At 39.9% G+C, this 72,089-nt stretch overlaps 2 protein-coding genes, 1 pseudogene and 2 gene segments (V, D, J or C); all 5 read right to left on the bottom strand.

Annotated features, from left to right (window-relative positions):
- Positions 1 to 3,778: 3,778 nt before the first annotated feature.
- LOC108519976 (uncharacterized) lies at positions 3,779 to 21,090 on the bottom strand. The gene is given in 8 exon segments (XM_017859266.1): positions 3,779 to 3,865; positions 3,867 to 4,135; positions 4,138 to 4,167; positions 4,271 to 4,385; positions 6,015 to 6,179; positions 19,371 to 19,463; positions 20,434 to 20,843; positions 20,958 to 21,090. Coding segments are annotated over 8 exon segments (1,218 nt in total). The 5' UTR covers positions 21,007 to 21,090.
- A 6,877-nt stretch (positions 21,091 to 27,967) lies between these two features.
- LOC108519989 (Ig heavy chain V-III region 23-like) lies at positions 27,968 to 28,946 on the bottom strand. The segment is given in 2 exon segments: positions 27,968 to 28,684; positions 28,788 to 28,946. Coding segments are annotated over 2 exon segments (549 nt in total).
- A 10,107-nt stretch (positions 28,947 to 39,053) lies between these two features.
- On the bottom strand, positions 39,054 to 49,780 carry LOC108519975 (uncharacterized). The gene is made up of 3 exons (XM_017859265.1): positions 49,561 to 49,780; positions 39,558 to 39,680; positions 39,054 to 39,454 (listed from the first exon to the last, which is right to left on the bottom strand). Exons 1-3 carry the CDS (start codon positions 49,778 to 49,780, stop codon positions 39,054 to 39,056), a joined length of 744 nt encoding a protein of 247 aa, XP_017714754.1.
- A 4,607-nt stretch (positions 49,781 to 54,387) lies between these two features.
- On the bottom strand, positions 54,388 to 54,659 carry LOC108519988 (non-histone chromosomal protein HMG-17 pseudogene; annotated as a pseudogene).
- Positions 54,660 to 66,832: 12,173 nt separating this feature from the next.
- LOC108519987 (Ig heavy chain V region 3-like) lies at positions 66,833 to 67,928 on the bottom strand. The segment is given in 2 exon segments: positions 66,833 to 67,671; positions 67,754 to 67,928. Coding segments are annotated over 2 exon segments (519 nt in total).
- Positions 67,929 to 72,089: the final 4,161 nt, after the last annotated feature.

The raw sequence follows: 72,089 nt of genomic DNA, 5'->3' as shown, positions 1-72,089 counted from the left end.
TGGAATTTCTCACTCAGACTCAGGATCACAATGATTTTCTGGAAAGATGGCTCCATGAGAGGTCAGAGACCATTCCTTTAATCTAACGTCCTCCACCAATTTCACAACTGGCAGTTAAATCTAACACTTTAATCCAACTTAGGAATCTGAAAGAGATTCCCTGTGGAATGGAATGATTGCATATGAATGACTCCATGAAACTGTCTTCATGGTGACTAGATTTGCCTGTTGATTTTAACATGATGACCATGATGTTGATGATGAAGATGACATTCTCAGAAAAATAATCCTGGTTCAAAGAGCTAACTGCCGAGTCATATTTATGTCTGTTTTGCTTTGGGACATGAAGGGCACGAGGTCTAACGAACATGATGAATGGTCTCCTGAGGGTTAGATGCTGTTAAGCAAAATAAGACAATGTTAGGTGGTGGTCAGAAGCTCCCTGGCTGGTTCCTCGCTGCATCGGCTCCTCACTGAGGCTCAGTTTTGGCTGAGTTCTGAGCATCTCCTGCTGGTCCTTTGCTGCCCATGCAGCCCGGATAAAGGAGGGCTGGGGGATCTGCTTCTGAGATGCCCAGTCCTATGTCTGGCTCCAGTTCAGGAGCTCAGCCTGTCCTGGGGGCTGAACTTTCTAGCTCTCCTGTGCGACCTCGCCTGTACACCGAGCTTCCTCACAGCTAGGTGACAAGGTCAGCTTCATAGACATCACTGCAGGCAATTTTCAGCAAATCTAATTGTAGTTCGACTGTATAATTGAGGAATCATGTTAATTGGGGTGTCAGTGACTAATACACACACACATACAAACCGTATGGACATTCATTTATATTTTCCCAAAACTGGACACATTTTGTATTATTCCTGATGAGTTCATAAAATTCTGAGGTTTGAATCAGAAATTAAAAGACAGCATTTGCTACAACCAAACTTACAAATGAATAAGATGAGATAATAGGGTCAGAAAAATCAAGATTGAGTTGTTACCTGCAGTCTGATGGTGGTAAGTTACATAACAGAGCTGTGATGAGATAGGCTCCCAGGTGCTCTAATTCTTAACCCCTCAGTTACAGCTGGCCAGCAGTCTCTGGCAGTGGGGAAGCTAGAGGTTCCCCACATGGGATAGCCCTCTGACTCCATAAAACGTGCTGGGCTTCTCTGCAGGCTCTGAGGTGTGCAGACTCCTACCCCAGATTCTGCAGTCAGACAAATCTCTGCTCTTTCCCTAGGGACACAAGAGATGGTGTGGAAAAGGGCCAGACGTGCCCTACTCAAGGTCTCTGCACATGGAGAAAAACCAGTGAAAGTGGAAAATGCATGTTTTAGATTCACTGAATAATACCTGTGAATAATGCACCTCTGTGCCAGTACTTCTTGGAGAAGTATAAATGAATGAAATTCAAATAAATGTGAAAATTACAATTGTTTGCAGGTGCACGTTAGTTCATATATTTTCCAATAAAATAAAGTAAAAGCAGGTGTTCTCTATGAAAATCCACAAACAGTGTGTTGACCCTGAGAATGCACCTCCCTGCCTCCTCCTACAGGCAGCAAAATGTAGGTGGATCAGGTTCCCAGCAGCTGCTTTCTGACATCTGTGGCATGGCGTGTGCTGAGGCCCATGTCCTGTGGTCTACTCTAATGAAAGAACTGACTCCACAGTGATTCCTAAGCAGAGCCATTATTTCTGGGAGTCATGAGGATCCCCTGAGAGGCCGCACTGACTTGCACAAGACCCAATTATATTTTGCACCTTCCTTGCACAGCACAGAAATATAGGAACTTTCTACCCAATCCAGCCTCCCTCTCTCCTTCACTCATGGACAGGCTTCAATCATGTGCCATCAGCTTCCCAACCTCATTCCATCCCCTGTGCATTTTCTCTCAAAGGGGTGGATCTACTTGCAAAAATGCAGGGAAACTTAATTTAGTCTTGAAGTTTTCTGATTAGAAAACCAACAATAACACAAATGTTACCGGAATGTGGTCCCAATTCAGGGCAAATCGGCAAAGAACAATGAAAGCAAGTTTATTAGGAAAGTAAAAGAATAAAGAATGGCGACTCCACAGGCAGAGCAGTGGCATGGGCTGCTCGTGGTCCATTTTTATGGTTATTTCTCAATTATATTTAAACAAGGGATAGATTATTCATGTGTCCCCCAGGCAATTCTGTAGGCTGATGGTTCCTCCACTCCTTTTAGACCATCTAGGGAAACTTCCTGATGTTGCCATGGCATTTGTAAACTGTCATGGCTCTGTGGGGAGTGTTGTTTAGCATGTTAATGCATTATAATTAGCATATAATGAGCAGTGAGGACGAACAGAGGTCACTTGCGTCGCCATCTTGGTTTTGGTAGACTTTGGCCAGCTTCTTTACTGTAACCTTTATCAGCAAGGTCTTCATAACCTGTATCTTGTGCAGACCTCCTATCTCATCCTGTGACTAAGAATGCCTTAGCCTACTGGGAATGTAGCCCAGCAGGTCTCAGTCTTACTTTTCCTAACCCCTATTCAAGATGGAGTTGTTCCAGTTCCAAAACCTCTGACACAATGTAGCAAAATATTTACAGTATGAACATGATTATACTGCCAAATATAAAATAACATATCATAATGGCAACAATCAATTTGACATGTCACCTTGACTAGAACACAGTCTCATCTACTCAATCACACACTAACCTAGCTGTTGCTTCCATGGCATAATACAGGTGTTAGGACAGCCTGTCATTATTTTTTCCTAAGTCATAAAGACTGTTCTAGATAATCTAGGTGGGGCTGATTCAGTCAGAGCATAACAGAAGACGATGGGACTCTGTGGTGGATGGCAGATGCAGGTCTTCCCAGGAATTCCAGCTTGTCTTTCCCAATGGGCAGCAGTATTGATCTCAGTCTGCCTAGCCAGACCCTACAATTACTATTATCCAGAACCCACAGCACCATGGAGTGTCCATCCTCAGCTCTCCTCAAAGTCACAGGTGAGAGTCCAAACTCTGTGACAGTGTGAGAAGCACAATATCAGCTCTACATCAGTAGCCCATTGGAGAAAACTAGTATTATTCCCTTCATGACTAATGTCCACTTCATTTTCCAAACGTCTCCATGCACAGAAGACAGTAGGAGAGTGCAGGCAAGGGTAAGTGAGAAAGTCCACTCAGCCTACCCAGGTCCTGCAGACCTGAGCCCTGACATTTAGACTACAGAAAACACATTTTCTGTTTCCAGGGAAGAGAAGAAGAAAAGGAATTTCAAAATCAAGTCTACAGGGAAGGAAGATGGATTAGCAGAAAGAGGGTCCACTGAATCAGTCTGAGTCAGATGTGCACAGTTTTACAAGATGGGGGGAGATAGCTGTGAAAACCATCAGGTTTTAAGGACCTTGGTCCTGGGTGAGCCTCTCCCTTGGCTCCCAACAGAACTCAAAACCTGTTCTAATCGGAGATTCCCATGGAGGTCTCTGCCCTGGGTCTAACTGGAAAAAACTCTCCAGATCTCCCTGGGATTCCTCAGGACTCTCATCCTGTTGACCACGAAAGGCTTATTTCTGCCCTCAAAGTAAGTAACACTGTGGCTTCTGTGGAGGTGAGGATGTGTCCTGGAAAAAAAAAAAAAAGAAACAAAAGGAAAAAAAAAGTTTTGCATTTAGAGTCATGAACTGTTAGTACAGAATTGTAAATCTGGAGAAGTTCCCTGGGGAAATTTGACAATGAGGCAGCCGCAGACCATGAAAGGAAGTCAGCCCTTAGCAGCACCTGCCCCTGCCCTGGAGACAGCCCCGAGCTCAGTGTCCCGGGCGCCCCTGGTGGTCGTGGGGACCCCTGCAGGGAGGTTTGTGTCTGGGCTCACACTGACCTCCCCGCACCGTGTCTCTCTCTCGCACAGTAATACACGGCCGTGTCCTCGGCTCTCAGGCTGTCCATTTGCAGAGACAGCGAGTTCTTGGCGTCGTCTCTGGAGACGGTGAATCGGCCCTTCACGGAATCTGCGTAGTATATGGTACTACCAGAAATGTCTGAAACCCACTCCGGCCCCTTTCCCGGAGCCTGGCGGACCCAGCTCATCCAGTAGCTGCTGAAGGTGAATCCAGAGGCTGCACAGGAGAGTCTCAGGGACCCTCCAGGCTGGACCAAGCCTCCCCAGACTCCACCAGCTGCACCTCACACTGGACACCTGCAAACAAAGAGACATCCTGGTCAGAAACTGCCACACATACCCACTGTTTCTTACAGTCATATGCACATTCACTTAATCTCTCTAGTTTTCCATGAATCACCTCCTAAAACAGCAACAAGGAAAACCCAGCTCAGCCCCAACTCCATGGTGAGTCCTCTGCGTTCAGGGCTGGTCACCCCGAGGAAATGCCTTGGAATCCCAAGGCCAAGGTTCCTCTCTCAGAGCTGCAGGGTCAGGGTTCGGCTGGTTTTCATCTGTAGAGGGAGGGCCCTATTTGCATGTCTCCTACTATATAACCAGCCCTCGGTTGGGACTCTTGAGGAGGAGGCTGTACCCAGATCAGAAGACAGTGCCCTGAGAAGTTTGCGGACAATGATGGTATTTGGAAAATATGCTGCCTTGCTATGAAATTGTGCTGTGATAAACACTTTGCCTTGATCACCCTATTTCATGTTTAAATATTTGTGTAAATTATGTTCTGTAGGAGTCAATATTTTCTCCATTTACAAATGTGGAAGTGAACCCACACATGGAGGGGGCTCTGTATGCATCTCGAAGCTCATGTCTGGGATGAGTAAACCCCAGTATCTGACCCTGTGCTCCTTATCACTGGCTCTGACTGCTAAACCAACTTCAGTACAAAGCTGGATGTGCCCGGTGTGGTTTGAGAACCCACTTTCTGTAATAAGAGCATGTGTGATGTTGCTGCACTCCAGCACTCACCTGAAAATATGGGGAGAATTAGGATCCAGGCACATTCATTTTCAGGTACTTCTGATATTTAACATATTTTTCTGTCTTTCTATTACTTCTTCCTTAAGTTTCAATGTGTTGGCTTGTAATACATTTTATGAGCCTTAATATAAAGATAATAAACTTCACATATGTAAAACGTCCAATTAATAAACATGATATAAGTAATCATTATCAAGGAAGTTGATGAATGAATTCTTCTCAACATTTCCCCTCTTGTTCTGTTATATTCCTCCTCCTCTCCCCTTCCCTTCTTCTAGCATTTTCCCTGGCAACTACTGATCTTCATTATACTACTTTAGATAAATTTTTATTTATCAGAATTTGTAAAAAGGGAGTAACATGGTATATTTTCTTATTTGTTTGGATTATTTTACTCAACCAAATACTTAGATGTTTTACGTGGTTGTTCTGTGTCTCAGGCATTAACTCATTGTAAATGATGGGTCGTATTCCAGTGAACACATTTATCATAATTTGTTTCTCTAGTAAGCAGTGTAACAATATTTGCATTCTTTTATTACTCTGGATCTTACTAAAAATTCTGCTGCACAACTTGGAAATGTACATAGATGACTAATATATTTACTTATTTTTTTTACAACGACATCAACAATAACAGATAAATAGAGAAGTGGGAATTTTGCAATTTTTTTTTCTTTTTTTCTTTGAGATGGAGTCTCAGTCTGTCGCCCAGGCTGGAGTGCAATGGCATGAACTGCAAACTCTGCCTCCCGGGTTCAAGTGATTCTCCTGATTCAGCCTCCCGAGTAGCTGGGATTACAGGTGCCTGCCACCATGTCAGGCTAATTTTAAAAATATATTTTTAGTAGAGGGTTTCACCATGTTGGCCAGGCTGGTCTCAAACTCCTGACCTCAGGTGATCTACCTGCCTCAACCTCCCAAAGTGCTGGGATTACAGGCATAAGCCACTGCAAGGGACCAATTTTTTTTAAAAAAAAACTTGAGATACTTGAAGTTTTAAGGTAAACATCAAATTGGAATCAAGAGAGAGGAAAGTTTTTGCAGAGGGTGAGAAATGTATGAGCTGAACTGAAGCAGAGTATGGCGTTCAAAATGTCGTCTCTTACAAGATATAAACACACATGTACAATGGATTGCTTGAAGTCAAGGGTGAAAAATGTGTTGTAGTGTGAATTTCTAAGGGACCACAGACTGAAGAGTTTTCCTATCCTCTTGACTTCCTTTTCCAAAATGTAGACAGTCACAAAATCTTTCTGTCCCAACATGTGTGTCTGGGAGAGAAAAAGAGCCCACACTTCTGAAAAGCATTCAGACCCACCTCCAGCATCCCCATGGCAGAACTAAGAAATTACTCTGCAGGGCAAGCCACCAAAACCAGTGTCTTAAGGGCACTGTTGCAACCCCTCAGGAACTGAGATGGGAAATGAGTTCTTCACCTAAATTCTACTGAGAACTACCTCCCCTCTCTTTCTTATTTATCAGAGCCTTAATCTGCAGGTCAGGTCAGCAAATCCCGAATGTGATAACACCACAACAGAACACTGGAGCTGTGGGAGGCAACAACTGGGGAAAACAAGAGGACTCTACCTGAGGAAAAAGAGCAAGAACACACAGACCAACATCTCATCTGGAGGAAATTCAGAAACACTGGAAAGCTCAAACCCAGACTCAGGATCACAATATGAACCCATGAAATGTCAGAAAATCTCCCTTTATTCTATTGCTTTCCACCAATTTCACAATTGTCAGTTAAATAACATTTTAATCCTCCCTCGGGAGCTGAACATGATTCTCTGGAGGAAGAAACGAGGTGAAGAGGCAAAGCCAAGCAGGAAAGAAAAACAACATGATCACTGGAGGATCTGAAGTCTCTGGTGGACACAGAAGAAAATACTTTAACTCTGACGTCCACTGCAAAATTTCAAATGTAACTCTGATAAGTTTCACAGACTCGTCCACAATAAAGGCCCGGCAAAGATAAAGTGTGGTCAAATACAGGCAGAAAATGCATAAAATCAAATAGCAAGCCAATATCAACTGTCCAGCCCAACATGTGTGGCTGTCAACAATTATTACATATATTAATGAGAAATGCCAAAGTTGTAATAAACGAATGATCAGCATGAGATTTGTAAATGATACAGATATTGTAACTATTTAATTAAATAAGATATGTAAAGGAACTATAATTATATGTAAGAATCTCTTAAAGAAACTGTGGACATAATGCAGGACTAGACAGGGAACTGAGAGATGAAAATGCTAAGAAGGAATCAAAGGGAAATGCAAACGAAATCAGAAGCAATGCAGTATAAACATTCAGCAAGCTTTGGGCACCCTCCTCAGCAGAGCTGGCTCAGCTTTTAAATGAAACCACGCACTTAAAATGTCACTAGATATTTCACAAAGTAAATTGCAAAGGAAAACAGAGTGAGGAAAGAAACTAAACATTAATATCAAAAAGTATACTTTATGTACACTTTAAATCTGAAAAGGAGAATTTATAGATACAGAGAAAGTACTTGAAAAAAAAAAAAAGGCTAAGAATGGTCCAAATTTTGTGAAAGACACTGAACTACAGATCTGAGAATCACGGAGAACCCGAAGCAGAGTAAACAGAAACAGACACAGACACACTGCCACACACCCACCGTGGACAGAGTGGTGCACAAGAAGCTCACACATCACACACCACGCTCACATTTGTCAACTTCATTATTTTTTTACTTAGTTGTTTTAAAATTATTTGCATTTACAGTATTAAGTAGAAGTCTGAAATTAAAATATATTACTCTATGAGTAAGTCTGTCTATGCACACCATGATCAAATAAACATTTTGGTGCAAATGAATGTAACTACGCTGTTAGGAAATTTACTATTTCAGATAAAAATAGTATTTTTTCCTGCCTCTGTGTTGAATCATTTGTAATACGTGCTAATAAAATCCTTTTTAATTAAAGGAATTTTTTTAAGTTGGCACATAATAGCTATTTATATTTATGGAGTACAGTGTGATAGTTCAATACGTGTGTGCCATGTGGTATGAACAAGTCTGAACAATGAGCAAATTCATGAATTCAGACACTAACATTTCTTTGTGTTGGTAGCATACAAAATCCTCTTTTCTGGCTGCTTGTAAACATAAAATGTACGATATATTGTTAACTGTAGTCACCCTACTGCACTGAAGAACACTAGAGTGCATCCCTCCTGTCTACCTGTAATTGTGCATTTGTTAACAAACCACTTCTTATTTCTCAGTCTCCTCCCATTCCCGGCATCTCATAACCGCTACTCTCCTATTTACTTCTAGAATATCAACTTTTTAAAATTTCCACATAACACTGAGAAGGGCAGTATTTATTTTTCTGTGTCTGGCTTGTTTCACTCAACATAATGGTGTCCAGTTCCATCCATGTTTCTTCAAATAGCAGAATTTCATTTTTAAGACTGAATAATATTCCGTTGTGTAAATATATCACATTTTATTTATCTGTTCATTGTTGATGGGTGCATATGTTGATTTCATATCTAAGCTATTTTGATTAGTGCTGCAATAAACATGGGTGTACATGTGTCTCTTCAATATTAGTTTTTTCTTTTAATTATTTAAATAGATATATACTCAGCAGTTGGAATGCTGAATTCTATGGTGGTTCTATTTTTTCCCATGATGGCTGGACTAATTTATATTTCCACCAGTGGCCTATAACAGTTTCCCTTTCTATGCATCCTGGCCAGCTTCTGTTACTTACTTACTTGCTTACTTATTTATTTATTTAGTTAGTTTTGCATTTCTAACTTTCCAGCAAAGATAAGGATGAAAAGACACCTTATTGTGAATTTGCATTTTCCTGAATATTAGTGATTTCTAGCAATAGATATATGTATATATACTAACACATCTATCTATCTATGTATCTATCTACCCTTTGCATGTCTTCTTTTGAGAGATGTTTATTCGTGTTATTCACCCATTACTAATCACATTATTATTTGCAGTTGAGTTGAGTTTATTTTATATGCTTGATAGTAATCCCTTGTCATATGAATAGTTTTCAAATATTGTCTATCATCTGTAGGCTCTCTCTACACTCAATTGTTTCCTTTACTGTTCAGGTAAAACTTTCTTGATAGAACCTGGACAGGTGGCTGAGGTGCTGTGGGACACTGGAGGGGAACAGATGCACCCGATGTCCAGAACCAGGTGAGCTTTACTCACCATGTGGTTCTGAGTTTATGGTTGAACAGATGCAAAAGAGTTTGTCCAGGTCTTCTGGGAGTAAAGAATTTGAAGGGAGGATGATATAACTTATTACTCAAGTAAATGAAAATGTCATAATTGTCCATATGTTCTTGTAAGTGGAGTAGTTCAGCAGTGTGTGTTCATCCCCAGAAAAGAGAAAATTATGTCTACTGTGAAAAGAATGTACAGATTTTGATATATGTGGTTATTACTAATGACAATTGAGCCTGGGTACTAGCTCATGTCATAATGCTAGTGGGAAGACTCAGTAGAAGAGAAAGTGTCAACACAACAAAAAAAAATGAAACATCAAAGATTTAAATGAAATGGCTTTGAATATTACTAGTAATGAACAGTCCAAGAAAATGCAGTTACCATGACCAAAAGAATAATTCATGACAGGCTATGGGATTCATGTTGAGAAGATATAAAATGTCCACTTAATGGCTCATCACCACCCTCATATAACGGTTCAGAGAACAAGCTAAGAACAGAGTGTAACCTGAGAGCCAGTGGAGGCCAACATTTGAGAAGAGGGATCGTCTGTGTTGGAACTGTGAGAAGTAGAAACCTGAACTCTGCAGAGAAGCAGCAGTCATCAAAGGCAGTGCTGAGTTTACTTGAATTTAGTGGTGAATACAGTAAAGACGGGTTTCTCTGCCCTCATTCAGTTTCTGCTCTCAATATGCTCTTGGAAGCTCGGTTGTGAATGTTGGGAATCTTCCTAAAACTCAATCACAGCAAGCAATTTTTCAAGGAAGAAAGAGGTAACAGTGTGGGCATAATTAAATTTAGGTTATAAAAATTAGTTATTGAAACCTCAATGTCAGTCTCTAGTAACTTATATCTTAAAAAGCTCAGCCTTATCAATGGAGTCATCTTATCCTATCAGGGATGAGTGTCCATGTGGCACGTGGTGCAGTCATGGAGACTGGGGAGATGGTCTGTCCAGGGTTTCATGGTCCTTCAGAGGAGAATTGCAGAATCCTCTCCTCCCCTATTCCCACCAATTTTCACATCTGTGTGTGACCCTTACATCTGTGTGATCTGTGTGATCTGTGTGTGACACGTGCTGGCTGTATCGGTGTAAAGGAGGGCAAAGAAACTACCTGCATACATGAACTGCTGCATTTTCCAGGCCTGGAGGCTCTCACGTCTAGGATTTGCATTTTATTAGGGATTTTCTGTGTTGTTTAGTCAGTTCAAATGCTCTTTTTATTTTTCTACTGAAATAGCCTCACATAATAATCTAGAGGCATAAAGATTAAAAAATAAAGTATTTGAAAATTAACCCTAGTTCCAGGTGAGGTCATAGTTAGTTTGTGGTGATAGGCAGACAGGGAGAAGCATGGCTGGAAACTATGGCTGTGCTCACAGATGCTTCATGTTAATAGGGAAGACCCTGGACACCCAAGACATTTAGACACTTCCACTGAGAACCTCAAGCTAATATTATTTGTTATGAGTTGTGCCTCAAAAGTAAAACTCTAGGTTAATGACTGTAAAATTGCTGTAAGCTTTCATTTAGAATATAGTCCTCTTTATGATGTAAAATCAGCCCAGGTGGCAGAAGTGATTGTATTTATTAGAATTTCCAATTTGTCAACGTAGGAACTACACAGGTTTTAGGGCAGTGCATAACTTCGGGATGCTTTGTAAACAAAAGAGCGTCTCACATATTCTGGAACACTCACCAAAATGGGCAAGTTAGGGAACCCTTAGAAGCACTCTTATATCCCAGATTCCTGGCAAATATAAAGGTGGAAGTCAATGCAAAAAGAGGTAACATTGAACCTAAGAAAACTGCCACACCAGATCATATCCTCAGAAGAGAAAACTGTGGAGAGAGTCACAGATGTTATCAAAAATTTCAGTGCTTAGCCCCTGATTTTAAACAAAAATGAATGAAAACATCCAGTTATTGACTTTGCTTAATTTGTGCCGGATTATTGTGAATGAATGTTTGTGGTATTTTGGCCTACATTTTGTAGACAAATTGGTTATCAGATTAAATACAGACTTTGGGGAAACTTAGAAAAGACAGCCAAGGTTAATTATTGATGAGGTGTGACCAGCTCCCCAGAAAATCCTGGAAGAACCCTAACATTGGGACCTAGACAGAAACCAAGCCGCAGGGCCCTGTGAACAGACTTAGGTAAGCTTTCCTCAGTTTCCGCCCCTGAGGGGGTGTAAATGTATTTTATTTGTCATCTATCTGTGTTCTCCATGTCTTCCAATATTCCTTGATAAAAGCCTACGGCCCTTTCCGTTGATTAAAAACTTCTATATTGTGTGATTTTAGCCTGTGACCTTCCAGGCTTTGCATGAACTGAGTGAAGCACACCTATGAAAGGAACTATCATAAAATGATTCTGTGAGGCAGGGCTGATACTAAAGTTCAACATTGTTATAACCTCCCACAATCTTCCACATAAGTTTAAAATAATGACATTCTTGCATTAAAATTATCACAATTTTAAGAAACCCTTGAACTCCCTTGGAGGCGTGTAATCCTACTAGGACTGTGGCATTGCAGTCATCCTCTGCCTCAAGGACGTATCTGTTATTGCCCAAAGACTTGGTAGATGGAAAAAAATGCATTTAGAGATTTCACCTCCGATACTAGCTTTTGCCATATTGTATTTGGATGAGGCAGAACACTCAAAGAGATTCGTGTATTATGCTCACTCCTGTCACCAACAGATTAAAGCTGCCATTCCAGTATGTCTTTTTAACAGACCTTTTATTATCGTTAGCCAGAAAAAAAAGTATATATTGGAAAAAATAGAAAATAACTTCCCTTGAAACAGTGGAAGGAAGCTTATTGAATATTTTTATCAACACAGCAGTAAAACTCTGTGGAGTCAGTTCTTGGGATTATGTTTTACAACGAAATAAGGAATCAAAAATTCCACACAACTGGAATGCTACTCCCACAGAGGGAATTTTGACCTACTTAATTTATATACAAGCTTCACGAAGAGGCACTCTCCTTTGGGATCCCAAACTTAAACAGATCTCTGTAACCTGCTGAAGTCTCAATTCACTTTGTCTCTAGATAGCCACAAGCGCAAAAGCAAATTTTCTGTATTTGTGCATGAGTGATCTGGACACACCTGTGGCATTTTAACTGAATTTCACAGAAACATGATTACTTACTGGGAAATTGTATTTAATGACATTCAAAAATTCATCACCCTTGTGATTTGGTGACAACAGGTACCTTAGAGAAATACGCTGATGCTTCACTTGGGCAAGTTCTAAACTCCTCCCTTGACTTCATGGTTTCTCACTCAGTACAGATGTGTCTATGACCCCAAACCCAACACTGATATCCAGCAGTTTCTCCTCTTGTGAAAATTATTTATTCTCTTTGTTAGCCTGACATTTGCACTTCCATGTTCTTTGCAGCACTACTCACGATAGCCCAGATATGAAAGCAACCTCAGTGTCTGCAAGTGGACAAATGGATACAGAAAATGTAATCTGTGTATGCAATAGAATATTATTCAGCCATAAGACACGACATCCTGTGATTTACAACAATGTGAATGGAACTGGACGTCATTATATTAAGTTAAATAAGCCAAAGAAAGAAAGAAAGATAAATATTCAATCTTCTTACTTTGATGTTAAAACTTCAAAACTTAGAAAACCGGATCTCCTGAAGTTACAGAGCAGATTGTTGGTTACCGGAAGCCTGGGTGGATACAAGACAGAAGGGGATAAAGAGAGGTTGATTACTGAATACAGATATACAGTTATATAGAAGAAATAAAACCTAAATGTTTGATAGATCAGTAAGGTGACTATAGTTAACAGTAATCTAATGTACACATTAAAATATCTAGAAAAGAGTCATTCAAACTTGCCTCACATTAAAAGATACAAGTTTAATGTGATAGATATACCAAACCTGATCTGAACTTACACATTTATAAATATATCAATATATTACATGTTCCCATAAAATATGTTTATCTATTATGTACTAAGAAAATGAATAAATAATCTCCATGGCATTTTTTTAAAATGCTCCAATTGATACAAAATAAAAGTCTTCAAATAACCAAAGTAATTTTGGGCAAAAATAAGAAAGCTGAATATATTATATTCTATAGTTTCAAAATCAAATCTATATAAATCATAAAATATGGTGCTGACATTTAAACCGACATATAAACCAATGGAACATTATAGACAACCTGGAAATCAACCCATTTCTTTCCAATAATCTGGTCTTTGTCGTGTTGCAAAGAACACACACTAGAGAAAGGACCGTTTCTTCAACAAGTGGTGTGAAAACCGGGCATCCATATGCAGAAGAAGAAAATGGACCTCACTTCACACAATACATAGAAATCAGCTAAAAATGTATTTAAGACTTAAACATAGACCTGAAAATGTGGTACAGAGTGATTTGTGCATGGTTTGGAAGAAAATGTAAATTAGTACAGCCATTATAAAAAACAACATGAAGACTACTCAATGAATTGAACATAGAGTATATCCACTTCTGAGTATACATCTAGAGAAAATAAAGTGAGTGTGTCAAATATATGTTCATTGTGAGACTACTCATAATAGTCTTGATAGGGAAAATAAGTCAATGTCCGTCTATAAATGAACAGATAAAATGTGGCTTATACGTACATAAAATTGAGTATTAGTCACCCTTTAAAAACAAGGAATTTATTACATTAGCAACAACGTAGAGAACATTATGCTAGGTAGAGTAAGCCAGACGCAGAAAGACAAATATTGCATGACCTTATTTATACGTAGAATCCAAAATATTCCAGCTTTAGGAAGCAGAGTAGAATAGTAGTTCCCAGGGGCTGGGAGGAGGAACAGATTGAGTGATTTTGGTCAATGGGTAAAAGCTTTCAGTTATGCAGGTTGAAATGGTTTGGCTCCGTGTTCCCACTCAAATCTCATGTCAAATTATAATCTCTACGTGTTGAAGGAAGGACCTAATATAATGTAATTGGGTCATGGATTGGTCTTCCTCTTTGCTATTCTCACGATAAAATTTTCAAGAGATCTGATGGCTTAAAAGTGTGACACCTCCCAGCTCATATGCTCTCTCTCTCCTGCCACCATGTGAAGAAGGTTCTTCCTTCCCCTTCACCTTCTGCCATCACTGTGTTTCCTGATGCCTCCCACTAATGCTTCCTGTTTAGCCTGCAGAACTGTGAGTCAACTAAGTCTCTTCATAAATTACCCAGTCTCAGGTAGTTCTTTACAGCAGTGTGAAAATGGACTAATACAGAAAATTTGCACCAGGAGTGGGGTACTGCTATTAAGATACCTGAAAATGTGAAAGTGAATTTGTAACTGGGTAATGGGTAGAGGTTGGAAAGCTTGGAGGACTCACCAGAAGACAGGAAGATGTGGAAAAGTTTGAAACTTTGAAGAAGCTTGTTGAATGGTTTTGCCCAAAATGCTGATAGTGATATGGACAATAAAATCCAGACTGAGATGGTCTCAGATGAAGATGAAGGACTTCTTGTGAACTGGAGTAAAGGTCACACTTCCTACACATTAGCAAAAAGACTAGTGGCATTTTGCCTCTACCCTAGGTATACTGAAATGTTGAACTAGAGAGAGTTGATTTAATGTATCTGGCAGAAGAAATTTCTAAGCAGCAAAGCATTCAAGATTTGACTTGGCTGTTTCTGAAAACATAAGTCATATGCATTCACAAAAGATGATCTGAAATTAGAACTTATGTTTAAAATGGAAGCAGAGCATAAAAGGTTGAAAAAAAATTGCAGACTGACCATGTGGTAGACAAGAAAAACTCAGTTTCTGGGGAGAAATTCAGGCTGGATGCAGAAATTTGCAAAGTAATGACAAAACCAGTGGGGAAAATGTGTCCGGGAGATTCCAGAGATCTTTGTGGCAGCCCCTCCCACCACAGGTCTAGAAGCCCAGGAGAGAAAAATGGTTTCATTGTCCAGGCCCAGGAACCCACTGCTCTGTGCAGCCTCGGGACATGGCACCTTGCATCCCTGTCTCTCCTGGGCCACCCATAGCTAAAAGGGGCCAAGTTAAAGCTCAGGCCATTGCTTCAGAGGGTGCAAGCCCTAAGCTTTGGTTGCTTCCATGTGGTGTTGAGCCTACTGGTGCACATAAGGCAATAGCTGAGGTGTGGGGACCTCCTCCTAGGTTTCCGATCATGTATGAAAAATGTCTGGATATTTATGCAGAAGTCTTATGCAGGGGCTGAGACTTAATGGAGTACCTCTAATAGGCCAGTGTAGAAGGAAAATATGGTATCGGATCCCCTACACAGAGTCCCCACTGGGGCACTGCCTAATGGATGTGTGAGAAGAGGACCGCCAAAAACTTACACAGTGTGCCTGGAAAAGCCATAGGAACTCAATGCCAGACTATGAATGCAGCAGCCATGGGGACTCTACCCTGCAGGGCCACAAGGGTGGAGCTTCCCAGGCCTTGGGAGCCCACCTCTTGCATCAGTGTGTAGTGAAAGTGAGACGTGGACTAGAAGGAAATTATCTTGGTGCTTTATGATTTGATGACTGCCCTGCTGGGGTTTGGACTTGCATGGGGACATGTAGCCCCGTTATTGTGGCCAGTTTCTCCCATTTGGAATGGAAACATTTGTGCAGTGCCCCATTTTATCTTGGAAGTGACCAACTTGTTTGTGATTTTACAGGTTTATGGGTGGAAGAAACTTACCTTGTCTAAGAGGAGACTTCAGACTGTAGATTTTTGTGTTAATGCTGAAATGAGTTAAGACTGGGAGACTGTTGAGAAGGTATAATTTTATTTTGCAATGTGAGAAGGACATGAGATGTGTGAGGGGCCCGGGGTAGAATGATATGGTTTGGCTCTGTGCGTCCACTCAGATCTCATGTCAAATTTTAATCCTCGAGTATTGTAGGAGGGGCCTGAGGGGGAGCGATTGGATCATGAGGGCAAACTTCCCCTTTGCTGTCCTTGTAATACAGTTTTCACAAGATCTCATGGTTTAAAAGTGTGGCACATCATCCCTTGCTCTTTCTCTCTCTCCCCTTCCAGCATGTGAAGAGGATCTTTGCTTCCCCTTCAGTTTCTATGATGACTGTACGTTTCCTGATGCCTCCCAGTAATGCTTCCTGTTAAGCCAGTGGAACTCTGAGTCAACTAAACTGCTTTTTCTTCATAAGTTCCCCAGTCTCAGGTAGTTCTTTACAGGAGTATGAGAACGGCCTGATACATAGGCCGAGGAGTTCTCCAAATGAAACCTACAGCAATGCTACTATGAAAATGAATATTGTATTATGAACATATCTTTCACCAGGAGAGTAGATTTTAGGTGTTCTTATCACACACACAGTAAAAAAGGCATAAAATGATAACTCTCTGAGATGATAGGCATGCCAATTACCTTGATCATGATGTGCATTTCCCCAAGGATATCAATACATCAAGTGATGTACCTTAAATACATACAATTTTGTCAGTTACAGCTCCATAAAGCTGAGAAGTTATAATGCAGATTTATATTTCTACATATTTTATCAATAAAAATGTGAGAATATAAGCAGAAGAACTTGCACAAATATATTTATAACAGATTTGTTCATATTTATATTGGAAACAAACTTGAATTCCATCGACAGGAAAATAGAGACACCCATTGTCACTTATTCACTTAATGAACTGACTTATTTACTTACTAAACTCATTTATTAATGTGAAGGACAGATTCAGATATGAAATATCTAGATGTGTATGAGTACCTATGTGTGTATGAGAAAACCTTGATAGAGGAAATTACATGAATGAACCTCACGAATAACAAAAGTAGCCCCTTCCAAAAAATGATCTATAATATTAGATTCCATCTATATGAAGTTCAAAACAAGAAAAATGGATCTATGGTGACAGAATCAGAACATTTTTCTGTTTGCATTTATCTGATGATTAGTGATGCTAATCATTTTAAAAATATATTTGCTGGCCACTTGTATGTATTCTTTTGAGAAGTGTCTGTGTCATTTGCCCATATATTAGTCCATTTTCAAACACCTGATAAAGACATATCTGAAACTGGGAAGAAAAAGAGTTTTAATTTGACTTACAGTTTCACATGGCTGGGGCAGCCTCAGAATCATGGTGGGAGGTGAAAAGCACTCCTTGCCTGGCGGTGGCAAGAGAAAATGAGGAAGAAGCAGACACGGGATCTACTGATAAACCCATCAGCTCTCATGAGAATTACTCACTATCATGAGAATAGCACGGAAAAGACGGGCTCGCATGATTCAATTACCACCCCCTGGTCCCTCCTAAAACATCTGGGAGATAAAATTCAAGTTGAGATTTGGGCGGGGACACAGACAAGCCATATCAGCCCATTTTTAATGGGGTTTTTTGTTTTTGCTTCTTGATTTGTTTTAATTTCCTATAGAGTCTGGATATTAGGACTTGGTTGGATGCAACCTTTGTGAATATCTTCTCACATTCTGTAGGTTGTCTGATTACTCTGCTGATAATTTTGTTTGATTGCTTTTTTGTTTGTTTTGATGAACAGAAACTCCTTAGTTAATTAGGTCCCATTTGTCTATTTTTGTTTTTGTTGCAATTGCTTTTGGATACTTAGCCAAAAATTCTTTGTCAAAGCTGGTATCGAGAAGAGTATTTCTTGGGTTGTCTTCAAAGATTTTTATGGTTTGAGGTCTTACGTTTAAATCATTCGTCAATTTTGAGTTAATTTTACATATGTTGAAAGTAGATGTCCAGCTTCAATCTCCATCATATAGCTAGCCAGTTGTCCCAGCACCATTTATTGAACAGGGAGTCCTTTCCTCATTCCTGTTTTCATCAGCTTTATCAAAGATGAGATGAGTGTAGCTGTGCAGCCACACACCACTCAGAATGGCTGTCACTACAAAGTCAAAAACAGCAGATGCTGGTGGGGCTGTGGAGAAAAGAGAACACATACTGTTGATGGGAATGTGCATTCGTCTTTCCACTTTGGAATGCAGACTGGAGATTTCTCAAAAACTTAAAACAGAGATATCGTTTTACCCAGCAATCCCACTACTGGGTATACACTAAAAAGTAAGCAAATAATTCTTTATTTGTGCACACATTTGTCAGAAACCCTCAAATTGTACATTGAAGATCTATGCATTTTAAGTTAACTTTAACAAAATAGGAAAGAGACAATTGTAGGAAAATATTTTATAATGAAATTGAAATATCCATAAAATGTATATGAAAATTCAAATATAAAATGTAAATGTGATTATGACAATAATTATTAAAATGCATTCAGTTATACAAAATTATTGGAAATATTAAAGATAAAGGTGACATATTAAAATGATAAATGTATAAAGACAAAATTTGCAGATAATTAAAACATGCCTAAAATATATGAAACATTTTGTATTATTAGTTATACCAAGTTAATAAACAATTGATGTAATATTTCAACCTGTTTTATCAGAATAAATTGCTGATATGTAGTGTAAAATCATAACAGGGGACAGCTGACAGGAAAATAACAATATTTGGCAAGCACATGTTTTAAGTGTTAATATATTGTCAATGTTGGCCCAGCTGTTACATCTGAAATGTGTAATTATATCATAGATTAGTTTGAGTCCTTAGAAAAAATAATTTTAAGAGATGACTTAGAGAGTTAATTTTTTAATATGGAGATATTAGTATCTCATCTATAAAGAAATTGAAAATATGTAATTCATTTTGTATTTGTTTGATTCCATTTACATGAAATTCAAAACAAGAAAAATGGACTTACAGTGACAGAAATCAGAACATTTTCTGTTTGCATTTCTCTGATGATTACTGATGCTAAACATTTTAAAACTATATTTGCTGGCCACTTGTATGTATTCTTTTGAGAAGTATCTGTTTGTATCATTTGCTCATGTATTAGGCTGTTTTCAAACTCCTGATAAAGACATATCTGAAACTGGGAAGAAAAAGAGTTTTAATTTAAAGTCCTGATAAGAAACTCTGTCCCATGGAATAGGACTCATCCTATTTGGTTGTGGTGCATTTACTATTAACATTATCACCTTCATCTTGTTTTAGAAAAGTAAAGTAAGGCGTGATGAATTGAAGTGTGACATAACTTCTTTCTTACAGCACTGGGTGAAGATAATGAAAAGCCCTGTGATCCCAAGGAAATGGCCTAATCCAAGGAGAAGGAGGCTCCAGGTCATGTGGACTCACATGAGGCATCTGCTTCTGCCCATCCAGCAGCCACTCCCAGAAGCCTTCAGAAGGCAAGGGTGCAGGTGGACTGTGGAGAAAATCCAATGAGACCTGGAAGTGAAGAAAAAGATAATGATCTAGGATAAATTTTAAAAATTAAAATAAAAAATTTATTGTAAATTCACAAATTATGATTGTTTACATTTACAAGGTAAGAAGCAATGTTATGATTTGTGAATACAATATGGAATAACTAAGATAATTAAGAAATAATTAAGATAATTATCATTAATCACTTCAAATACTTATCATTTATTGTGACAACAATATTTGAAATTTACTCTTAGCTCTTTTGAAATGACCAATATGCCACTTTTAAATAAACAAACAGAAATCAATTCGTGTAAACAATTAAAAACAACTGAAATAAATTATGTATTACTCTAATAATTTACAGTTTTTTCATCCTTAAGTTTGATTCTTTAGGACATATTTTCAGAATTATTTTATTGTAATATTTAATATGAATGCCTACACACACATGCATAGGTCTACGTTTTCTTTTCTGCTTTTCTTTACTTTTCTTTTCTTTTCTTTTCTTTTCTTTCTTTTCTTCCTTTTCTTTTCTTTTTCTGAGATGGAGTCTCACTCTGTCGCCCAGGCTGGAGTGCAGTGGCACAATCACAGCTCACTGCAAACTCCTCCTCCCGGGTTCAAGCAATTCTCCTACCTCAGTTTCCTGAGTAGCTGAGATTACAAGTGTGAGCCACCACGCCGGCCTATACATCTTTCTATGCGTATAAATTTATATCCCTATAGTTATGTGGTTGCTGATGCCAGCAAATGTTAATAAGACTCTGGAAGAATTGGTGCAAATAATTAGAACTGTTAATTTCTTGAAAGTATATATTTAAAATATATAACTTTAATAAATGCCAAAATTTAAATAGTAACGATTATATATTCACTATGAATACAAGTAACAAACTATCACAGCCAAGAATGCTGGTGTTTTGCAAATACAAACATGGCTTTCCAGCTGAGGACAAAGGAAACCTCCCCCTGCACCTGCTCCTGGGACCTGCACGTCCTCAGTGGGTCCCGAGCGCCCCCTGGTGGCCCCGCGCGCCCTGCAGGGAGGTTTGTGTCTGGGCTCACACTGACCTCCCCTCACTGTGTTCCTCGCACAGTAATACACGGCCGTGTCCTCGGTTTTCAGGCTGTTCATTTGCAGATAGGTGATGCTTTTGGAATCATCTCTGGAGATGGCGAATCTGCCTTTCACAGACGCGGCGTATTCTGCTGTCCCACCACTAGCTTTGTTTCTAATGAAACCTACCCACTCCAGCCCCTTTCCTGGAGCCTGGCGGACCCAGGTCATGTGGTAGTTACTGAAGGTGAATCCAGAGGCTGCACAGGAGAGTCTCAGGGACCCGCCAGGCTGGACCAAGCCTCCCCCAGACTCCACCAGCTGCACCTCACACTGGACACCTGCAAACACAGAGACACCACCCTGGTCAGAAACTGCCACACAAATCCACAGTTTCTCTCACTCATGTCCCCTCACACTCAACATCTCTAGTTATTGAGATAACTTTGAATTACCTTTTAAAATAGCAAGAAGAAGGAAAACCCAGCTCAGCCCCAACTCCATGGCTGGTGGTCTGTGTTCAGTGCTGGTCACCAAGTGGAAACTCCTGGGAATTCCAGGCTGGGGCTCCTCTCCCAGAGCTGCAGAGTCGGGGCTGGGATGGTTTTCATCAGCAGAGGGAGGACCCTATTTGCATGTTTTCTACTATATAGTAAGCTCTGGGGGTGGGACACCTGAGGAGAAGACGAGTCCAGATAAGGTGACTGTGCCTTGCAGGAGTTTAGTGACAATGATGGTATTTGGAAAAGATGTTGTCTTATTATAAAAAATTTGCGTGATAAACACTTTGAACTGATCACTCTAACTTCTTTTCACGTAATTGTGTAAATTATATTTTGTCAGAGTCAATGGTTTCTCCATGTACAGATGTGGAAGTAAACCACACATGGAAAAGGAGCTAAATATGTGCCTAAGAGCTCCTGTCTGGGATGAGTAAGCCCAGGTATCTGAGGCTCTTCATCACTGGCCACGATTACCCCCTGAACCAACTCCAGGACAGAGCTGCGGGTGCCTAGTGCAGTTTGTAGAACCCACTTTCTGTCGTGAGAGCATGTGTGATTTTGCCGCATTCTGGCATTCACCCACAAATATGGTGAGAACTAGGGTTCAGGCAGATAAGTTCTTAAGTATTTCTGAAATTTGATATACATTTTTTCTGTCTTTCTATCACTCCTTCCTTGTCTGAGTTTCCATTTGTTTGCTTGTAAAAATTTTGTTAGTTTTAGTTTACAGATAATAAACTTTCACATATTTAAAGTGTACAACTGATGAACATGATGCAACTGTCACCGTTGTCAAGGCGGACAAGAAAATTCTCAACATTTCTTTTTGTTCTTCTATATTCTTCCTCCTTTTCCCTTTTTTTTTCTTCTACCATTTCCCTGGAAAATTGCTGCAGATTCATTTTGTTTATCAGAATTTATAAACATGAAATAACAGTATGTATTCTAATTTGTTTGATTTATTTTACATAACACAAATAATTAGACCTTTTGCCTTATATTTGGGTATATCAGATATTTATTTGTTATAAATGCTGGGTAGTATTCTAGCAAACAAATTTACCATAATTTGTTTTCTATGAGGGATTTAATTTTTTTTACTGTTTTTTTGAACAACTTAAAAAATTTTTTTTGAACAATGTTTTATTGAACAACATTTAATTTTATTGTTCTGGGTCTTACTAAAAAATCTGCTATTATGCTTGGAAATGTAAATAGAAAAGAAATATATTTTTCTTATTTTTTTGCAATTGAATCAACAATAACAGATAACCATAGAAGCTGGAATTAAAATTTCACAAGAAAAAACAAATCGGAAGTTTATGGTGAAGCAAGTTCTTGTAGAGCTTGTAAGCCAGCAAGGTAGAGTCTGGAATATAAAATATAGACTACTCCAAGAAAAAAAATACAAATATATATTGGATTACTTGAAACTGAGTGTGGTAAGTATGCTGCAGTATGAAATGTTAAGGGACCACATACTGAAGAGCTATCCTATCCTCTTGAATCCCTTCCCCCAAGAAAGAGGACAGTGACAAAAATCTTCCTTTCCTGAAGTGTCGTCTGGGAGAGAACAAGAGCCCACACTTCTAAAATGTATTCAGACCCAACTCCTTTATTGCCACTACCAAACTAATTATTTACTCTGCAGAGGCAAGCCACTGAAACCAGAATCATGAGGGCACTGGTTCAACCCCTCAGGAATTGAGATGGGAACAGAGGTCCTCACCAAACATCTATTGAGAAGCAGCTCCCCTGTCATTCTTATGGAATCAGAGCCTTAAACTGCAAGGCAGGGCAGCAGATGTGGACGGTGATGATACCAATGGAGAACGCTGGAGCTGTGGGAGGGAGCACCCGGGGAAACCGGGAGGACTCTATCCCAGGGGAAGGGGCGAGAACACACAGACCAGCATCTCATCTGGAGGAGGGTCAGAACACTTGCAAGGTCACGCCCAGGCTCAGGGTCACAACGCCTTCCTAGTAATATGGACCAAAAAATATGGACCTAGGGATATGGACTCTTTAGTCTAATGCCCTTCACCAATTGAGAAATTGTCAGTTAAATAAAACATTTGAATGTACTTGTTTCTTAATGAATAGCACTTAAATAATAAAAGTGTTGGTTATGAAATAATAATTTATATTACTAGTACAAATTTTCGTTTAGGATATATTCCTCTACCTGTTGCAAAATCAGCCGAGAAGGCAGAAGTTATTGCACTTATTGGAAATTGTAAATTAGCCAAAGACCAGAATTAAATACAGATATTCTACAGTAGCACAGAATTCTAAAATGTGCTGCAGGCAGAGGAAGTTTTTGAATCTTCTGGAAGCCCCATCAAAACAGACCACAAGAAAAGTCACTTTTTGGCCGGGCGCGGTGGCTCAAGCCTGTAATCCCAGCACTTTGGGAGGCCGAGACGGGCGGATCACGAGGTCAGGAGATCGAGACCTTCCTGGCTAACACAGTGAAACCCCGTCTCTACTAAAATACAAAAAACTAGCCGGGCGAGGTGGCGGGTGCCTGTAGTCCCAGCTACTCGGGAGGCTGAGGCAGGAGAATGGCGGGAACCCGGGAGGCGGAGCTTGCAGTGAGCTGAGAACTAGTCACTGCATTCCAGCCTGGGCGACAGAGCGAGATTCCGTCTCACTTTTTAAGGAATTCCTACATGCTAGAGACCTGACATATAAATTTGAAACCAAATGAAAACAAAGAGAAATAAAAAAAATAGTATGGAACCTGGAACAATGTTATGGTGCATCATTTCACCAAACACTCAGTCTTAACCTGATGTGTAACATTATCTAAACATGGAAGGCACTGGCGTTTTTCATATCACACGGAATCAATCCCACTCACAATATTCTGGATATGTTGAAAAAAATGGCATCTTTAAATTAAAAGATCATAAAACTTTAATAAAATATGGAAACTCTGTTGGCCAAAAGTTATCCCACTAGCACTATGGCATTATGGTCCCTCCCTCAGGACACATCAGTTACTGCCCTATGACCTGGGAGCTGGAAGGTTCATACATTTAGAAATTTTACTCTCATTGCTCACCTTTGTCCTGTTGCATGCATGTGTTACACAATATTGAAAGTAATTTTTGTCTTATACTGACTCCAATCATCAAAAGTTTAAGATTACCTTTTTATGTCATCTTTTAACTGTATTTTGTGATTTTCAACCATTAAATTACATCTACTGGAAGAAACATCAGGAAAACTTTCTGCTGTTGAAACATATTGGAATAAATCTTGTCAGGCACGGTTAACTGAAATACTGCAGAAAACATTCAGGGAGTCAATTCTTAGGTTGATAATTTGCAACTAAACAATCTGTTCAGACCAGATGTGGTGGCTCATGCCTATAATTCCACTGCTTTGAGACGTAAAACCAGGGGAATCACATGAGACTAAGAGTTCGAGACCATCCTGGGCAACATAGAGAGACCCCATTTCTATGAAAGAACTTTTTAAAAAAAATCAGCTGGGTTTGGTGGTGCACCCCTCTAGTCCTAGATACTCAGGAGGCTGAGAGAGAAGGATTGTGTGAGCCAGAAGATCAAGGTTACAGTGAGCTGTGATTGTGCCACTGCACTCCAACCTGTGTGACACAGTGAGAGCCTATCTCTAATAATAATAATAATAACCGAGAATTTTACACAATTGTAAGGCTACTCAAATAGCAGATATTAAACTGAGTATTCTCAGGAATCCTCTGACCCTTGCGATGTTCTGGAGCAGAGAGTTCATCTAAGACATTGAGAATAGGTGGATGATTTTAGGTAGTGAAAAGTCACCACAAAAGACATTGGAACAGGACTCCTGCATAATCCACTGCCCCGCGCCCTTCACCTCGTTCTGCTCATTTTCCAACAGGACTCCTGCATGATCCACTGCCCCGCGCCTTTCACCGCGTTCTCCTCATTTTCCTCCTCATTTTATTATGTTTTACTTATTCTTATAACCAGTCTTCTCGTTTTTTTGCAGACCTGGTTGTTGTCCACCCATATTGGACCCTGATCTTTTTTATAAATCATGACTTTTATAGGTGCTACATAGAACAAGTTATCAGACTGTTGTTCTGATGTCTAACTGCTGATAATGTAATGCTCATTGATCCATCATCTCTTTTCTTTCCCACACAAGGTGAATCTAGGTATGAATCACAGGAACTCCCTCATTTGATGCCATTTGGAGGTTCATACCCCCTAAATTCCTTTCTGTGAGAGAGAACCCTCACTCTGCCTCCACCACCAAACCACTAGAGCAACCCTGAGCCAGTCTCCTTTCTTGCTCGATTAAGCCATTTTGGACATTCCTGAGACACCAGTTCTACTCTCAGCAGACACCCCAATTGTTAATTAACCTTTCCATATTCATACTGGGGACTGTGCTGCACCCACAGATGTGATATCCACACTACATTTTAGTTGTGATCTCTTGGCCTTTGTATGGTGTCAACTAGAACAAATGTTGTGAGCTTGGTGTCACGGCTCTTAACTACAGGATACACCTGCTCCCTGAATCAACTCCAGGACACAGCTGGACATGCCTGGTGTGGTTTGATTAATTCCCATTGTGTAATGAAATCATGACATTATTTATTGTATTCTAGTGTTTCCCTCAGAATATAGGTAGACAGGGTTTATTCATACCTATATTTGATTTCTCATCTATATTTAATGAAATATTTAATTCTGTGTTGATAAATTTAAAATTTCTTAAATTTGAAGAGTGAAGTTTTATTATTTATTTATTTATTTATTTATTTTGGCAGAGTCTCGCTCTGTCACCCAGGCTGGAGTGCAGTTGCATGATCTTGGCTCACTGTAAGCTCTGCCTCCCAGGTTCACGCCATTCTCCTGCCTCAGCTTCCTGAGTAACTGGGACTACAGGCGCCCGCCACCTCGCCTGGTTTTTTTTTTTTTTTTTTTTTTTTTTTTTTTTTTTTTTTTTTTTTAGTAGAGATGGGGTTTCACCATGTTACCCAGGATGGTCTAGATCTCCTCACCTTGTAATCCACCCATCTCGGCCTCCCAAAGTGCAGGAATTACCAGGTGTGAACCACCGTGCTCGGCCTGATGAGTGAGGTTCTTATGCCATCGTTCTGTGATTTTTTTTTCATTTCTCCGATATTTTATTCATCTCTGTCTAACTAATTTTCTACCGTATTCTATGTGTTTAAATTTGTAATAGTTTAATGAGGTGAAATTAGCAAATAGTAGCCCTCCCATGATGTGTACAATTTGAGAAATAGTGACATAACCATCACCTTTCTCAACATAGAAAAAACTCAACTACGCTCAATGTTTCCTTTTGTTTTCCTATAATTCCTGCTTCCCAACCTCCCCTTCTCACACCACGTCCAGAGTCAACTACTGGTTTTCTTTATGTAAGATTAGACTACTTTTCATTTCATAGAATTTATAGAAGTGTAATAATGTGTATGTACTTGTATTTGTTTGTCTTATTTCATTCACCACACGTACTTGTGAATTTACCCTTGCTGTTGAGTGTGGTCAGCGGTACCTGACTGTAACAGTGACTGTTTTTCCAGAGGATGAATTTACTGCAATGTGTTTACTAATTAAGTGTTTACTAATTAAGCTGCTGATTGATATTTGGATTGCTTTCAGTATGTGGCTATTACGTAAAAAAGTGTTATTATCTTAGGAAAGTACACATTGAGAAACATAACGTTCTTATTCTTACAACAATATGAATAGCAGGTAAGCTGGAAAAACGGCACTTTAATCAATTGATTTCAACACATCAGGTAACTGAAGTTGCAGAATTCTGTGTGTGTGTGAGTTTGTGAGTGAGAGAGAAGGAGAGGAGAAGGGAGAATGAACAGATAGAGACCCTACATAACTGACCGTAATTTATGAGGTGCTCGAACAAATACAGGGACTCAGGGTCTTAATGGAAAAGGTCCACGTAAGGTGGAGAGGACGACTCGATGCACCTACGTGTGGTTATAGATTTCTATAAATGCCATTTCTAATGCTACAAAGAATCACGTACATGAGAACAAACACAGTGGCAGGTGTCCAGCGGCGAAATATGGTGGTGACGCTAAACCCCACCCGCAGCACCTTTTCCCCCGATTGCACCTGCCTTGATGTGTGTCCTGAGCGCCGCCTGGTGTCTCGAGCGTCTCCTGCTCTTCCTGAGCTCCCTGCAGGGAGGTTTGTGTCGGCTCACAAAGACGTCCCCTCGCTGTGTCTTCAAGGCTGGTTCAACATATGCAAACCAATAAACATAATCCAGCATAGACACAGAACCAAAGACCAAAACCACATGATTATTTCAATAGATGCAGAAAAGGCCTTTGACAAAATTCAACAGCCCTTCATGCTAAAAACTCTCAATAAATTCGGTATTGATGGAACGTATCTCAAAATAATAAGAGCTATTTATGACAAACCCACAGCCAATATCATACTGAATGAGCAAAAACTGGAAGCATTCCCTTTGAAAACTGGCACAAGACAGGGATGCCCTCTCTCACCACTCCTATTCAACATAGTGTTGGAAGTTCTGGCTAGGGCAATCAGGCAGAAGAAATAAATAAAGGGTATTCAAGTAGGAAAAGAGGAAGTCAAATTGTCCCTGTTTGCAGATGACATGATTGTATATTTAGAAAACCCCATCATCTCAGCCCAGAATCTCCTTATGCTGATAAGCAACTTCAGCAAATTCTCAGGATACAAAATCAATGTGCAAAAATCATAAACATTCTTATGTACACCAGTAACAGACAAACAGAGAGCCAAATCATGAATGAACTCCCATTCACAACTGCTTCAAAGAGAATAAAATACCTCAGAATCCAACTTACAAGGGATGTGAAGGACCACTTCAAGGAGAACTACAAACCACTGCTCAATGAAATAAAAGAGGACACAAACAAATGGAAGACCATCAATTAAGACTCTTCTAGTCAGGGAATCTCCCTGAGGTTTCTGTCCTGGGTCTGATTGGAGAAGACTCACCAGGCACCGCTGCGTTTCCTCAGGACTCTGATCCTGGTGGCCATAACTGAGGCCTTTTCATCTCTGTAAATGTCAGTCTGCATTTGGTGCATGTGAGAATAGGTCCTCATATTAAATGATATTTTTAAAAATATGTAGAGATGACATTAGGAAGCACAGACTTCTAAACTTAGAGAGGTTCACTGGAGAAACTGTGAGAAGAAGACGAGGTCCCACATCCTGACAGGAAATCAGCCTCCATTGCACCTGCCTCTGGGTTGACTCTGATCAGTGGGTCCTGAGCGCCCCCTGCCGCTGATTTCCCCTGAACGTTTCTGCAGGGAGGTTTGTGTCTGGGCTCACACTGACTTCTCCTCAATGTGTCTCTCGCACAGTAATACACAGCCGTGTCCTCAGCTCTCAGGCTGTTCATTTGCAGATACAGCGTGTTCTGGGCGTTGTCTCTGGAGATGGTGAATCGGCCCTTCACAGAGTCTGGGTACCATGTGCTACCACCGCTACCACTACTAATACGTGAGACCCACTCCAGCCCCTTCCCTGGAGCCTGGCGGACCCAGTGCATGTAGTAGTCACTGAAGGTGAATCCAGAGACTGCACAGGAGAGTTTCAGGGACCCCTCAGGCTGTACCAAGCCTCCCCCAGACTCCACCAGCTGCACCTCACACTGGACACCTGCAAACAAGAAGAAACCCCGGTCAGAAACTTCCACATGTATCCACTGTTTATCTCACTCTTATCCACTCACAATCAATTTCAATAGTTCTGAATGAATTACCTTTTAAAAGAGCAACAAGAAAAACCCAGCTTAGCCCAAACTCCATGGTGCGTCCTCTGTGTTCCGTCCTGATCACCAAATGAAAACACCTGAAAATCTCAGGTCTGGGTCTCCTCCCCAGAGCTGCAGGGTCAGGGCTGGGCTGGTTTTCATCAGCAGAGGGAGGGCTCTATTTGCATGTCTCCCACTATATAGCAAGCTCTGGGGTGAGAAGCCTGAGGAGACAGTGGGGCTCAGAGCATGAGGAGTGTCCTGGGGCAGATTTGTGATATTGGTAGCATTTGGAAACTGTGGTTTCTTATTGAAAGTTTGTTCTGTGATAAAATATTAAAACTTATAAAACTTATAATTTTGTAATTTCTATTTTAAAACAGTGGTATTGTTTTAAACACTAAACTGTGTTTATTTAAAGTTAGCGCCAATCATCTTTTATTTTTTATTTTTACATATGCAGAGGAAACATGGTATGTGGTAGCAACGTCATTTCCATGTTACAGATGAAAAATTACCAGCAAAAGCACAGATGGGTTGTACAATGTCCCCAGAGCTCACATTTGGTCAGAGTGAGCCTGGGTATCTGGGCCTGTGCTTCTCACCGCTGGACCTGACTGCTCCCTGAACCAAGCCCAGCACACAGGGGTCGCAGCTAGTGAGGTTTGTAGAACCTCTTCTCTGTAATGAGAACACAGTGTGATGTGTATGCACTGTTGTGATTACCTAACAATTGTAAAGAAAAGCACATTTCCTACAGTTTTATTTTCTTGGGTGTCATGCATTTTCTCCTGTTAGCGTCTATCTTTCCATCAATCTTTATTGAATAAATTATCCACTTATTTGCAATATTCTTATTAAGGCATTTTTGCTATGCAATAAATATTGCTTAATTAAGGTGTGCATTTTAATAAGCACTGAAGTCAAGCATGGTCTTACATACCAGTATTCCCAGCTATGTACGACAGCAGGAGGAGGATTGGTGGAGACACAGGGTCTGAGGCTGCAGAGACCTATGATCTCACCACTGAGCTCCAGCCTGGATGACAAAGCAACACCATGTCTCCAAAGGAAAAAATGTAATTTCACATGTACTCACCTATGCATCCCAAATAACAATCAAGGTAACGATGAATTACACTTAAAACTTTCCCTGGCTTCCTCCAATTCCTGCCTCCCAGTCNTGTATTATTTTACAACAACTAACCTTACTGAACTGGAAATTAGCACATTTTCTTTAAAACATCAGATTATTGATGTTGTAGGACAAACAAGGGACCTTACATCTTGTGAATCTCAGTGACCTGCAGGAACAAACAGGAAGAGAATATGACCTTATCTGGGGTAGAGGCCAGCAAATGTCATATAAGCTAACACAGGATTAAATTAGACTTATTCTTTAGATTGTTTAGAGTTGAGTATAGTAAAGAAGTTATTGTTTAAATTTTCAGAGGACATACAACTGAGGATTCCTATTGCTATTGAAACCTTTTCTGCCAGGACTGAGGAGACATCACAAAATCTCCATCCTCTCCCTCCCAGGATGTTTCTGTGTGCGAAAGTGGAACAGCAGTTGTGGCTGAAATGCGTCCAGACCCACCTCCCCTGCCACCAGGACCTTACCAAATAATTAACATACAGGGGCAAAGCCACTAACACCTCTGTGTTACAGGCACTGGAGGAACTCATAGAAACTGGGATGGAAGGAAGAAAAGCTCTGAAGCTCTGTCCATTCTCTCAGGAATAACAGTCTCATCTGCTATCTCCTCTCTCTTGCCTCTGGAAAACAGCCTCATCCTGCTGGGAAGGGCAGAAAAAAGGAAGCTGAAGACATCAGTGGGAAGACATAGTGGCTGCTGGAAGAAGATCTTGGAACAAACAGGGAGACCCTCTACCCAGGAATGGGAGGAAGATGCATGGATCAGCATCACACGTGCAGGAGGAGCAGGGATACTTGGAAGGACACACCCTGAGCCAGGACTGTGATATCTGCCTAGAGTATGGCTCCCTCAGAAGCACAGAGAGTGCCCGTTCAGTGCAACCCCTCCCACTACATTGACAATTGTCAGGTCCTTGTGGCTCTGGGATGACCGGGGACCTGAAAGACAGAGTCTTTCAGGATGGCACAAGATTAAGGCCCAAAGCCAAGCAGGAAACAAAATTAAGATTTCACTGAATGAATCTGAGTGTCTGGTGACTGCAGAGGAAACCCACAGCAATTCTGGCACCCACTGCAGTAAGGACTTTCAGATGTAGTCCTGAGTAGTTTCATACAGTTTTCTACAATAAAGGCACAGAAGAGACAGGGCATGATCATCTACAAAAAAAGCTCATAAAACAAATTGTGATCATCTACAAAATGCAAAATCATAAGGCAAATAATTAGCTGACATAAGGAATCTGATAGAAGTATCTGTGGAATGTAAATTTTGAAATAGCTGCAGAAATACTTTGAAACATTTACACTTGATCCCACAGAAGGTCTCTGTGGAACTTCATAAGAAATTGCCAACATGTGCTTATTTTAATAACTAAAGTTTATTAATATCATGCTTGTGGATGTAACAAAGACCACAGAGTAGGTTCTATTAGAACTATTAATAAAAAGCCAAGTTTGCAAAATATTTAGAGAGATGTATTCTGAGCCAAATATGAGGCCCATGCCCTGTGACACAGCCCCACAAGATCTTGAGAACATGTGCCCAAAGTGGCTTGATTTCAGGTTAAATTTAATAACATCAATTGATACATGTGAGATAAATGTTGACTTGGTCCATAAAGACAAAATCACTAGAAGTGAGGCAGTGTGGGGAGGAGATTACAGCTTACAGGTGAATTAAATGATTTTCTGATTGGCAATTGATTGAAAGACTTAAATTTTTATCAAAAGACCTGAAAGCAGAACAAAAAAAAAATTGTCTGGGTTAAGATAACGGGTTTTTGAGAACAAAATTCTTTTAGGTAGATGAAGTCTCTTATGTGACCAACCTTAGAGGCAATAGACAGCAAGTATTTTCTATTAAGAAATTTAAAAGATACTAGACTCTCAGCTAATCTCCTCAGTATAACGCAAACACCTTGAAAGGGAAGCAGATTATCTACAGAATGTAAATTTCTCTTGCAAAATTATAACTGTGCAGGGCGATTTTAAAATATGTCAAAGAAATATGTTTTAGGGTAAAAGATTTTAATTCCTTTCAAGGCCTGCTCTCTGTCATGTGATGCTATTCTTGAGTCATGTTAGAATTTGGTATTTTACTGCTGCACGGAATCTGTTTTCTGAGCCTTAAGATCTGTTTTAATGAAAGTGTTGGTTACTTGTGCTTAAATTCCAAAGGGAGGAATGTATAATGAGGCATTTCTGATCTTCTATTTCTAACACGGCTAAACTAGGTTTTCAAGTGTCCATGGAACTCCTTGTTGAAGAGGAAGGTTCCATTGAGTCAGCTGGGCGCTTAGAATTCTACTTTTAATTCATAGGAGATATATGAGACTTCTCCCACTCAGGGGTATCAGAAAATATTTACTGAGATAATCACATTGAAGTTGAGACTTAAAAGATTGTCCCAGATTCCTCCCTGCAAACCTTTTCTCCCGAGACTAGAAGAAAACTTACCAGAAACAACTGTTAACATTTCTTCTATGTTCAAAATCGCCACCCACTAGGAAATTAATTAAAGTTGGGAGACTTTAGAAACAAGTAGTCTAGTTGATTTCTAAAGTCCTTTACAAACCCACAGGTTCTGATTAGTTTACAGATTATGCAGAACATCCCATCTAATGGGAATCTGCAATTAGCTGGATACATACCCCTGCACTGTTTTTTAAAAATGTTTAATTTATATAGATACATAATGGTTCAAAACCTTTAAGGGATATGCATGATATTTTGATAAAAGTATATTATTTGCAGTGATCAAAGCCGGATACCTGGTATATCCTTCACCTTAATCACTGATTATTTCTTTGTATTAACAACATTCTAAATCTTATCTTCTAGTTATTCTGAAATATACAATAAATTATTAACTGTAGTTGTGTATGTGCCACTTCAGCATCCCCTTTCCACCAGCAAGGAGTGAACGTTCCTGTTTTTCAACTTCCTCATCACCATTTGGTACTGTCTATATTATGTATTTTACCCATTGTAACAGGACAGTAATATTTTTTGAATATTAAACATAGAAATACCTGAAAATCATGCTGATCACTTTTTATATTTACTTTTAGATGAGGCTTCTTTCTATTCAGGTCTTTGCCTATTAAAATTAAATTGTGTGGTTCTTTGTTGTTCAATTGTAAGGTAATTTTTTTTATTCGTGATAAAAGTCCTTTCCAAATATTTGATTTGTGAGGAAGTTTCTCCAAATCTTATGGCTTATCTTTTCACGCTCATGTAAGGATTTATTTTCTTTCTTCCTTTTTTTTTTTTTTTTTTTTTTTTAGACGATCTCGGCTCTGTCGCCCGGGCCTGGAGTGCAGTGGCTGGGATCTCAGCTCACTGCAAGCTCACCCGCCTCCCGGGTTTACGCCATTCTCACTGCCCAGCCCTCCCCGAGTAGCCTGGGACTACCAGCGCCGCACCTCGCCCGGCTAGTTTTTTTGTATTTTTTTTAGTAAGAGACGGGGTTCACCGTGTAGGCCAGGATGGTCTCGATCTCCCACCTCGTGATCCGCCCGCCTCCGGCCTCCCAAGTGCTGGGATTACAGGCTTGAGCCCACCGCGCCCGCCTAGGATTTATTTCCAAAGGCCTAAGTGCTAGATTAAGCCATGGCCCAGAAGGATTATGAAACAAGCTTTTTCACCACAACTTAAAATGATATCGCTAAAGGCTCTTCACAGCAGTTTCTTTCACTTGGATACATTAATTTCCTCCCTATGAAATCATGACATGATTACCAAAGGAAATATATCAAGTGTGGACAAGGCAGAACAAGCTTTAAAATGAGACTCAGCTATGTCTTATTATGTGCAATTACCAAACAAAGAATTTCAGACCACCATGATTAATATACTAAGGGCTGTAACAAACTAAGCAGACAGCATGCAGGAACAGCTGTGTCATGCAAGTAGAATGAATGCAAATTCAATAAAGAAAAAAGTAGATATCAAGAATTTTGTAACAGAAATTACGTACTGCTTTCCAATGGACTTATGTGTTGATATGGCATAGCTGCGGACAAAAATCTGAACTTAAAACTATCTCAATAGAAATTACACCAAACTGAAAAAGCAAAAGAAAAATTATGTTGTTAAGAACAGTAACACACAATACAAATATACACAGCACGGAGGAACAACAGAACACACACACACACACATGTAAAACCAGAACAGCTTACCCAAGAACTGTGGGACAGTTGCAGAGGTATAACATGCACATAATGGGAAATAGAAAAAATAGAGAAAGGCTAAGAAGAAATATTTAAACAATGAATGACTGACAAGTTTCTAAATTAAATGTTAATCACCAAACTACAGGCTCAGGACTATGATCATTTCCTCTGCAGGGATAGTTTGACACCCCTCTTCCTTATTTGATCTTTTTATTTCTTTCTCTTGTCTGCTTGCTCTGGCTGGGATTCCACGACAATGATAAACAGGAGTGGTTAGAGTGGGTGTCCTTTTCTTTTTTTTATTTATTTTTATTTTTATTTTTATTTTTTTATTTTTTGAGACGGGAAGTCTACGCTCGTCGCCCAGGCTGGAGTGCGGTGGCCGGAATCTCGGCCTCACTGCCAAGTCCGCCTCCCGGGTTCACGCCTTCTCCTGCCTCAGCTCCCGAGTAGCTGGGAACCTACAGGCGTCGCCACGTCGCCCGGCTAGTTTTTATTATTATTATTAATTTTTTTTTTTTAGTAGAGACAGGGGTTTCACCGTGTTAGCCAGGATGGTCTCGATCTCCTGACCCGTGATCCGCCCGTCCCTCGGCCTCCCCCAAAGTGCTGGATTACAGGCTTGAGCCACCGCGCCTGGCCTGGGTTGGGGTGTCCTTTTCTTGTTCCAGTTTTCAGGGGAAAATGCTTCCAGCTTTTGCCCAGTCAGTATAATGTTGGCTGTGAGTTTGTCAAAGATGGCCCGTATTATTTTGAGGTGTGTTCCTTCATGCCTAGTTGATGGTTTTTAATATGAAAGAATGTTAAAGTTCATCAAAACCTTTTCTGTGCCTATGGTTAACATGAGTTTTGTTTTTCATTCTGTTTATATGATGAATCATATTTACTGATTTGCATATATTGAACCAACCTTGCATCCCAGGAACAAAGTGTTGGTAGATTAGGCTTTTTGATGTGCTGCTGTGTTCAGTTTGTGAGTATTTCATTGAGCATTTTTGCATCAGGTATACTGGCCTAAAGTTTTCTTATTAAATTAAGTCTCTGCTAGGTTTTGTTATCAGAATAATGCTGATCTCACAGAATAACTTAGGGAGGAGTCCTTTATCCTGATTTTTGGGAAATAGTTACACTAGGATTGGTAACAACACTTCTTTGTACATCTGAAAAAATTCGGCTGTGAATCTTTCTGGCCCCTGTTTTTTTCGGCTTGGTACCACCTATCCATCTTGATTTCTGACCCCTGCCTGAGCCAGTAATAACCACCCCGAATTCAGACAAAGCTGAATCCAATCCAGTGGTTACTGTAGTTCTTAACAGCTTTAATGGCCCACTTAACTTCAGTGAACATTTCTTCACCCAAAATAGTTTCACTATCAATTTTATTTAAAGATTTCCCTTGGATTTTTTTTTTCATGTCATTCAGTCATGCAACTTATTTAAATCAGTGTTGGCTTCTCTACATGCATAATTGTCATTCCAACTATTGTTAAATGGGCCAGCAACCCTCTACTCCTGCTTCTTCCCTCTGCATATCTGACTATCTGCAAGACCTCCCTAGACCTCAGGTCTCTATTGTAGAGGGAAGCTTTGATAAATGTTAGATTTACTCAGTGCTACAAATACAAAAAGCCAATGGGAGCTCCTCTTGCCATTGAATGCTAGGCCTGTAATGTATTCCATACCCTCCCATTATCTCCAGGTCTATTCCAAAGCCTCCATTTATGTTACTTCCAGTGAATTTTGTGTTTTCTAATATAATTTTAATAGACAAATAATGATTGTAAATATTCAAAACATAGCAATGTTTTGAAACAGTGTGTAGGGGTCAGATAAGGATAATTAATATATCCATCATCTGAAACGTTTTCTTTTTGTTGGAAACACAGAAAAAAATGGATCTATAGTGTCAGAAATCAAAACATTTCCCCATGTAGGTGTTGACTCCAGGCAGGAAAAAGACACATGTTGGGGGGATGGACTTGCTCTTCAGGCTGCCTCAGGTGTTCGGGACAAGGGTATTCACATTTGCCAGAAACTCTCTAGTGACACATTTCAGATCTATGCATTTTTTCTTATATGTAAATTTTATCTCATTAAAAACAAAAAAATAAAAAATGTAGAATAGTTTAAAATTCAGTAAATGATACAATAAATATTAAAGCCCTATCCAAAATATGAACATTATTATATGAATTAATAAAATGTATTTCAGTATACCTCCTAAAATTAAATCCCAGAAATAAGAAAAGATAACGGTAACACCAGAAACTTAACAATTAATTAGCATACATTTCATAGAGAAGAAAAAAGAGTCAAGACAGATAGGACATGTAGTTTTTTCCAATCATATGTCATTAAATGATTTATACAATATTTAACCTGTGTCATTCATATAAATTGTTAATATTTTGTGTAGTATTACAACTGAGAACAAGTTTTAAAGAAAAAAGGATATATGAGAGCATGTGAACTGAACTGAAAGCATTCTCAATGCTGGTCCAACTCTTATACCTCAAAGTTCTAATGATACCCTGGTTTTGAGTGGGACTTGGGAAAATTATTTTTAAGGGATAAATTAAAAGAATAATCTGTAATAGAGAGGCGTTGGCATTCCATGTCAGAAAAAAAATTGAAAATATGTAATACATATAAAGTTCTGAATAGAAACCTTGAGAAATAAGAAGCATCTCATGTACAGTAGGTTGTAATATGTTTATTGTTAAAATTATTATGTTGTCTTGAAAAACTAAAGCAAAGCATAAAGAAATTGTTTTGTGCTTATCTGTTACAACAGTATGTTGAGAAAACTGAACAGCCCTGTAATCCTGATGAGATGGCCTAATCCAAGGAGAGACATCAGATTAAAAAATATATAATTAAAATTTCATTGGAAATCGAGAAATTTTCGTTGTTCCCCATATATTGGTGGGGTACAAAGCTATGTTATGACTTATAAATGCAATATGGAATAATTGAATTGAGCTAATTGACATATGTATCACCTCAAGTCCTCAAATACTTATCATTTTTTGGTGACAAGAACATTTGAAATTTGTTCTTGGCTGTTTTAAAATGACCAATACACAATATTTAAGCTTACAAATAGACATCGATTTATGTAAACCATAGAGAATGATTGAAATCATTTATGGATTACTCTAATTTATATTTAGTTCATCGTTAAGTTTAATTATTTTAATTTAATTCAATTAATTTAATTTATTTTATAATGTTAAATATAATGTTAGATATAAATGACTACATATGTATGCATAGTTTCATGTATTTACACATATGTTTACAGGTGTAAATTCATGTCGCATAGCTATGTAGTTGCTGATATCAATCAATGTTAACAAAACTTTAGAAGAATAAGTGCAAATTATTAGGAATAATTGTTTCTTGAAGTTAAGTATTTTTTAAAAATACCCCTACATCAGTGAATGCTCAAACAACACTGAGTATCTTTGTAAATAAGCCTCTGGGCATACTTGAGATTGGATCTATAGGCTAAATTCCTAGAAGTAGAAATGGGTCATTTGTAATTCTGATAAATTGCCAAATTGTTCACCACTAAAATTATGCTAATTTACTCTTCTGGCCAACAATAACTATCGACCCCCAAATTTTACACATTTGATGTGTTATCAAAATTTAACACTAATGAGTGATCATTTCATTCATCCATGAATGAAGTGTTTTATTGATAGAGAAAAGGAAGAACTTTTGTTAGTTCTGGAACAACTGATTATCTAGTGGACATACTGCCATATGAATAACTAAATAGATTAGGCACACATAAATCGTATCAAATGGCACATATAACACGGGTTCTAAAGAAGAAAATATGAGAATATTCTCTTCCTCTGACCCTCCAGTATTCTGGCTTTCTGTTTTAAAAAATCCAGCCCCCATTATTAAGCTTACTATAGCCCTCAAAACGAACAAGGAAACCATCATCTCTCTCCGGAATAAGCCTAGCTCGAACTACACATCTTTTCTCTCACATGACACCTCACAAATGTATCTCGAGCCATCAAAGGTATTCTAGATATAGAGATTACAGATTACCTGCTTGGGAGGACATTTACCTTTGAGTCGGTTCCTGTATTAAGCAAATAATATGTCGACAGAAAGTGAAATAAGGTATTGGCCAAAATATGGATAGAAGACATTGTAACACTTATAGTTGACAAAGGCTTAGTATTCAGACTACATAAAGAGTTCTGCAACTCAATAAAAAAAGACAGCTCAGTAGAAAATGGGTAGAAAACATGAACAAGCATTTCACAGCAGAGACAATGTGAATGTTGAATATACATAGGAAAAGAATCTCAATTTCATCAGCATTTAAGGAAATGCACATTGAGATATCAATGAGATACCATCTTACTATCCAATACTACCACACATTGACAAAAATATAGGCTCCTTTACGCTGCTGCTCAGAACATATACCAATACTTTGGAAAGTCATTTGAGATTATCATTCACAATACTCTAGATATATATTTTGTAACCCTAGTTTTATACCCTGGAGAAAATTGAAAACCACCTGAATATTCATCAATGAGGTAAGATAAACTACGGTACATATTATGGAGCTGTTTAGAAAGGATAGGACAGTATTATATCCACTAAGATGGAATGTTCTGTAAAATATAAAAATAGAAATATATTTAATACATATGTATAAAATACGTGTATAGATATGTAAAATGTATTTCGTAAAATATAAAAGCAAACTACCAAAAAAAAATACCCCTACATATAAATGTAAAAATTGCTAAAACACAAATATCAATAAAAAAATGACAAATAATCATAATAAAATATTACAACCTTATACGGCTCCAGAGTCCTGAAAAGACAAACCCGCCTCCGACAGCTGAGAAAGGAAACCCCCCGCTGCACCTGCTCCTGGGACCTGTCCTGTCCTCAGTGGGTCCCGAGCGCCCCCTGGTGGCCCCACACGCCCCTGCAGGGAGGTTTGCGTCTGGGCTCGCACTGACCTCCCCTCACTGTGTCTCTAGCACAGTAATACACGGCCGTGTCCTCGGTTTTCAGGCTGCTCATTTGCAGGTACAGTGTGTTCTTTGAATCATCCCTTGAGATGGTGAATCTGCCTTTCACAGACGCGGCGTATTCTGTCTTGTAACTGTTAGCTTTGTTTTTAATAAGGCCAACCCACTCCAGCCCCTTCCCTGGAGCCTGGCGGACCCAGTGCATGTAGTAGCTACTGAAGGTGAATCCAGAGGCTGCACAGGAGAGTCTCAGGGACCCCTCAGGCTGGACCAAGCCTCCCCCAGACTCCACCAGCTGCACCTCACACTGGACACCTGCGAACACAGAGACACCCTGGTCAGAAACTGCCACACAAATCCACTGTTTCTCTCACTCATGTCCCCTCACACTCAACATCTCTAGTTCTCCATAAATTACCTTTTAAAATAGCAGCAAGGAAAACCCAGCTCAGGACAAACTCCTTGGTGAGTCTTCTGTGTTTGGCGCTGATCACCAAATGAAAACACCTGAGAATTCGGGGGCTGGGCTCTGCTCTCAGAGCTGCAGGGTCGGGGCTGGGTGGGTGGTTTTCATCAGCAGAGGAAGGACCCTATTTGCATGTCTCCTACTATATAGCAAGCTCTGGGATGGGACGCCTGAGGAGAGGGAAGTGTCCAGAGCGGATGAGAGTGTCCTGGAAAACATGGGCGCTAATCCTATCTCTCAGGAAAGTATAAATTCAGATTATGTGACTGTGCCTTGATAATCATTTAACAATCATCATCTTATTTTACTTTTACATATTTGCAGAATATATTAATTGAAGTGTCGGTGTTACACTTTAAAGAAGATAAATTATGTACAGAACAGAGCAGTTGTGCAATGTGTCCAATATCACACAACTGGACAGGGTTAGCCCTATTATCTGTGTCTGTGCCTCTAAACACTGGAGGAGACTGCTCCCCTGAGACAACTCCAGGGCGATGTGGGACATGCTTAGTGAGGTTTTCAGGATGTCCTGCCTGTCATAACAACTTTATGTGATTTTGCTTCTCTAACTTTTGAGGTGGGGCCTGGTGGTTTTATCATGGTAGTGGATTTATAATTAATGGTTAGCACCATCCCCTTGCTATGATAGTAAATGAGTTTGCATGAGCTTTGGTTGTTTAACAGTGTGGAGCAGCTCCACGCTCACTCTTTCTTTGCTCTTACTCACACCATATAAAGTGGCTGCTCCCCTTTTGCCTTTCACTGTCATTGTAAATTTCCTGGGGCCTCTCCAGAAGCTGAATAGATTTATCATCAGGCTTCCTGTACAGCCGGCAGAATCATGAGTACATTAAACCTATTTTCTATATGAATTACTCAGTTTCAGGTATTTCTTTCTAGCAATGTGAGAACACACAAGTCAACTGGACATCTCCCTCATTTCACCAGGGTCCCCTGCAGCCTGCAACACCCCAGCTAAGGAGGGGGATGGTCCAATCTCCATCACTGACACCATCGAGGTGCTGCCTCAGGCCCAGATGGTTTGTGATGGATGTCAGTTTACTAATGTTGAGTTCTGGGAGTATAATGCCCTCCTCCCCCATGCCTCAGAGATGAAGAAGCATCCTGTGATCAACTCTCTTTACTTCTGTCTGAGTGCATTTCTAAGTGTCAGCAATTCCGCAGTGGTGGAATCCCACTTTGTGGTGTGCTTCCTTATTTCAGGTGGGGAAACGTCTTCGGGGGTTAGTCTCTGCTGGTGCAGTTGGCCCATTTTTACCTTGGTGGTAACCAGCAGATGTGTAGAGAGGACAGGAACTCCTATGGACTTACCCCAATCTTCATCCTCTTCCCCGTAGAGCTCTTCATGGGAACTGGGTCTTAGGGTCTCATGACAATTTAGTCATCGTAGCCCTAACTAATTCACGTATGGTCAGAAATCCTTCAAATGTGCTGCTCAACAAGCCGCGGTCCCCAAATCTCCATTCAGCTTCCACAGGCAGGACAGAAAGGTCTCTGATTAGTCTGAACTGGTCTGGCATGTTTTTCTAGGAGTAGCTCTTCTTATGACTGACACACTGTAGCCTACACAGTGAGCTCTGTCTCAGTGGCTGCTCAGAGTGGAGTCAGGAGGAACCAACCACCTGAAAATGCAACAGCTTGGGCATCAGACTTTCACTTTGCAAGATGCACGTACTGAAGTGCTTCTTCCAGAACTTTTGGTATTTTGGTAGGATCCCCATACTCACGCACTGGGCCCCGTCCATCATGGATAGCAGCTGTTGGGCCCTACATAGAAATTAACAGCCTGCACAGGGTTTCTGCAGGGGTCTCCTCTTTTCAGATTCCATTCTCTGGGTGATCATGTGATATTTTTGACATTTTTCCAGGTTCACTGGGTGTCAGGCCAGACCAATATTGACTCCTATAGAACTAGCATCATGTACAACAGGCCAAGGAAATAAACCCAGATCAGTGAACACGACATAGAGTTTACTGAGGACTTTCCTACAGTGTGGCTCAGGAACAGCAGGCTGGACAAGAAAACTACAACCATTTGACACAAAGCATGCAGCTTATGTTGTAATTTTTACTTAACACCCTCCACCTAGCAAATTCCATTTAACCCAAAACAAAGAGCCTCAATCACCTGTAAATCCTGTGTTCCATGGGATATGCCAGGGATTTGGATGTTATTCATAGATAAAAAATGAGTCTCTGGTACTCCACTCCTCGATTCCTTAGCGTGAAACTTGAAACGTACATTTCCTTTTTCTTTTCTGATTATTCTGGCTAGGACTTTCAGTAATACGTCGAATAGGAGTGGTGAAAGTGTGCATTCTTGTTCACGTTCTTCAGGAATATTTTGCAACTTTTCTCATTCTGTATGATGTTGTTTTGCTGTATGTGGCTTTTTTTCCAGTTAAAGTCATTCATTTATTCACTTCCAAGTCCAGCATATTGAATAAATCGGTTTCAGAGGATTTTACAAAATTGAAGAAGATCCCTGTTCTATTGATTTCTTTAAGAATTTTGTTGGTTTTGTATGTGGCTTTTATGATTTTGAGGTAGGTTTCTCTGATGCTAAATTTGTTGAGGAATTTTTCACGAAGGGATGTTGCATTTTATTGAATGACTTTTTTTGCATCCATTGATACAGTCTTATGTTTTTTGTTTTTAATTGTGTTATATGTTGAATCATATTTATTGATGTGTCTATTTGAGACAAGCTTTGCATTCCTGGAATAAAACCCAGTTGGTCAGGATGTATTATCTTTTTATTGTGCTGTTGTTTTCAGTTAGGGACATTTCCCTGTAGCTTTTTGTTTTTGTAGTTGTATCCTTGCCTGATTTTGGTATCAGGTGATACGAGTTTTTTAGCCCAAGCCGGGAAAGAATCTCTTCTCTTTAATCTTTTGGAATATTTCCAGTAAGAATGGTACATCTGGTAAAATTAGACCTTGAATTTATCTGGTTCTGGGCTTTTGGGGTTGGGAGATTTTCAATTTCTGATTCAAGCTTATTACTCTTATTGGTCTATTGAGGATTTCTTTTCCTTCCTGGTTCAATTTGGGGAGGTTGAATATTTCCAGAAACTTACTGATTTCCTCTAGATTTTCTAGCTTGTGACCATAGAGATATTCAGTATGTTTTGACAATCTTTGGTATTTCTGTGGAGTCAGTTGTAATACCAGCTCTATCGTTTCTGCTTGTGCTTACTAGAATCTTCTTTTTTTTTTTGGTTGACCTCGTTAGTGCTCTATCAATTGTGTTCATCTTTTAAAATAATCACATTTTGTTTTGTTGATTCCTTATGTTTTGCTTTTTCGTTTCAATCTTTTTCAATTCTGCTATGATCTTTATTTATTTTCTTCTTCTAGCTCTGTGGTTGGTTTGCTCTAATTTATCTAGTTCCTTGAAGTAAATCAATAGATTGCTAGTTTGCAATCTTTCTGTTTTTTAGTAGACATTTACAACTATAAGCTTCTCTCTTAGTGTTGCTCTTGCTGTATCTCAGGGGGTTTGGTATGCTGTGTCTTCATTTTTCTTTGTATTTTTAAAAATTAGTATCTTAATTTTATTGGTGAGCCAATGATTGGTCAAAATTGTGATGTTAATTGCTTCATATTTTTATAGTTTCAACAGTTTTTTTTGGCAATTGATTTTTAGATTTATTCTATTACTATGCAATAAAGAACTAACATCTAGAATCTAACCAGAATGCAAACAACTCAGCAACAACAACAAATAAATAAATTACACCATTAAAATGTGGGCAAAAGACATCAATAGACATTTTGTGAAGAAGATATTCAAATGGCCAAAAAGCACATGGAAATAAAAAGCTGAACAACACTAATAATCAGATAAATGAAAACAGCTTTACATCAGTCAAAGTGCCTATTATTATGAAGTCAAAAAATTATAGATATGGATGAGAATTCAGAGAAAACACATTTACATACTATTGTTGATAATGTAAATTTGTGCAGCCTATGCACTAATGTGCCCCACATAATTATTTAAAACTGTACCCCACATAATTATTTAAAAGGTTAAAAAGGAAAAAAATTGTAAAGGCTTCTCAACTAAAAATAGATCTATTCAAACAGCAATCCCACTCCATGATATGTACCCCAGAAAATAAATCGTGTCAAAAAATGCCTGCACTCACATGTTCATTGCACCACTATTTACAATAACAAAGATATAGAGTTAACCTAAGTGTCTAGTAATGGATAATTGGATAAGGAGAATGTGGAGTATATACATGATGAAAAATAATGTCATCATAAAAAGCATGAAATTGTATCTCTGACAGCAATACGGATGGAACTGGAGGTCATTGTCTTAAGTCTAACAACTCATAAACAGAAAGCCAAATATGTCTTTTTCTCACTTATCAGTAGCAGCTAAATAATGGGTACACACAGGCACAGAGAGTAAAATAATAGACATGAGAGGCTCATAAGACTTGAGAATGAGATCGATAATCACTTAATGGTTCCAAGGTACTATATCTGGTGAGCTTACTTTAAAAACTCAGACTTCATCACTATGAAATATATTTATGTAACAAAAATGTACCCCACATAATTATTAAAACTGAAAAGGCAAAAAACATACACAAAATGGGATATTTCAAAAAGATGAAGGAGGCAACTTGAAGAAGCTGCCAATTTCCAAAGAGCTAGAAAAATTGGAATAATATAATAAATAACATGGAATTAGATTTTGACTAAAGTATTACATATTTATAAAAACATACTGTTATTAATAAATGAATAAATAAAATATATGAGAGAAGAAGAATGTTTATCTAAAAGAGTATAACTATACAAAATTTTGTTGATATTTCTTCATTCAAAGAGTGGGAGTTTAACCTGCATCTGTGGATTATGGCATCAGCTTTGGCACATGAGAAAAATTCTTGCTCCCTTTAAACTTCAGAAATTTTAGATATAATACCAAAACATGATAGAAAAAGTAGAGAATTTCACGGGGTCAACATTTTGTTAAATTATGTGTAAAACACTCTTATGTAGTAGTGTAGAGACAAGTCTCAGAGCCAGTAATTCTTTGCCAAGGCCAATGCAGAGAAGAGTATTCCTAGGTTGTCTTCCTAGTTTTTTGTAGTTTGAAGTCTTAGTTAAAGCTATAATCCATTTTGAGTTAATTTTCCTTTTCATATGGTGATAGTTAGGAGTCAAGTTCCCGTCTTCTGCACATGGCCAGCAGGTTATCCCAGCACCATTTATTGACTGGGTTGTCCTTTCCCCATTGCTGTTTATTTTTTTCAGTGTTGTCAAAAAACAGATGGTTGTACATGTGCAGCTTTATTTCTGAGTTTTCTATTCTATTTCATGGGTCTATGTGTTTATTCTCGTACCAGTAGCAAACAGTTTTTGTTAGTGTGGCTTTATAGTAGAGTTTAAAGTCAAATAATGTGATGTCTCTGGCACTGCTCTTTTGGCTGAGGATTACTTTGGCTGTTTTGGTTCTTTTTTGGTTACATAAAAATTTTAGAATACTTTTCTTATATTTCTTGAAGAATAAAACCGGTATTTTGATAGTAATAACATTGAATCTGTAAAAACTGAAGGATAATATTGCCATTTTTGCATATTATTTCTTTCATACCATGAACATGGAATTTTTTTTTCAATTTATTTGTTTCCTCTCTGATTTCTCTCTGCAGTATTTTGTAGTTCTTCTTGTAAAGATCTTTCACCTCCTTGGTTAGCTTTATTCCTAGGTATTTCTTTTTTTTTTGTAGATGTTGTAAGTGGGATTGTGTCATTTATTTTTCTCTCTGGATGTCGTTGGTGTACAAAAAAACTACTGATTTTTGTATATTTTTTCTGTATCCTGAAACAATACTAAAGTTGTTTGTCAATTCTAGGATTCTTTGGCAGAGTCTACAGAACTTTCTATGCATAGGATCCTATCAACAGCAAAAAGAGACATTTTGAATTCTAATTTACTTCTGTGGATGCCTTTTATTTCTTTCTCTTGTCTGATTTCTGTGGCTAGAACATCCAATAAAATGTTGAATAGGAGTGGCGAGAGTGGGTATACTTGTTTTGTTCCAGTTATGAAGGGGAATATTTTGAGCTTTCGTTGATTCAGTATGATGTTAGCTGTGGGTTTGTCACACGTGGCTCTTATTTTAAGGTAAGTTTCTTTGAGGTCTAGTCTGTTGAGGGTTTTTATCATGAAGAATGTTGAATCCTATCAAAAGTTTCTCTGGATCGATTGAGATAATCATATAGTTTTTGCTTTAGATTCTGCTTATGTGGTGCATCACCTTTATTGATTTGTGTATGTTAAAGTAGCCTTGCATGAAAGGAGTAAAATCTACTTGATCATAATGTAATAACTTTTTAATGTGCTGCTATATTCAATTTGCTAGTATTTTCTTGAACATTTTTAGGTCTATCATCAGGAATACTGGTTTAAAATTTCCCGCTTTTGTGTCTCTGCCAGATTTTGGTGTAAAAACTGGGCATACATATGCAGAAAAAAATGAGACTTTATTTCATATCATATACAAAATCACCTAAAATACACTCAAGGCTTGAATATAATATGAAATCTAAAATTGTAAACTCATAGAAGAAAATAGAGAAAAAAGAAGCTTCCTGGAATTGATCTGGAAAATGATTTATTTGGATTTGATACCAAAATCACAGAAAAATATATTATGTGGAACTATGTATCTGACAAATGGATCTACATAAATGTGTAAAGAACCCATACAATAGCAAAAAATAACCTGATTTTTAAGATGGCAAAACTGTACATAGACATTGTATTCAAGGGAAGACGTATGCATACCCAGCAGGACATGGAAAGGTGCTCCACATTGCTATTTATCAGGGGAATCCAACTCAAAACCACGATGAGATATCACCTCACATTAGTTACCATGACTATTATCATAAAGACAAAAGATAAAATGCTGACAGTTGGCTGCTGAAAAGGGAATTATTCAGTGGAGTGGTAGTAGAAGTTATTTTATAAATTGAAAGTAAAACTATTATGTGATCTGGTGATCCCACTTCTGGCTGTGTATTCAAAGGAAATAAAATCAGTAAGTAAAAAATATGTTTATTACAAGATTATTCACAATGGTCTAGAATTTTTTAAAGTTAATGACCATAGGCAAATGGGTGTATAAAGGAAATGTATATACATACAATGGAATATTACATGACCTGTAACAATGATGAAATTATAACATTTCCAACAACTTGGATGGGCCTGGAGGACATAATACCGAGTGGAATAAGCCAGACACAGAAAGACAAATGCTGCATTATCTCATTTACATGTGGAATCTAAAATATTCAAATTCTTAGAAGCAGAGAGTAGGAAAGTAGTTTCCAGGGCTGGGAGGAGGGGAAGCAGAGTGATGCTTGTCAAGGGCATAAAGTTTCAGTTGTGCAGGTTGGATGGGTTCTGGAGGTCTAATGTAAAGCGATGGGACTATAGTTATCAACACTGTATTGCAAACTTGATCTCTGGAAAAGGGACAGATCTCAGGTGTTCTCATCGGACACATACATAATAAATTAAAGGAGGAAAATGGTAACTGTGAGGTAATAGATATGCTGTCTCCTTGGTCATAGTGAAAATTTTACAGTTTATACCAAAACATCAACTGGTGCACCTTAAATATATGCAGTTTTATTGTCAATTATAGTTCCATAAAGCTGAATGAATTAAGCTTAGTTTTATGATGAAGAAATGTATATTTCCACATTTTCTCAATAAAAATGAGAAAAGATAAATAGAAAAAAATATTTATAGCAGCTTTGCTTATGATGTTAATAAACCGGAAACAAATTCAAAGTGCATTGACAGGAAAATGGGTCAACTTATTGTCATTTATTGCTAAATGGACTGACTCAAGTATAAAATTTCTCTCTCGCTGTCTCTCTCTGTTTCTCTCTCTTTCTCCATATATATCAAAACTTTGAGATTTTATATCAGAGGCAGTCTGTTAAGTGAATAAATGTCAAGATACAGATTCAATTTTACATATGAAATAACCTAAATAAACGTCAAACATAAAAAAGTAGCACTTTACCAGAAAAGGGGTCTATAATGGTTGAGTCCATTTATGTGAAGCTCCAAACATGAACAATGAATCTACAGTGGCAGAAATCAAAACATTGTGCTAAATGTGGGAGCTGACTGGAAGCACAGAGAAGGCCACTTGTGTTGGAGGATGGGCCTCCTCTTCATCCCACCTTGGCTGTTGGAGACAAGTGTGTTTATATTTGCCAGAAATCCTCTAATGGTACATTGCAGATCTATGCACTATTCCTTATATAGAAATTACATCTCATAAAAGTGGAAAATTAAAAATATTGTATAAGAACTAGTTTAAAAATCAGTAAATAATGCAAATAATAATAAAATCATACTGAAAATGTGAACAATATAATATGAATTAATAAAATATACTCAACAATACCTGCTAGTATTAAATCCCAGAAATCAGAAAGATAAGGGTGACATCCAATTATAATAACTTAATAGACATGCATTTCACAGAGAAAACAAACTGGTCAAAAAGATGTGGAACATGTATTTTGTTATTATCAAAAGTTGTTAAATAATTGAGATAATATTTTAACCTATCTTATTAGTATTAATTACAAATATCATGTGTAAAATAATAACTAGGAACACCCTTTAGGGAAATAAGGTATTTGAGAGCACAAGTACGAAGTTAAATATAGTCTCAATGTTTTTCCAGCTATTACTGCTGAAATTTCTAATTGTGCCCTGGATTTCTAACAAAATGAAGACCCATGTGGTCCTGAGGAGATGCCCTAATCCAAGGAGAGGGAGGCTTCAGGTCGTGTGGACTCAACACAGGGCGCCTGCTTCTGTCCTTCATGGAGCTCCTCTCAGAAGCCTGCATGAGGCAGGCATGTGGATGGGTTTCTCAGGACAATCCAATCAGACATGGTCAGGGAAAAAAAGATTATGACCTAGGATGGATTAAATAATTGTTTTGAAAAATGATAAATTATGGTTGTATATATATATGAGGTACAAATCAATGTTGTGATATATTAATACAATATGGAATAATTAAATATAACTAATTAGCATATTCATCACCTCAAAATATTTTCATTTTTTGCATCAAGGCCATTTGAAATTTATCTTAGCTATTTTGAAATGACCAATATACAGTGTTTAAGTAAAGAAATAGATATTAATTAATATCAATATAAAATTTTTGAAATCAATTATGGATTATTCCAATAATTTATATTTAGTTCTCAATAAGTTTGACTGTTTAGGACATATTTTTAAAATTACTTTATTATAATGTTAAATATAAATGACTACACATTTATGCACAGGTTTGTGGTATTTAGACCTATGTCTACAGGTGTAAATTTATGTTCCCATAGCTATGTAGTTGTTGATAGCAAGATATGTTAATAAAACTCTGGAAGAATAACTGCAAATAATTAGGAATAATTATTCCTTGAAAGTATATATTTTTTTAAAAAAACACTACATACAATGTTCAAAATTATTAAAACTTAAATACAAATGATAATACATATAAATAACAGTATAAAAATGTAACAACCCATAAGACTCCAAAGTTCTGAAAACACAAACCTGACTTCTCCAGTTGAGGAGAAAGAAAACCTCCCCCTGGCACCTGCTCCTGGGAACGGTCCCGTCCTCAGTGGGTCCCGAGCGCCCCCTGGTGGCCCCGCGCGCCCCTGCAGGGAGGTTTGCGTCTGGGCTCACACTGACCTCCCCTCACTGTGTCTCTAGCACAGTAATACACGGCCGTGTCCTCGGTTTTCAGGCTGTTCATTTGCAGATACACCGGGTTCTTTGAATCATCTCTTGAGATGGTGAATCAGCCTTTCACCGACGCAGTGTATTCTGTTAGATTTGCTTCTAATACGTCCAACCCACTCCAGTCCTTTCCCAGAAGCCTGGCGGACCCAGTGCATAGCAGAACCACTGAAGGTGAATCCAGAGGCTGCACAGGAGAGTCTCAGGGACCCGCCAGGCTGGACCAGGCCTCCCTCAGACTCCATCAGCTGCACCTCACACTGGACACCTGCAAACACAGAGTGTTTGGTCAGAAACTGCCACACATACTCACTGTTTCTCTCACTCATATCCACCACTCACACTCAATATCTCTAGTTTTCCATGAATCCCCTTTTAAAATAGCAACAAGGAAAACCCAGCTCAGCCCAAACTCCGTGGTGAGTCTCCTGTATTCAGTGCCGATCACCAATGGAGAGAGCTGGGAATCCCAAGGTTGGGTCTCCTCTCCCAGAGCTACAGGGTCAGGGCTGGGCTGCTTTTCATCAGCCAAAAGGGGGTTCTTATTTGCATGTCTCCTACTATATGGCAAGCTCAGGGTGGGGCCTGACGGGAGGGCTGTGCACAGAGTAGAGAGTGTCCTGGGAGAGATTGGTAGTAATCCTATCATTCAGGAAAATATTATTTCATAGTATGTGATCATGTCTCGATAATCATTTAGCAGTCATCATCTAATTTCATTTTTACATACTTGCACACTGTATTTCTGCTTATATATTTCTGAAGTCCCTTGGCTTGTCTGTTTGAGTGATGTCTCTGTCCTCGACACTGACACTGTGAAGGGTATGATGTCATCGTTCACAGATGCAGTCCTGGATGTACACACAGTTTCCATGGAAACGCTGTCATTTGGCAGTGTTGCCTTTGACAGCCTAATTACCTGATTTTTCTACTTGACCATTTGTGTCTCTTAACATACCATCTAGATGTTACACTGTGCTCATTTCTGGAATGGAGACATTGTTTTGTAACAAATTGATCAACAATCTGATGCAATTAAATTTGGCCTCTTTTTGGGGCAGTTTTTGAGGTTTGTCCTGACCCCAAAATGTTTTTTTTTTTTTTTTTTTTTTTTTTTTGAAGAAATGGAGTCTAGCTGTGTTTCCAGGCTAGGCTTGAAATCCTTGGCTCAAGTGATCTTCTCACCTCAAACTCCCAAGTAAATGGAACTCGAGGCTGTGCCATGGTGCCTAGCTGGTTATTCTTCAATTACAGTTTTTCTTATTCTCTCTGTTAAAAATGAGTGGACTATTGTTTTCTATATTGCTCTCATGGAGTTATCAGCTTTTTATTAATTACTTACCATGAAAACCACTAACATTTTAGATGAAGTTTAGGGTTGAAAATACTCTCATTCAACTGCAAATCAAGGCACACCCTTTAGAGAGAGCTTTGTATCACTGTTTTTATGCCCTGCCTCTATCACCATAAAAATATACCAGACTCTCTCTTGCTGCAGAAGAAAGGGTTCAGTATCTCAGAGGGACATTCCTGCTTTAAGTACAGAAAACTGCGTGGGAGTAGTGGACTCCTATGATCTCACTGTGCCTCTCCCAGGAAGCTCCCCAGAACCTCTGCCCCACAGGTGAGCTGGCGTGAGAATCACTGGGGTACACCTGTTTTTGGTCTATAACACATGGCATAGAAACTCTGTCTTGTAAGTGAAGCTGGGAGGAGATAGGCATCCACCAAATCACAGACTGGAATTTAGTCTCCACCATAAAGACTTGACACCATGACGTCAACTGAGATCTGGGGGAGAGGGAAGCACCACCTTCTGGTCAGTTCAGCCCAAGGTCAAGATTCTGTGATCCTGAGATGTAAAGAAGAGGGTAATGCTCTTCTCTCAAGTATTCTGGGTCCTCACTGCACTTGCTGAGACTGAATTGCTGTGAGAGAATACCATGGACTGGGTGGCCCAGAAGTAACATAAATGTATATGTCCCGATTTTCAAGGCTGGGAAGTTCAAGATAAAGATGCCTTAGAGATTCGTATCTAGTGATGTCCCAATTCTTTATTTATAGATGGCCACCTTCCTACCATGACCACACCTCATGGAAGGAAAGAGGGAGCTCTCTGGGGTATTTTATTTAAAGGGCACTAATTCCACTCAGGAGATGGTGCCTCAACAACATTCAAAGGAGAATGAAGACCCCACCTCTACCACCATCACACTGGAGTTGAGATTCCAACATATGCCTTATGGGGGTCATAACTATTCAGTCAATAGGAGCACATTATAACAATCAATGATTTTTATTTACTGCGTGTTCTTAGAATAATTTGCTTTGATATTAAAGGCTGAGTTTTTATAATTTGTGCCAGATGAGGTTGTTTCTTTGCAAAACTTGAAGTTTCTCAAGTCATCAACCTTGTAGTGAGATAACTCTATTTATATTCATAATTGAAGCTTCCTCATTAGGGCCATAAGCATTTTGAATGTTCTTCTCTTAAATCATTTCCCATGATAGAATAAACTTGTCCCCCCTCATAAGTATTATCATTTGTTCAGAAATACACATTTTTTATATTTTAATATGCAAATCCACCTTTCCTTTATCTTTTGTTATCGTGGTGTCTTTATATTTTAAAATTTGTCAGTAAATATGTTTAAAATTTAGGATAGTTTTGGGTTTTAAGGAGAGCTCCCCGTAGAAGGGTGTGTTCTCATGTACAACTTGCCGTGGTTCCCCTCACTGGTCCACACTCTGCCAAGCCTGGGTCTCTCTCCTGCCGTCTGCGGGGCTCACTCTTCTATCTTTGTTTACTCTCTTTCCGTTTGGTTTTATGATTTGGTGTTGTTTGTAGTAATAATGTTTCTTTTCTCTTTTTTATTGTTTCTGCCATTGAAATACAATTTTTGTGTGTTTTTTTCCAAGGTGATGGTTTTCATATGCTGGCTTTTATACAAGAATTCCCTTGAATATTTCTTGTATGACCCATCAAGTGTGAAGAAAACATCTTAGTTTATCTCACCTGAGAAATAGCTTATTTCTCTTTCATTTCTGAGAGAAAAACCATCTGGGTACACTATTTCTGAATTGCTGATTTTGCTTACTGCTTTTTAATTTATTCACCAATTTTATTAGAAACTCCTATAGATATCCAGGATCAAACATTATTTGTGTTTGGATCATGTCAAAACTAAAACTGGTTTTCGTGATGACTACACTATTTTAGTCCCACCATTATGAAAAACAGTATAGCAGCTCATAAATACATCAAAAATGGAAATACAATATGACTCAGCAAACCCTCTCCTGGGAATAGAGCCAAAGGAAATAAAATCATAAACTTGTAAAGACACCTGTGCTCTTATGTTAATTGCAGCTCTATTTATGGCAGCCAATATATAAAAACAACCTAAGTGTTTGGTAATGGACAAAGGGATGAAGTAAAAGGGGTATAAGAAAACACTACAATGTTATTCAGCCTGATAAAAAAGAGATGCTTCCATTTGCCACAGGCTGGTAGGACCCCCACCATCACTACCAATGCACTCCATCCATTCCAGCCCTTTCCTGAGCTGGCAGATTCAGGCCCAGTCATAAGCACTGTTTGTAATGGAGTGACCAGAGACACAAGTGATGCAGAAGGTCCGTGTGGGCTCTTCTAGTCTAGGGCTGACTCTGTAGCTGCTCCCAAGACAGGGCACCTGGAGATATGAAGAATCAGTCTCTGCTAGTCATGTGCAACCACATTCACCCCATAGATCAGGGCTTGACATCTGAGACAGATTGGGAAGCTGTCAACAGGAAAAAAAAAAAAATCACAGTGAAGTCATCTTCAGGAACACAATTCTGCATTTCACGAGTACTTTAGCACTATCTAACGAGAGAGATTTTAGCTTCCAGAATCCAAGTGTATTTTTTCCTAGAGTTTGAACAACAATTTGGATATGGAACAGGCTTGTCCATATAAGTCAGAGAAACTGAGATCAGATTCCTGCTGTATTTTAGTATTTTGTCTATTTATTTTGTGGTTGTGTTGAAGCACTCATTGCCAAAAACTATTTCCACTGCAGTTATTAAAATTGGCTCAATTTTCATTTTCTATCAGTGACGTGAGCTTCTTTTTTTTTTTCCAAGCCAAACTGTATCCAGCTTTATTAAAGATATTTTCCATAAACAATCATGGTATTTCAGACAGGGCATGGGCAAGCAATCGTTAACAGTATACAACAACTTTAAAACTCCCTTCTTCAATGGACTACCAAAAATCAGAAAGCCACTATAAAACCCAATGAAGTCTTCATCTGATGCTCTGAACAGGGAAAGTTTAGAGTGAGGGTTGACATTTCACATTTAGCATGTTGTTTAACAACTTTTCACAAGCCGACCCTGACTTTCAGGAAGTGAAATGAAAATGGCAGAATTTATCTGAAGATCCACAATCTAGAAATGGAACCATGCTGTTTTGACAGGTGCCATCTCAGTGGCATCACTGGAAAGTCCAGATTGCCTGACACACTGGTAACCACTGACTAGGGGTCAGGTCCCAACAGATGTCTGGGCTTAAGGGAGTTAAGTCTATGCTGAAAGATGGAAAGGGAGAAGAGAACATAAAAACAAATTTGTTTTTCCATACCACAAGGCTTTTGTGCCAAGGTGGCCATGTGTGTCAAAGTAGAGAATCCCTCCTCCTGGGAACCAAGAGGAAGTCTCTCAAAACTAGAAGGGAAAGGTGTTTTCCCCACATCAACCCAGCTTTGGAGCCATTCTATTAGTGACATATGCCCCTTCCCCCAGAAACAACAATGAAGTGTTCTGTGTGCTAACAACATAGCTTAAAAAAAAAAAGTAAAACAAAATTCTGCATTTTATAAAACTTGATAAAAAATAGTATTTCAAACTGTACAGTCACCAGAAGTACACAGTTATCAAAAATACACACGCTTCACTTGGCATTTCCAGCACCTTCAGCTTTCTGTGCCTGGTCTATTTTGGCATCTCCATTTTCTGCAGGGTTATTCCCCTCCTTGCCAGCATCAGCTTTTCCCCTTTTCCCTTTGGGTACCTTCTCTCCCTTCTTTGCAGGGGCTTTTTAGGCTTGGGCTCTGGCTTTGGAGGAGCAGGTTTAGCAGACAACCTCGCGGATCTTCTCTGTGGTTCATCCTTCACCTTGGCTTTATCTCCGTTAGCATCCCCTTCAGCCTTTCTCTTGGGCATGATGGCGACGGTGGCGGGACGTAGGTGCTGGATGCAGATGCAGTGCACGCGGGCTTTGGTCGGTCTGGGGGTTGTTCTCACCTCTTCTTCTTCACACTGCTCCGACATGAGCTTTTATGTCAAGTGACTGACATGTACACCCTACAGAAAATATTACAAAATAACGCTGTGAGTTCATTCGTCATTCTTAAATACTACATTGCCATTACCACCAAGAATCCTCTGGAAAGCTTGAACTAAAAATAAATAGTAAATAATATTCTTAAATTAAAACTAGCAAATCTTTAAGAAACCTATAAACTCCATTTTCCAAAGCTACTCGCACTAGCACTTATGACCTGTGATTCACTTCATCAGAAACACCTCCAGCACCACTTTATGATTTGGAATGTGGAAGGCACGCACATTTTTTCTTTTATCTTCAGTGTCGGTGTCTGCTTTATCACATGAAGACACAGCAAAATATTTTAAGAGATCGATGTGTTAGGCAGAAACACTGAACAATACATTAAGGTTGCCTTTCCATCATATCTTCCTAAAAATCCTTTATGTGGTTAAAAAAAAAAACAAAAAAACAAAAAAACAAAAACAAAAACAAAAAACTTCCCATTCCCATTTTTTATGTTGCAAGAAACATCAGACAAAAACAGCTTCAAAGATTGTCAAAAGGGCATTAATATTAACACTAAATGAGGCAATTACTTCAGGGTGTAAATTCTTAGGCTGTTAAAGTTAAACTGAGAAGGGTTAAGTAAGTTGCTTTGAGACAGTTTTCTTGGGCTGCAAGGATTAATAACAGGGTGGCAAATGGGGAAAGTTGGACACACAGTTTATGAGGACATATCTTGCGGGAGTAACTTTTTCCTAAAGTTGTGGTGGATTTTGGGCAAGGCTGTGCTTTTTTAAGGCTCTATTTGTGATAGTTCTTGTTACCAAGTGTAAGTGTATGAGAACCCTCCCTCTATGGCTTTTCCCGGTCCCATTTCTAAAAGTTTTAACAAAAGTGACTCTGTTTTGATTCTGACAACATTCAAAAGCTCTTCTGGTTCGCACAACGCAGAATCAATTCCACAGCTGCATTTCATTGTCACCAAACAAGCTTATGCCCTTCAGTTCCCCTGGGCCACTCAAATTTCCAGATGGGTCTCCATGAAACATAGTGGAGGGTCCCAAGCATTGGGGAAAGAAGAAAGTCCCATCATCCTCTCCCATGTGGCTGCAGGAGCCACAGACTGAGCCCCACCTGAGCTCCAGCCAAGAAATGTGAGCCCTGGAATTTATACCATATGGACCACATCTTTCTTTTTCAGGGAGCAGAAAAGAAAATGAAAAAGTGAGAAAAATTAAAAGAAAGAAAATTGACAGCAAAAGGGGCACCAGATAAGTGCTGATACGGCTTTGCATATTTTAATATCAAGAGAAGGGGCATCCAGGAAACGTGAGGTTCTACGTGACACTGCCTCTGGCCCAGCCTCTCTCTTGGCTGGAATCAGAATCCCTAAAGCCTTTTCTAATCAGGGGATTAAAATTAGTTTCCTGTCCTGAGTCTGATTGGAGAAGACCCACAAGGCACCCCTGAGCTTCCTCAGGACTCTGATCTTGGTGACCATGGTTGAGGACTTCTCATGCCTTGAAGTAGTTTTTGTACATGTGAGACTAGGCCTTTATATTACAACCTTTTAAAAGGTGTATATTTGGAGATTTGTTTGGTAGGCACAGAACTCTAAATTAGTGAGGTTCTCTGGGAAACTGTCAGATGGAGAGGGAAGTTCCAAACACTGAGAAAACCAGCTCCTACCCTCTCTCTGCACCGGCCGCTGGGGTTGAATCTGACAGTGGGAGCTGAGCGCCGCCTGTAGCCGATTTCCTCCATGTGTTTCTGCAGAGAGGTTTGTGTCTGGATTCAACCTGACTTCCCTTCACTGTGTTTCTGGCACAGTAATACATGGCTGTGTACTCAGGTCTCAAACTGTTCATTTCCAGATAGAGTGTGTTCTTGTTCTTGACATTGCTTCTGGAGATGGGGAATCAGAACTTCACAGAATGTGCGTAACGTGTGCTACTCCCATCATTGCTAATACATGAGATCCATTTCAGTCTGTTCCCTGGAGCCTGGTAGACTCAGTGCATCCAGTGGCTCCTGAAGGTGAATCCAGAGGCTGCAGAGTCGAGTCTCAGGTACCCCACTCCAGGCTGTACCAAGTCTACCCCAGGCTCCACCAACTGTGCCTCACATTGGACACCCAAAAACACAGAGACATCCTGGTCAGAAACTGGCATTTATTTTCAGTGTTTCCTTAACTGTTATCCACTCACACTCAAAATCTCTAGTTCACCCCGAGTCTACTTTTAAAATAGTAACAAGTAAGTGCCAGGTCAGCACAAACTCCATGGTGAGTTCTCTGTGTTCAGTGCTGATCACCATGTGGAAAAAAACCTTGGAATTCCAGGGCTGGGGCTCCTATCCCAGAACTGTAGGGTGAGGGCAGGGCTGGTTTTCACCAGAGAAGGAGGGTCCTTTGCGTATTTCCAACTACATAAAAAACTCTAGGGTGGGATACGTGAGGAGAAGGCATTGCTGAGAGAAGATGATGGAGTCTTCTGCAGGAGTTTGGTGACTTATGGTATTTGGAAGATTTGCACTTTTATTAGGAAATTGTGCTGTGATAAACACTTAGCACCAAATACTACATTATATTTTTAAATATGTGTGTAAATTATGTCTGTGAGACTCAATGTTTTCTCCATTTATGGATGTGAACATAAACCCACACACAGAGAGTCTATATCTGTGTCTAAGTGCTCATGTCTGAGATGACTGAGTTCCAGTATCTGAGCCTGTGCTTCTCATCACTGTGCTCCCTGAACCAACTCCAGCACAGAGCTGGACATGTCTAGTGCGGTTTGCAGAACTCACTGCCTGTAATGAGAACAGTGTGATTCCGCTACACTCTAGCGTTCACCTAAAATTATGGAGAGAACTAAGGTTCACGCAGATACATTTTCAGGTAATTGGCATTTAACATACGTTATCCATTTTCTGTCAGTTCTTTTTGTCTAATTTTTTATTTGTTTGCTTGTAATAAACTTCAAAAGCTTAATTGAGAGACAAATAAACTTCATATCCTTAAAGTATACATTGATAAACATGACATAACTATCACTATTGTCAAGAAAGTGGGCAAGTGAATTCCCCTCAATTTTTTCTCCTGTTCCCGATTTCCTCCTTCTATCCCTTTCCCTTCTTCTACCATTTCCTCAAGCAACAACTGTTCTTCATTAAATTATTGTAGATTAGTTTTCATTTTCCAGAATTTATAGAAATGGAATAATGTAGTATATACACTTATTCGTTTGGCTTATTTTACTCACCATAAATACCTAGATGTTTTAGCTTGTCATTGTGTGTATCAGATACTTATACATTATAAATGATGGGTAATATTACAGTGAACAAATGTACTACAATTATTTTTCCTATTGAGAAGCTAATTAATATGAGGAAGCTTATGTTATTCTGGGTTTTACCAAAAATATCTGCTCCTCAGCTTAGAGAAGTACATAGATAAGAAATATATATATTTTTTATATTTTACAGCAACAACATCAGCAATAACAGATAAACAGAAAATAAGAAATTTGGCAAATTGTCTTTCATACTTCAGATAATCAAAGATTTAAGAAAAACAACAAATCTGAAATTTAGGGAGAGACAAGTCCTTGTAGAGAGTAACAAAGTCAGGGTATGAGATTACCTGAGGCAGAGTCTGCCATATGAGATACAGTCTATTTCAAGATAAGGCTTCAAATACATATTGGAATGCTTGAAGTCAAGAGTGGTGAATGTGCTCTAGTGTAAAATTCTCAGGGACCAAATACTGAAGAGCTTTCCTATTCTCTTGAATATCTTTCCCCTAGAAAGGGGACAATCCCATAAATCATTCTGTACCAGAGTGTCTGGAAGAGAATGAGAGCCTGAACTTCTAAAATAAATCCAGACCCACCTCCTCCTCCTTTATCACCATTATAGAACTAAGAAATTACACTTTAGAGGCAGGACTCTAAAACCAGCATCCGAAGGGCTGAAATAGATACTCTAGAGGATGGAACAAGGTGACAATACAAAGCCAGGCAGAAAAGGAAAACCCATTGTTGCTGTTAATACTATAATCAGTTGCCTCTAGCATTAGGTAGATTGTCATTGATAACCTGGGTTGGGTCTGATTCCAATCAGAGAAGAATGGGAGAAGGTAAAATGCCATGGTGTTTCAGCAGGTTCAACTCTCTCCGAGACTTCCAGCCTGCATTTATTTATGGTTGGTCTCATGAACATTGAACATGCTTAGACATCTCTCATAATTATTATCCCCTATATCCCACAGAAAATTGGCAAGTCCATCTGCAGCTTGTCAAACCTGAATATCAGACAGAAAAAGACTCTAAAGTGATATTTATTTGACAATAAGCATTGCAATGGGAATGTGCATGGGCACATTGGGGTAGTTAAATAAGGAAAGTGTTTTAAAGAAAAAATGAGGAGGGCCACATATACGGTTTTGAGACAGTTAACCTGTGATAAAATGACCAATAACCAGGGTGGCATCAGGCTAATATTGGGCAGGCAGCTCTGGGCAGATGTACTTGGAGAAGTAATTATTTTAAAGTTGTGCTGGCCTTTGTGCAATGTTGTGGTTTGGCAGAATCTATTTATGACAGTTCTTGTTAGGGAAGACGTGTGTGATGAGAACCCTCCCTCATGGCCTTCCCAGCTCCATTTCCCAGGGTTTTAACACAAATTTTTCCATTTGGATTCCGACAACTTTCACAGTCTCTTTCTAACACTATGGTGAGAAAAGTGACTCTATGACTGTTTGCACAGCGCAGGATCAAATCCACATCCACATTTCATCACCTTCACCACTAATGGCCACAGGCATCTCAGATGATTCTCCACAGCATCATGGAGGGCTCTGAGTCATGAGAAGGGAAGAAAGTCCCATCAGTCTCTCTCACGTGGCTGCAGGGGCCACAGCCTGAGACTCACCTGAGCCCCCAGGAAAAGGCTTGAGCCCTGGAATTTAGACCACAGAAAGTATGTCTTTCTTCCTTTATCAGGAAGCAGGAAAAGCTAATGAAAAAGTGAAAGCCACAACTAAGAAAAAAAATGGATATAGCAAAAGAAATGACTAAACTAAACAATAACTAAAAGGAAAGAATATGCAAAGCAAAAGAAAAATCAAATCACTGCTGATACTCAATTTCATGCTTCATTGTCAAGAGAAGGGTCATATATGGAAGTTGTGAGGTTCTATATGACACTCACTCTGGTGCAGACTCTCTCTTGGGTATGATCAGAATCCATAAATAGTATTTGAATCATGGAAATTCACTGAGGTTAACTGTACTGAGTCTGACTGGCGATGACCCACCAGAACACCTAGGCTTTTTCAGGACTCTGATATTTTTGACATTGGTTGATAATTTTTCTTCTCTGTGTCAATCTACATTTTGTGCATGGGAAAATATATCCTCATATTATCATGATTATATATATATGTGTGTGTGTGTATATATTATACATATATATATATAAATATATATAAAACAATGGTACACACAGAATTCTAAAATGAAGAGGCTCCCTAAAGAAAGTGACAGAAGAAGATGATGAAGTCCCACATCCTGAGAGAAAACCAACCTCTAATCTTCATGTGAACCTGCCTCTGGAGTGGCCTCTGACCAGTGGGCCCTGAGGGACCCGTGCACCTGATTTCTCCCCAGCGCTCCTGCAGGGAGGTTTCCGTCTGGGCTCACACTGACTTCTCCTCACTGTGTCTCTTACAGTAATAGACAGCCATGGCATCAACAATCAAACTGTTTATTTGCAGATACAGTGAGTTCTTGGTGTTTTCTCTGGAGACGGTGTATCAGCCCTTCACAGAATCTGAGTAGTATGTGCCTCCACCACTCGCATTCATGTAAGACTGACTCCAGCCCCTTCCCTGGAGCTTGATCCACCTAGTGCATGCCATAGCTACTGAAGGTGAATCCAGAGGCTGCACAGGACAGTCGCAGGGACCCCCCAGGCTGTATCACTCCTCACCCAGACTCTACCAGCTGCACCTCACGTTGGATACCTGCAAACACATAGAAATTCTGGTCAGAAACTGCCACTGTTTCTCTCACTCATATTCACTGACACTCAATATTTCTAGTTCTTCTTGATCACCTTTTAGAACAACAACAAACAAAACCCAGCACAGCCTCAACTCCATGGCATGTTTTCAGTGTTCAGTGCTGATGACTGAATGGAGGCACCTTGGTATTCCAGGGCTGGGGCTTCTGTCCCAGAGCTGCGGAGTCAGGGCTGGGCTGTTTTTCATCAGCTGAGAGAAGGCCCTATTTTCATGTCTCCTAATATATAGAAAGCTCTGGTTTGGGATGCCTGAGGAGAGGGGAGGGCCAAGAGAAGATGGAAGATTCCTAGGGGAGATTTAGATTTACATTGAATGTTAATATTGATCAATGGGATGATTATGTGGTTTTTATTTTTACTTGTGTTTATGTGATGAATCACATTTATTGATTTCTGTAAGTTTGAGAATGGAATACAACACAGTCATAAGAATAAGATCATGTTCTTTGCAGCAACATAGATGGAGCTGGAGGTTGTTATCCTAAGGAAACTAACACAGTAACAGAAAATCCATACCATCTCATGTGTAAGTGGGAGCTAATCATATTGATACAAAGAAAACAACAGACACGAGGTCCTACTCGAGTGTGGAGGGTGAGAGGAGGGTGAGAATTGAAAATCTACCTACCAGGTACTATGCTTATTTCCTTGGTGACAAAATAATCTGTACATCAAACCAACATAACTCACAATTTACCTACAAAACAAAACTTGCACAAGCACTTCTGAATCTAAAATAAAAGTTTAAAAACATTTTGGCTAGTTTTTCTTCATTAATACAATACCTGAATACACCTTAGTTACTGCAAATGCTCTCTAGAATATTTTTGTGTGTGTTTTCTATTATCATTTACCATAAAAAACCTAAATTTATGTAACTATACAAGTTAACAATGTATTTTGAAACTTCATAGTCACACCCATATATACAGACACAGACACCCAGCAATGAAACATATATGTGCATAGGCAAATATAAATGCATTTTGAAACATCAAAGTGACATACATTTGTTTCTATGCTATTCTATTGAATTTCTATGGATTTATTTGTATTTACAGTTTAAGGTTTCGGTCCAAAGTAACATTCTTCAGCGAGTGTCTGTTCCACTGTAAATTAAGAAATATATGTAAACACATGTTTTAGTAAAACTTACTGTAACTGCCATTATTGACAAATCTAACATTGAAATATACAATGGTATTCTTTATACACTCTGTGCTGGCTTATTTCCCATTTTTACTAACAGCATACTTTTAAATAAATGTTTTAATGCATTTAATATTATAAATATAATAATGCAAATATCTATTAAATAATTTCATTACATGATTGGTTGAAATAACATTGTACTTTACAAAAGTCATCAGCTTTTCCAATTTAAATAGCATTTAAATATTAAATTAAAATAACATATTGAGTATTAAGTTAAAAATAGCAATTTCCAATTTAAAGACTGTTTTTTCTTTTGCAATGGCTTCACATAAATTTTTAACATAAACTCGATAGGTTGTTTATTTGGCAATATTCCTGGATGCTAGAGAATATCCATAAATATAGAACTAAAATCAACCCAGGGTTCCCAGGAATTCACTCACAGTGACAGCTGGCTGGAGGGTGGTCTGAGAGTGTGCAAACACATGGGGATTTGGGCTTTATCATCAAAGCACTAGTGAGCCCCAGGACTGAGCACACAGGGGGCAGCAGGAGCTGCAGAGCCCACTCTGTGGTACTTAGGGAAAGGAGGGGATGTGTTGAGGGGATGTGTTGAGGGGATGTCTGCAGGACCCTAGAAAGGGGTGAAGAGGGCAGAGCGTTTGCAGGTAGATGATCATATTAGAACTGTTGTCTGCCTATACTTGGTTGGCTTCAGCGATCATAAAGGGAAGTGAATTCATTCACCAGACATAGATGAGACAAAGTAAACAGACTTGCTGTTTCCTTGAATGGAAATTGAGGAATATAAAAGGTTTGGACAGAAGAAGGGAAGTGGAGAAACAGACTGAGGGGCAGAATACCAGGAACCACCAAAGTGGAAGACAGGAGCCCTTAAAGTGGTGTTTCATCTTCACAATTAGCAGATGAAAGAGCAAGAAACTCAACATCATGCATATGCAGAGTTATTGTTAGGAAACATTTACATAGTGTGACTGACACAGCACAGTAACAAAAATGTTTGTGGAAATAGTTTGAAGTAAGCATACACAATTTCTTCATTTTAAAATTTAACTGAGATATTATTGCTCATATTATTACAAAAATATAAAGAATCAAAAGTTTAATTGAATTCCTGTTCTAAGTTAAGATTTTGTAGGTAAGAGAAACATGGATTCCAAGGAAGAAATGGCAAGAGAGCCTGGGAAGACTTTGGCTTCACCAGGTCAGGAATCATAAGGATTAAATAAAGCCACTGTCCCCAGGGACCTGATGAGGCACTGCTTCCTAAGAGAACCCTGGTGTCCTGACAGCTACGTGGTGTTCTGAGCTCCCCCTTTTGTCCTGAGCATCACCTCATATCCCGAGCACCCCCTGGTGGTTCTGAGCGACCCCTGGTGTCCTGAGTGCCCCCTGGTGGTTCTGAGCTCCCCCTTGTGTCCTGAGTGTCAACTCATGTCCTGAGCGCCTCATGGTGGTAATGAGCGACCCCTGGTGTCCTGAGCGCCCCCTGGTGGTTCTGAGTGCTCTCTGGTGTCCTTAGCTTTCCCTCGTGTCCTGAGCGCCCCCTGGTGGTTCTGAGTTCCCTCTTGTGTCCTGAGCACCACCTCATGTCCTGAGCACCCCCTGGAGGTTCTCAGCAGACTCTGGTGTCCTGAGCACCTCCTCGTGTCCTGATCCTCCCCTTGTGTCCTCAGCACCCCCTGGTGTCTTCACCACCCCAGGTGGTTTTCAGCACCCCCTGGTGACTTCTGAGCCCTCCTTTGTCAGCCTCCTACTGGTTCTGAGCTTCCCTTCGTGTTTCTGATCAGTGTGTACCACACAGTCCCCTCCTGTCTTTCTACAGCGAGGTGTGTGTCTGGGCTCATCACACAGATGTCCCCTAACTGAGTCTCTCATGGTAATACATGGCCTTGTCCTCGGCTCTCAGGTTGGTCATTTTGAGGGAGATTGTGCTGACAAGGGTGTCCCTGAGGATTATGATTTTTCTTTGAATTCATGGAGGGTACCACTGACAAATTCCACTTGAATGACTCCCTGTTGCCTCCCACACCAACTCCTGTCCTGAATTCTGCTGGGCTGAGCTCATGCTAAAGTCATGAAGGTAAATTCAGAGGCTTTGTATAAAACGCTCTGAGAATTGTTGGGCTGTACCATTTCTCTTTCAGATTCCACCAGTGAACTTCATGTAAGACTCATAAGAACACAGAAGGAACAGGCTGAGAAGCAGCCACAGCTAGGCTGGATCCACAGGGACCCTACCTCTGAGAATGATAAGAAGAGAAGCCCAGATTATAGCACAGACCCTAAGGTGTGGACACTGAGGAAGGGCACAGACATCAGGTGGCATCCCCTTCATGGACAGGGGATAAGGTGTCCTGAGATCACACAGTCATTTCCTCCTTTCTGGGTGCAGTGTTAGTCTACCAGGAGATACTGTGATGGACTGTTGATTGGACTCCTGCTTGGAGGTGTTGCTTGCAAAAGAGCACCAGTTACAGTATTAACAATGGGGTTTTGCTTGGCTTATGTTGCCCAGGAATAGGGGCTACTATTTCTCAGGCAGTGGGTGTGGCCATGTAGCACCCAAAAGATGCCATCCTTTGTGTTAAGCTGCCAGGGCAGGTGGCTGCACAAAGCAAGGTGAGGGCTGGGCCAGGTAGGTTTCTGCACTGAGTATCCATGTGCAGGGCAAGCAGCAGCCTCTGTAGGTGTGGGGGACAGGGGTGCTTCACAGGCCACTGGGTTGCTGTTCCAGAGGGGACCATGTCTTCCTCTGCTGCACGGAAGTTTGTTCTGGGAGTGGGGAGTGGCAGCTGGTGGTAAGCCCCACACACTTCCCACACACTTGGTGAGGCAGATGCTTCCCCCTGGTTTTCCACTGGCAGCAATGAGATCAGTTCCAGTCAACCTGTGATCAATATCTGCAAATGCCAGGAGTCATTAGCTGTCCCCATGGAGACTGCAGCCATGGGTTCCATGCCATGCCCCTTCCTGTCTGCTGCAAAGCCGGGCACCGGTGCTCTTCCCTGCCCAGGCCCTGGCCAAGGGAGTTCATCCCCACCCAAGGTTATATCACACATCCCTGTTGAGAGCTTCTTTCAACCTGTGACCAGTGCTTGAAATTTTTGGCTGTTCTCCCCAGGGTCCTCTGTGAAGACCATTAGGAAATGGCTGTCCTCAGACCACAATGAGATCTGGGGGCTTATGGAAGGGTCTTCCTGCCACTGCCCCTACTTTTACATTCCACGACCCTCCAGAGTGGGTCCTGGCACTGGGTGAGTTTAGGGCCTTCTCCTGTGGCCTGGACTTGAAGGATCCCAGTGGGGGTGTGTATCCCAGACGCAAACTCTCCCCTCAAACTCTGGGGACTCCCAGCCCTTCACCTGACTCACAGTGTGTGCTGCAGCTTCCTGCTTCTTTCAGAAAGTTTGCAGATTATTTCAGTCTTTCTGTTCAGTTCCTGCATTGCTTCTTGAAAATAAGTACACAATGTTCATCTCTCCACATTAGCTTGTCCTTCCAAGTGGAAGAGATATGCTAGCAATGCCTCTAACCTGCCATCTTGAAATGTAAGTTTGATTTTTTAAATTCTGGAAACTTATTGAATCTCTTCATTACTTCCAACCTTTTTCGGTGGAGTCTTTTGGGCTTATTAAAGATAAGAGCATATAATATGAAAAAAAATGTTCTAAATTTATTCATTACTATATGGCCGACTTCTATATTTTATTCTTGCCTAACTATTCTGTCTACATCCCCCAGTGGTATGTTGAATAATAAACTTGTCTAGTTTCTAGTCTTAGAGGAAAATAAAATTTTCCTCATCGAGTAGTATAATGTTAGATGTGGGTTTGTGATATGTTGTCTTTATTGTGTAGAGGTATATATTTTATGCATAATTTGTTCAGATTCTTTATAATGAGAGTGTGGTGGATTCTGTCAGCGGCTCTTTCTGAATCTACTGATACGGACATATAGTTTTAGTCCTTCAGTATTTTGATTTAATAAATCACCTTTTTTTGTACAGGTTGAAACTTCATTGCATCCTAGAGATAAACCGCATCTGATCATGGTGAATTCTATTGTTAACGTGCTGTTGAATTTTGTTTGTCGTCACTCTTGAGAGTTTTTGAAACTATGATAATCAGGGATATTAGCCTGTAATTTCATTTATTTGTAGTTTATTTTCCTTGCTTTGGAAATAGGGCCTTCCAAAATAAGCTTGGATGTATTCCTTCCTTTTTATTTTGTTGGAAATTTCAGTAGAGATTCTAGTTTTTTTTTCTTTTTTTTCTTTTTTTATAAAATTCAGTAATGAATCCATGAAGTTCTTGACTTTTCTTTGATTTGAGATGTCTGAAAAATCACTGACTCAATCTCTTAACTCATTGGTCTGTTCTGATTTTTTTGTGAATTGGAGTCTAACTCTGTTGCCCAGTCTGGAGTACAGTGGCTCAATTTTGACTTTCTGCAACCTCTGCCTCCCAGGTTCAAGTCATTCTCCTGCCTCAGCCTCCCAAGTAGCTGGGACTATGGGACTCCAGCCCAGCTAATTTTTGAATTTTTAGTAGAGATGGGGTTTTGCCATGTTGGCCACACTGATCTTGAACTCCTGACCTCAGGTGATCCACCTGCATCAGCCTCCCAAAGTGCTGGGAGTACAGGCATGAGCAACCACGCCCAACCCAGATTTTCTATTTCTTGGTGGTTCAGTTTTGATAGGTTGTATGTTTTTTAAAATTTATCTATTTATTTTAATTTATCCTTAACCAGACAGGTCCTAAAATATTTGCAAGATTACTCACAGGGAATCTATTTATGAAGGAAGTCTTTGTTATACTGAATACTTATGAATTGGCAGAAGGATGAATTATTCAGGGCATATTATTAAAAGAAAACAATAACAAAACGAGAACCTATTATTTCAAAAGTGATTAAATGACTTTGTAAAAGTAAGTAGAAAAAAGGAGGGAGTGAGAGCGGATAGGAAGGAGGAAGGCAAGCAATGATTAACTGTAAAATTTTCACTAATTAAAAAACTGTCATATTGAAGAGGTGCCTCTTAGGCAGGCTTTTGATGTTAACCATGTAATATTCACCATGAACAACCTTGTAGAACACACAAGAGCTCCCTCAGAGAATCCACCTCCCGTGGTCAGGTCCCCTATCCAGTTGCCTTAGGGGGCTAGGAACCCTCCCATGTTGTTCTCTGGTTCTCGCTCCTGAGGACAAAAAGTGTTTCCTCCCCAAATGAATAGAGAGGTCCCTGGGGAGGGAGTTTCTGGCAGCTCACTCTGCACCTGCACTGTGGAGGGTTTTTGATGCTCTCAGTGCTGGTTTCTCTCACTGTGTCTTTCGCACAGTAATACGTGGCGGTGTCCGAGGCCTTCAGGCTGCTCCACTGCAGGTAGGTGGTGCTGATGGACTTGTCCGCTGAGATGGTGACTTGGCCTTGGAAGGACGGGCTGTATCTGGTATCAGAATCACCAAGATAGATCATCCCCATCCACTCCAGGCCTTTCCTGGGCATCTGGCGCACCCAGCTGATCCAGTAGCTGGTAAAGCTGTATCCAGAAGTCTTACAGGAGATCTTCAGAGACTCCCCGGGCCTTTTCACCTCTGCTCCAGACTGCACCAGCTGCACCTCGGCACAGACTCCTGTGGGGGAGATACAAAATTTGAATTGAGGCTCCTTTCTCCCCATTCTTTTCTGTGACCTCAACCCCTGGGCAGAACTGACCTTGGAGAACAGCCAGGAGGAGGGCGAGGATGGCAATTGACCCCATCGTGGTGGAGGACAGAAATGAAGCAATGAGATCCCCAGCTGGACGGTGAGGGAGGCTGACTGTGGAGGGGAGCCCTGGGTTTAAGTGGGGAGGCCGCCAGTTGAATTTGCATAGTTGTCACCCTGCCCTGAAGGGAAGAGTCTACAGGCTTTATAACCCAGAACCTCAAATGCAGAAAAAGCCTGGCCTGAGCCTCCTGGGAGGGGCAGAATAAGGTCTCAGTAATTCCTTACACCCTGCTATTGCCCCTTTCCACAATTTTCCGTTTCTTCGAGACCCATCCCAGGGCCTCCCTTCCTCCACCCTTCTCTGTGACCCTGTGAAGGTGACAAATCTAGATGAAACTAGGTGTGTTAAAAAATGAGAAGTAGAGCCAGGAAAGGCCATGAAGAAAAAATTCAAATGCATGTATATCTGATAACAATAACTACCAAGAAAATTACTCTCTATTCCCTGGCAATTTCACATGAGTTGGACTATGGCCTGGGCACCAAGCAAGGGCAGGACCACTTCAGGCCTTCTACTGTCCTCAAGTCGATTAACTTGCCAGACCTTCACCCGTGCAAAATCACACATTTTTCCTGGCCATTTAGTCTTCTAGATTTCTGCATTCTGCCATTTCCACGTGAATAGGGAATATTTGTTTAGGTCTCTGAATTGCTGATGGACCTGAAGGGATCCGCATTGCTGCACCCGACTCCTGGTAGTGCTGTTTTAAGTCCTTTGTGTCACCCCCAGCACCTTCTTGTTTCTTTCATTCTTTAACTTTTATTTTATGACATCCACGTTGCTTGGAGGAGGCCCTTAACTATCCCCTTTGTCTGCCCCATTTTCTTGTGAACCACTCTCATTTCATTAGCACCTAAAAGATCCAAAGGAAAAGCCAAGGTGACACAAACTACACAGGTTCTAAAGCTATACAGGATCTGGGATCCAGTGCACCAGGAAAGCTGTCTCATCAGGAGCATCCTACTTGAGGCTGGGATCAGAGACAGCCATCTGTCATGTGTCTGTTGTGAGCTGTGGGTCCAGCATCTTCCCTAACATTATCCTCTCATCTGCAGCGCAGGAAGCCAGAGAGGCTGCTACATCAGCACTCTCACAGTCCATTGGCTAACGTTGTTCACAATCCAATGATATCAGTTAATGATATCAATCATATCACCAAATAACGCCACTTTCCACACTGTCCTCCTTGTTCTAGTTGTCTAGTGGATTCTCCCCACCAGCCCAACCCCTGGGCTACCTTCTCTGTGGCTCTTGTGTGTTGTTTCTGGACAACTGTCCCCTTTGGTGGTGAATGGGAGTCTAGCAGCCTCAGCTCACAGAGCACAGTGCAGGGCTGGATGTGCATCTTTTTACTGTTATTTTTAGCTGTCACAGATATGAATTGCATATTTGGGTTGTTCATTATTTTTAATTTTCCTTATTCAGGGAACAACTCTTAGGAAGCTGTGTCTGTCATTTCTAAATTCCATGGATTACTTTCACTTCCTGCTCCTTATTGGAGCACACACGCCATCTCATGCCATATGATTCTGTAGCCAGTCTGGCATTGAATGTCTTTTATCCCATACTTTCGCATCCTTTGATGTTATAAACTATCCTCTAGCCATGTGTCAGAAGTCAGGAACTTTCTAGCATTCTCCACCTCTGATGTAATTGTGTTGAGTGTCCCAAGGTCATCCCCAGGCCCCATAATCAATAGAAATAAAGGACTCAAGACAAGCTGTTACTCTCATGGGTGCAGCTTTATTATAGCAAATGAATATGAATTAAAATGAGCAAAGGCACCAGGGAGAAGGCCCTGAGAATCCAGGCACAAGCTCCCAGGTGTTCTTACCCTGAGGAGTCTCTTGTCCCCAGTTTCCCCCGCAGTGATGAATGACACCACGTGTGAAGCATTGTCCACCAGGGAAGCTCACCTGAGTGCTGGGACCCAGTGCTGTTTATTGGGGCCATCACAGATGTGTGTGGCACCTGCACAACTGACCTCCAGTGCTCAGAGGCCGGCCCCTTGAGCAATAACAGGCATTCACCCTAAGTCATTATGAAAACAGCTAGTATAGTGTGCACCCAGGCTACACACACAGAGACACAGACACAAACAAAAATACATTTTAACTAATAAAATAATCATAATATTAAGAGAGATAAGAGGAATGTCTTGGAAGTGATTGCTATGGTTATGACCTTGATGGCGGGGACAACTTTGCAGATGTACACTGACTCCAAACTCAGTGAGTTAAGTATGTTAATTCATGTGTAGTTTTACAGATGTGAACCTTACCTTAATCAAGTGCTTTAATAACACTACCAGGAGGAGTTTACCAGAAAGTCAGATATCATCTCCCAGGAACTGAATATGGACCTGGCTTGAGAAAGCACTTTTTCAGGAATGTTCAGGGTTTGCACAACCCAAGCCTGCTCCGTAAACCATTTCCTATACACAAGTCCAGCTGAGGTGGAAACAGGCTCTTGGAGTAAAAGGCAAGGCTCAGAAGAGAGAGGAAGTGGTGGACAAGGTATGACCCCATGTAGGGTTAGTGTGAATGGGAGGCGCTGCTGAGAGCTTGTGGATGGAGAAGAATGTGGACCAGGAGCAGGAGGAAAAAAAGGCCAGGGGGTTCTTCCTCAGCCAAAGCAGATGTTTTATGTAGGGCATTGGCAAGGGCATGCACAGGCACAGGCGAGTGCCATGGAGTAGGGGAGCCATTGGGGTCTAGACCCAGGACAGAGCATAAGAAATACAGACACTCCCAAGGCAGCAGGCACAGAAATAATGCCTGACAAACCTCTACCTTGGGCTTCCATCCTTATATCTAAGATAAAGTTAACTGGTTATTCAACTTGATAGAAATGACTGAATCTCACAGTCATTTCTGAAACACACAGTTATTGGTACTCACAGGTTCTGGACAAAATGTTGACATCCCAAAATACACTAGTATAGAAAAAATATAAGAATCTGCTTCTATCCAGTTTGCAAGTATTCAAGAGGAATTCAAGAGATTCTGACATTTATGCAAATATATGGTAACAATTTGTCTCTTCAAACTTATACTCCAATAGTAATAAGGAACAAGAGACAACAATTGGCCTTGTATTATTATTTCTATCTACAATGATGGTAATATTTGAGGTGTGATAACCTAAGTGTCCTAATTCTGAACCCACATTTAGAACTGAGCAGCAATCACTGGCAGCAGACGTCCCCCACATGGAGACACACCTGACTCAATAAAGCTGCACTTGGGGGTCTCTGCAAGCTGCAAGGTGTGGAGAGGCAGCTCCCATCTCAGACACAGTTGGATCAATCTCTGCTCTTTCTCTGAGTGTGGAAAGGACCAAATTTGCTTGACTCAAGATCTCTGCACTTGAACGAAACCAAAGAATGTGATCACCATTTGGTTTCAGGCTGGAGTTGAAGAATTTCTTAGGAGAAAGGCAATGCTGTCAAATCCCCTCTCAGAATTAAGAAATAATGCATGTATTCGGGAGAAATGCGGACATTACAATTGTTTACAGGCTTGTTTTCTTGATCCCCTAGGTCATCTGAGAGAAGAAAAAAATCATGATTTCTATATAAAAATGCATAAACAGTGTGTTTCCCCTGAGGACGCACCTCCCGTTTCTCCAACATCTGGGAACCCACAGACCAGGTACCCAGCTGCTGTTCTCTGACATCCATCACCTGGTTAATGCAGACACATGTCCTGGGAGCTCCTCCCAGACAGTGATTACACACAGTGGAGATTCTAAGGCGTGTCTGCTGCTGGGACACAGGAGAGATCCCTGATGGGTGGGTTTGGCCCAGGGAGGCATCAATGGCTTTACTAGACTTAGAGTGGACCCTGGCGTAATTAGGAGGTTTGATCAGAGTTCCTTGATTTCTCATGTTTTTGTCATCAGATCTGTGTCCACGTCCAACAGTTTCCACAGCCTCCCTGGCCTCCTGTGACATCTTCTCCCTCAATTAGTGATTCATTCCTTAGGGGCATATGAGAATTTTTTTTCTAGTAATAACCTTTTCCAATCCAGAGGCCTCAGTGTTAGGCAGAGAACCATAAACACAGAGAGGCTCCCAGGAGAACGCATTTAGTGCAGAAGAAGCCACAGGGCCTGACAGGAAAGCAGTCCTTGAACTCCACCTGCCCCTGCCCTGGGCTATTCCTATCTCCTGTGGGTGCTGAGTGTCCCCTCCAGCCAAGCCACCCCCTGTGTCCTGCAGGGCTGTCTGTCTCTGAGCCCACGTGGACTTTCCATCATGGTGTCTCCTGCACAGTTTTA

The sequence above is a fragment of the Rhinopithecus bieti genome, unplaced genomic scaffold (genome assembly GCF_001698545.2).
Source record: "Rhinopithecus bieti isolate Rb0 unplaced genomic scaffold, ASM169854v2 scaffold_50706, whole genome shotgun sequence".
NCBI lineage: Eukaryota > Metazoa > Chordata > Mammalia > Primates > Cercopithecidae > Rhinopithecus > Rhinopithecus bieti.
Note: the sequence above shows the minus strand (reverse complement) of the source record. Positions and strands in the feature narration are given on the sequence as shown.

What these genes read in the sequence shown, in the direction of transcription:
- LOC108519975 (XM_017859265.1), bottom strand. Translation starts at nt 49,780, where the DNA reads ATGAGTGAGAGAAACAGTGAGTATGTGTGGCAGTTTCTGACCAAACAC. An exon ending in AGGACTGGAGTGGGTTGGAC is followed by an intron (nt 39,681 to 49,560) that starts GTATTAGAAGCA and finishes CCGACCCTGCAG; the next exon opens with CTCTGAGAGCAGAGCCCAGC. An exon ending in CCTTGCTGCTATTTTAAAAG is followed by an intron (nt 39,455 to 39,557) that starts GTAATTTATGGA and finishes CTGTGTTCGCAG; the next exon opens with GTGTCCAGTGTGAGGTGCAG.